The sequence below is a fragment of the Gossypium arboreum genome, chromosome 3 (assembly GCF_025698485.1).
Source record: "Gossypium arboreum isolate Shixiya-1 chromosome 3, ASM2569848v2, whole genome shotgun sequence".
Classification (NCBI taxonomy): Eukaryota; Viridiplantae; Streptophyta; class Magnoliopsida; order Malvales; family Malvaceae; genus Gossypium; species Gossypium arboreum.
The window spans coordinates 52540552-52612640 of NC_069072.1; the positions used below are offsets into that span (position 1 = coordinate 52540552).

General features: G+C 36.6%; 1 pseudogene; it reads right to left on the reverse strand.

Moving 5' to 3' along the window:
- Positions 1 to 27688: 27688 nt before the first annotated feature.
- On the reverse strand, positions 27689 to 56405 carry LOC108465246 (transcription initiation factor TFIID subunit 6-like; annotated as a pseudogene).
- Positions 56406 to 72089: the final 15684 nt, after the last annotated feature.

The following is a 72089-nucleotide window of genomic DNA, read 5'->3' on the forward strand; positions in this document are numbered from 1 at the left end:
TCCATACCACTCAATGAACAACATACAAAATGATTATAATGCTACGCTCAATATATATATAAGCCATTTTCGCATGGCTATCCAAATATATACATTACCAAAGGTAATTGACTAACAACAAAGGGCAGTCCTATACATGCCATTATCAGAGTTCAACTAAAAGAGTACCAAAAGGGCTTTGATAGTGTGGGCAACTTCGACTTTGACACTCCCGAGTCCGATAGCTGACGAGCAAAATCTATAAAACAGAGAATCAAAGCAACGGAATAAGCATTTAATGCTTAGTAAGTTTGAGTAATGAAATCATGCACAACTGAAGTATAGCATTCATATGACTAAACGAATAATTTCATATACACATATTCTCAAAATCATACCTACTTCACATTTCCAACCCTTATATTCATACATAAGGAATCAACTTGGCTAAAGGCCGGAAGCTTGTTAATCGATTGAGCGAATACTATTTAAAAGGAATCAACTATTCCAATGCATATACGAAACATACCTCATTGTTGGGATTTTACGAGCGTATTAATTGAAAGTATTACAGCAAGATCGCTCATTCCCAAACCAAGTACCTTCGGGATTTAGCCGGATATAGCTACTCGCTCAAATGCATTCGGGACTTGGCCCGGATATAGTAACTCGCACAAATACCTTCGGGACTTAGCCCGGATTTAGTAACTCGCACAAATGCCTTCGGGACTTAGCCCGGAATTAGTCACTAGCACAAATGCCTTCGGGACTTAACCCCGGTTACCATCCGAATATTCATGCACATATATCAATAAATCATATCACATCTATATTTCATTTTCATCACTAGAACTCAAACACAAGACACCTGTCAACCATTCCCATTTTCGGCTCAATAGCCACATACAAAGAGCATGATTTGATTTGCTTTATGACATGATCTTTATGCACATTCGGCTACCCGTCATAAGTATAAACTAATTACCTCGACATATAATTCAAATAGAATCATTATATCACCGTTTGTTTGTTATGCTTATACGTCATAACTTAATCAAATCATAAACTACGTTCCATTACTCAAAGACTTACCTCGGATGTTGTCGAACGATTTCGACGGCTATTCGATCACTTTTTCCTTTCCCTTATCCAACTTTGATCCTCTAAGCTCTTGAGCTAATTCAGAAAAATTTAACTTATTAAAGTCTCATTATGCTAGCTTATGGCCGAATATGACAAGAAATTTAATAGGTTATATAGCTACTTTTAGCTCAAATACAAAATGGTCATACGCATTTTTAATCACATTAAGCAATTTAATACAATTAATTTAACATTTCCTCATGTACACCTTTATGACCGAATACACATATCATTTACCTAATATCAATTAACTAAGCACTTTAACAAATTTTCTTTAACTATACACACATTCGGCAATGACAAAGACAATTTAACAAACCTTAAATTCAACTTATAACAATATATACTCAATATTCAAAGCATTTAACATCACTTCATCATAATTTTTCATCATGGCCGAATGCTCCTTTTAAACCATTTACCCTCACAAAGCATAAATTTCACCATCAAACTTACAAGCTTGTAATCCCATGAATTTTAACATCATAATATCTATCCAACTCTCACTCATTAATTTCTATCATAAATCTCAAAATCTATAGTTTTTTTTTTTCTACCCATGACCAAACCTCCAACAACACCAAATAAAAATATACTTCATGGGTTTAAGGTAGAACCAAGAAAGGAACTCATAAATATCAAGATATAAGCAAACTACCATTGTTCATCTAGATTTAGCATGAAACAACAACCATCACCCTTATTAATTACCATAGCCGAAAACCTTACTCATTCCAAAATCAAAATTTCAACATGGGTTACAAAAATAACTTGATATCTCACCCAAGATCAACTAAAATTTCAAGAACTAGTATAAACTCCTTACCTTAATATTAACCTAAGATGACCGAATGCTTCCCTCCCTTCTTCCTCTTTTCATTTCGGCCAAGAAGAACCGATTTCTCCTTTTCTTTTCATCACCCTTTCATTCTTCTTTTCTTTTATTATCCTTATTATTTCTTTTATTTATTTCCTTTCTTTTACATAAAATAATAACCATTTAATTAAGATTTACTACATATTTTAATATATGTACCATCATGGCCGCCACTATGTATAAAAAAAGGAGTATTTGACATGCAAAACCATTGTTTTCACTACATGCTTTAATAGATCCTTATAGATTAACCTATCACATTTCAAAAGTGTCACACATAAGTCCTATTAACTAAATTCACATGCAATCGACTAAATCGAAGCTTAAAACTTTCACACATTCATATTCACATATTTTAGACAATAAATATCATATTCAAATACTTCGGTGACTCGGTTTAGCGGTCCCGAAACCACTTCCCGACTAGGGTCAATTTAGGGCTATCACAACTCTCCCCCACTTTAAGAAATTTTCGTCCCCGAAAATCTTACCGGTAAATAGGTTTGGGTATCGTTCTTTCATAGAGTTCTCGGGTTCCCAAGTAGCTTCTTCCATCCCGTGTTTGAGCCATAACACTTTTACTAAAGGAACCTTTTTGTTTTGTAACTTTTTCACTTCACGAGCAAGGATATGAATCGGTTCTTCTTCATAACTCATATCGGCTTGAATTTCAACCTCGGAGGGACTATTATGTGCGAAGGATCAGATCTGTAACGTCGAAGCATTGAGACATGAAAAACATTGTGAATCTTCTCGAGATCAGGGGGTAAAATCAATCTATATGCCACCGGACCAACTCGTTCGGATATTTCATACGGCCCTATGAACCTCGGACTCAGTTTGCCCTTACGGCCAAATCTGAGTATCTTTTTCCAAGGTGAAACTTTAAGAAATACTTTGTCTCCCATCTGATACTCAATATCTCTTCGTTTTAAATCCGCGTACGACTTCTGACGGTCTGATGCTGCCTTCAGACTTTCACGAATTATTTTTACTTTCTACTCGGCATCTTTAATCAAATCAACTCCGAAAATTTTACTTTCACCGAGCTCGATCCAAAACAATGGTGTACGGCATTTGCGACCGTACAAAGCCTCGTATGGTGCCATCTTAATACTTGACTGAAAACTATTGTTGTAAGCGAATTCAATCAGAGGTAAATACCGCTCCCATGAACCACTAAACTCGAGGATGCAACATCTCAACATATCCTCAAGTATCTGAATTATCTGCTCGGATTGACCATCAGTTTATGGATGAAAAGCGGTGCTAAAATGCAACTTGGTACCCCAAGCTTCTTGCAGTTTCTTCCAAAATCGCGAGGTGAATCTTGGATCTCTATCCGACACAATAGAAATAGGTACCCCGTGTAATATTACAATCTGAGAAACATACAATTCAGCTAGTTTATCCAATGAATAATCCGTATGTATGGGAATAAAATGAGCCGACTTAGTCAGTCTATCAACAACAACCCAAATCGCATCTTTCTTACTTGCCGACAACGGCAACCCAGATACAAAATCCATCGTGACTCGATCCCATTTCCATTCAGGTATCATGATCGGCTGAAGTAAACCTGTCGGCACTTGATGTTCCGCTTTCACTTGTTGACATATTAAACACCTCGAAACAAAATCGAAAATGTCTCGTTTCATACCATGCCACCAAAACTGACGTCTCAGATCATTGTACATTTTCGTACTTCCCGGGTGAATTGACATTCGGCTACAATGAGCTTCGCTCGTAATCATCGAAATAAGTTCAAATTTCTTGGAACACACAAACGACTTCAACCTCAAACAATCTTCATCATCAATTTGAAACTCTGATTCCCTATCCGAAACACATTCAGCCCGTTTTGCAACCAATTCATCATCGACTTTCTGAGCTTCACAAATTTGATGAATCAACAATGGTTTGACCTTTAATTACGCTAATAACACATTTTCGGATAGAATGCATAAGTGTACATTCATCGTCAGAAAGCAAATAGTGATTTACGACTTAAAGCATCTGCAACCACATTAGCCTTTCCCGGGTGATAGTCAATGACAAGCTCATAATCTTTTAACAACTCGAGCCAACGTCTTTGTCGTAGATTCAAGTCTCTTTGAGTCATCAAATATTTGAGACTTTTGTGATCCGAATATACATGGCACTTCTCACCAAATAAGTAATGTCGCCATATTTTCAAAGTGAATACGATGGCAGCTAGTTCAAGATCATGGGTCGGATAATTTTTCTCATGTGGCTTCAATTGTCTCGATGCATAGGCCACAACTCGTCCTTCTTGCATCAATACACAACCCAACCCAAGTAAGGATGCATCACTGTAGATGACAAACTCCTTGCCTGATTCGGGCTGCACTAGTACTAGAGCTTCAGTCAAATAAGTTTTCAATTGATCGAAACTTTTCTGACATTTTTCTATCCATTCAAACTTAACATCTCTCTGAAGTAGTTTCGTTATTGGTGTGGCTATCATCGAGAAACCCTTTACAAAGCGTCTGTAGTAACCGGCGAGTCCCAAAAAGCTCCGAACTTCAGTAATATTTCTCGGAGGCTTCCAGTTAAGTATGGCCGAAATTTTGCTCGGATCAACTCGAATACCCGATGCAGATACCACATGACCCAAGAACCTAACCACTCTTAACCAGAACTCAAACTTACTGAACTTAGCATATAACTGCTTATCCCGTAAAATTTGCAACACTAATCCTGTGTGTTCAAAGATGATCGGTTTCATTTCTCGAATAAACCAAAATATCATCGATAAACACAACTACAAACCGATCCAAATACGGTCTGAAGATCTGATTCATCAAATCCATAAATACCGCAGGGGCATTAGTGAGCCCAAACGGCATCACTAAGAACTCGTAGTGACCATATCTCGCTCGAAAGCGCTTTTGGGTATATCCAAATCTCGAATTCAAGAATCGATAATAACCCGATCTCAAATCTATCTTTGAAAACACTGAGGGTCCCTTTAGTTGATCGAACAAATCATCAATACGCGGTAACGGATATTTATTCTTTATTGTCACTTTATTCAGCTGACGATAGTCGATGCACAACCTCATGGTTCTGTCCTTCTTTTTCACAAACAATACTGGTGCACCCCAAGGTGAGAAACTTGGTCGAGCAAAACCTCTATCCGTCAACTCTTGCAACTGAGTTTTCAGTTCTTTCAATTTTATTGGTGCTATACGATACGGAGCTATCAAAATCGGTGTAGTCCTAGGTACAAGTTCGATGCCAAACTCTACCTCCCGAACAGGTGGTAACCCCGGTAATTTTTCGGGAAAAACATCCGGATATTCACAAACCACTGGTACCGATTCAAGTCTCTTTTCAGACTCTTTATTATCAAGTACGTATGCAAGGTACGCTTCACACCCCTTTCTCACATATTTTTGAGCTAACATCGAGGATATTATTGTTGGCAATCCATTCAAAACAGTAGACTCAATTCGGATTATCTCATTATTTGCGCACCTCAAATCAATAGTCTTACTTTTGCAATTCACAATTGCATCATGTACAGTCAACCAATCCAAACCGAGAATAACATCAAATTCATCAAACGGTAAAAGCATCAAATCGGCCAGAAAACAGGAACCTCGGATTGCTAGGGGACATTTCTTACACACTTTGTCAACAAGTACATAACGACCCAAGGGATTCGACACTCGAATTACGAACTCAGTAGACTCAACAAGTAAAGTCTTACTGGATGCTAAGGTTTCACATATATAAGAATGAGTAGAACCAGGGTCAATCAAAGCAATCACATTAGTATCAAAGAGGGTAAAAGTACCGGTAATAACATCTGGCGAGGAAGCATCCTCGCGTGCGGCAGATAGCATAAGCTCTAGCAGAGCACGAGCCTCGAGATCTGGTTGTAGCATCTCTAGATCCTCTCGACCGCCACTAGCATTGCCGTGTTTCTAGATGGTCTACCCGCCGAGAGTAGCACCGGTTTCCCACTGATTTACATTTTGTTCGAGACAGGTCTCGGGCAATCCTTGATAAAATGGTCAGCTGATCCGCACTTATAACAGGAGCGGTCATGGAATCTACAACTCCCTGAATGCCATTTACCACAATACTAGCACTCCGTTCTGTCTCGACAATCATTTCCAACACTGGCGACCGAAGTGACTCGTGTACTCACAAGGGGTCGATCACGATCTCGTCTAGAAAAACCCGAAGTGTCTCTAGACCGCCTAAGTCATCTCTAAATTTCTTTGATGATGTTGAAAGGGCTTTCCAAGATCTCTTATGAAACTCCTTTGCTCCCATATCGCCTTTTCTTTTCTCCTTCGAGCTCTTGACTTTGCAAGCTCGTTCGACAAGTACCACAAATTCTCGATTTCTAAAATGCCAACATATAGCTTTATATCATCGTTCATCCATCCTCAAACGTTTACACATCACAGCTTCTGAAGAAATGTATTCTCGAGCGTACCGGCTAAGCCTTACAAACTTTCGTTCATAATCAGTAACCGACATGGAACCTTGTTTAAGTTAAAGAAATTCCTTCCGTTTTTGATCAATGAATCTCTGACTGATATACTTTTTTCGAAACTCGGTTTGGAAAAACTCCAAAGTTACTTGCTCTCTGGGCACGACAGAAATCAACGTATTCCACCAATAGTAGGCAGAATCACGTAGCAAAGAGATAGTACACTTTAGGCATTCATCGGTGTGCAAGATAGTTCATCAAGTACCAATAGTGTTGTCCAACCAAAATTCAGCTTGCTCGGCATCGTCGTTGCGTCAGTAGCTTTAAATTCAGAGTCTGTTTTCGGATTCTATCAACTGGGGCTTATTTAACCTTATCCGTCGATTCTGGAGGTATCGCAGTCTGGGGGTTGTATTAGTCGGGAATGGGGTTGTGGAATAGTAGTATTAGTTCGAATGTATTGGTTGAACCAATCATTCATCACGCTATAAAAGCTTGTCTAGCTTCATCATTCTGATTACTAGCAATAGGTTGAGAGTCCACTGGTGCTGTCCCTTGTGCGGGAGCAGGCGCTACACTCTCAAGATCATCAGCTACCGCTCGGTTGGGATCGGGATCCATTACTATAAATAAACACATTTTTAACTGTCAGAAATCTCCACACTATCAAATAAACACATAATGGCATGTATAGCTAGACCCGGACGTATTACGGTAGTCCTAGAATCGACTAAACCGTAGCTCTGATACCAATAAAATTGTAACGCCCGCACTGCAGAGACCGTTGTTGAGTCGAACACGAGGTGTTAACGGACTTAATTCATTTACTTACACAGTTCATTTTTAAATTTCTAGACAAGCTGGTTAACTGCATCATAGTCACTTTAAAAATCATATCTTGAGTTTCGAAGCTCGAAAACCAATTCCGTAAATTTTTCCTGAAACTAGACTCATATATCTATCTTTAAATTTTTTTCTAGAATTTTTTGTCAGGTCAATTAGTACATTTTATTAGTTAAAGTCTCCCCTGTTTCAAGGTTTGACTACTCTGACCTTCATGCATTACGACTTAGATATCTCCCTGTACAGGGCTTTAATACTTATGCCGTTTCTTTCTAAAGAAACTAGACTCAAAAAGAAATTTGTACATATAGGGCATGACTTCTAATTATCTCCGATTAATTTATAGTGAATTTCCAAAGTCAAAATAGGGGATCCAGAAATCTCTCTGGCCCTGTTTCACAAAAACTTAAACATCTCATAAAATACGGCTCGTATGATTGTTTCGTTACTTTCATATGAAAATGAATTCATCAAGGTTCGATTACATAATTTATTCACTATTTAATTCCATTCCTACTATTTTTAGCGATTTTTCAAATCCACATCACTACTGCTGTCAGCATCTATTTTTAAGGTAAACTTTACCTATTTCATGGTTTTCCATGGATCAACTAGAATTTTGTCATACATAGCACCAAAATGATCGTGATTAACCATTCCAATGGCTAATCGTTACCAAAAATTTCCATGCCACTCAATGAACAACATACAAAATGATTATAATGCTACGCTCAATATATATATAAGCCATTTTCGCATGACTATCCAAATATATACATTACCAAAGGTACTTGACTAACAACAAAGGGCAGTCCTATACATGCCATTATCAGAGTTCAACTAAAAGAGTACCAAAAGGGCTTTGATAGTGTGGGCGACTTCGACTTTGACACTCCCGAGTCCAATAGCTGACGAGCAAAATCTATAAAACAGAGAATCAAAGCAACAGAATAAGCATTTAATGCTTAGTAAGTTTGAGTAATGAAATCATGCGCAACTGAAGTATAGTATTCATATGACTAAACGAATAATTTCATATACACATATTCTCAAAATCATACCTACTTCACATTTCCAACCCTTATATTCATACATAAGGAATCAACTTGGCTAAAGGCCGGAAGCTTGTTAATCGATTGAGCGAATACTATTTAAAAGGAATCAACTATTCCAATGCATATACGAAACATACCTCATTGTTGGGATTTTACGAGCGTATTAATTGAAAGTATTATAGCAAGATCGCTCATTCCCAAACCAAGTACCTTCGGGATTTAGCCGGATATAGCTACTCGCTCAAATGCCTTTGGGACTTGGCCCGGATATAGTAACTCGCACAAATGCCTTTGGGACTTAGCCCGGATTTAGTAACTCGCACAAATGCCTTCGGGACATAGCCCGGAATTCGTCACTAGCACAAATGCCTTCGGGACTTAGCCCGGTTACTATACGAATATTCATGCACATATATCAATAAATCATATCACATCTATATTTCATTTTCATCACTAGAACTCAAACACAAGACACCTGTCAACCATTCCCATTTTCGGCTCAATAGCCACATACAAAGAGCATGATTTGATTTGCTTTATGACATGATCTTTATGCACATTCGGCTCCCCGTCATAAGTATAAACTAATTATCTCGACATATAATTCAAATAGAATCATTATATCACCGTTTGTTTGTTATGCTTATACGTCATAACTTAATCAAATCATAAACTACGTTCCATTACTCAAAGACTTACCTCGGATGTTGTCGAACGATTTCGACGGCTATTCGATCACTTTTTCCTTTCCCTTATCCAACTTTGATCCTCTATGCTCTTGAGCTAATTCAGACAAATTTAACTTATTAAAGTCTCATTGTGCTAGCTTATGGCCGAATATGACAAGAAATTTAATAGGTCATATAGCTACTTTTAGCTCAAATACAAAATGGTCATACGCATTTTTAATCACATTAAGCAATTTAATACAATTAATTTAACATTTCCTCATGTACACCTTTATGACCGAATACACATATCATTAACCTAATATCAATTAACTAAGCACTTTAACAAATTTTCTTTAACTATACACACATTCGGCAATGACAAAGACAATTTAACAAACCTTAAATTCAACTTATAACAATATATACTCAATATTCAAAGCATTTAACATCACTTCATCATAATTTTTCATCATGGCCGAATGCTCCTTTTAAACCATTTACCCTCACAAAGCATAAATTTCACCATCAAACTTACAAGCTTGTAATCCCATGAATTTTAACATCATAATATCTATCCAACTCTCACTCATTAATTTCTATCATAAATCTCAAAATCTATAGTTTTCTTTTTTTTCTACCCATGACCGAAACCTCCAACAACACCAAATAAAAATATACTTCATGGGTTTAAGGTAGAACCAAGAAAGGAACTCATAAATATCAAGATATAAGCAAACTACCATTGTTCATCTAGATTTAGCATGAAACAACAACCATCACCCTTATTAATTACCATAGCCGAAAACCTTACTCATTCCAAAATCAAAATTTCAACATGGGTTACAAAAATAACTTGATATCTCACCCAAGATCAACTAAAATTTCAAGAAGTAGTATAAACTCCTTACCTTAATATTAACCTAAGATGACCGAATGCTTCCCTCCCTTCTTCCTTTTTTCATTTCGGCCAAGAAGAACCGATTTCTCCTTTTCTTTTCATCACCCTTTCATTCTTCTTTTCTTTTATTATCCTTATTATTTCTTTTATTTATTTCCTTTCTTTTACATAAAATAATAACCATTTAATTAAGATTTACTACACATTTTAATATATGTACCATCATGGCGGCCACTATGTATAAAAAAAGGAGTATTTGACATGCAAAACCATTGTTTTCACTACATGCTTTAATAGATCCTTATAGATTAACCTATCACATTTCAAAAGTGTCACACATAAGTCCTATTAACTATATTCACATGCAATCGACTAAATCGAAGCTTAAAACTTTCACACATTCATATTCACATATTTTAGACAATAAATATCATATTCAAATACTTCGGTGACTCGGTTTAGCGGTCCCGAAACCACTTCCCGAGTAGGATCAATTTAGGGCTGTCACAACACACGTAGATAAGTTCATAAGAACTTAGTGAGGAAAACATCATTTACCTTAGTCATATTTGCACATTGCAACTGATAATTTTAACATTCAACTTGTCTTTTGTGAATGCTTCCTCAAATTTTGTCCCTTTATATGCGTTAGTTACTATACCTCACTCTGAAACTATTTCCTTCTTATTCAATGTATTTGATACATCACTTACTGCCTTCAAACTCTAAACCAACATTTCATCATGATTAAAGAAGTAACACATACACAAATGACGGGTATTTCCTTCGAACATACCAAGTTCACATCCTTATTTAGCATGCATTTTCAATATTAACCCATTAATTCTCTATATCCCTTCAAAGCTCACATCCTTCAAACATACCAAGTTCACATCTTTATTCAGCATATATTTTCAATATTAACCCATTACTTCTCTATATCCCTTCAAAGTTCTTCATTGAGAGTCCTATTAAGAATTTCATAAAGGCATTTTATCGGGAGAATGCCATAAAGGCTAATATTTCAGAGTTTGCAATAGAGGCTATTCTTTCAGAATTCGTCACAAAGGCTACTCTTTTAGATTTTGACACAAAGGCTATTCCTCCTTAACATGATTATGATATGGATTTTCCTAAACTCACGTTATGTGAGGTTTGCCCATCATCATCTTGGGACATGTGAAAAACCCCATTAGGAAATCGCCATCCTTTGGTACCTTTTGGAAGATAACATTGTCATGGCTTAATATCCATGTAAGGTTACCAGTCTAAGTTAAAACTTTAAAATGACAACAGATTACCAGTCCAAGCTAAATTGGTGTCACATGTTTATCTTTGAGTCCACAACAAATGCTAGAGCTCAATTTTAAAACATATTTACCCAGAGACACTTCATACATCGAAACCAACTAAGCTCGATCCTCTTAATCCACAATAAACAACCAATATAACACATATCTCATAATATTCATTTCAAACATTCAGGTATGGTCATGCATCACCTTACATTACTCATGCATCATTCAACACATGCCTGAACTCATTAGACTTAGCACCAGATTTACATATTATTTTCAACAATATTCACTCAACCATATATATCCTTTAGAAATCACTTGCCTTACCTACTATACCATTTGTGATCTCAACGCCACCTTTCATTAGTTCCACAAACATCAAAGTATGAATACTACCACGTAAGAGCTAGTTCAGAGACTTAGCTGATAACATGGATAACTGCTTGAACTCCCAATCTAACATCAAACAAGGAACTGCAACACTACTTGACATGGAGTGATCATTGATAAAGATCCAGAATTTCATCTTCATCTTTAAGGAGAAAGAAGTATTGTTTGATTCCTTAAGATTTAGATAGAAATACTTTTGAAAGAATAAAGAACCAGAACATAAAGTAAAAGTAAAGTAAAAGTCATCTCGAGAGTCTTGTCCATCATTAGATATAAACTTCGTATCTCCCTTACTATAGACTTTGACAAATGACGATACTTACCTAACCTAAATCTCCTGAATTTCTCAAAAATCTAGGTTAGATGAAAAGAATCCAATGAAGATCTTTGTTGATGTCTAACTAGACATGGGGAGGATCTAATTAATCCCACTGACTCCCAATTAACCCCGTTACGAGAACCAACTAAAATAGTCCTCATATAACTGAGCGCACTATACCTTGGTGGTGACTCATTTATGGTGTAGCCTTAAAGGCAATTAAGCCTCTAACAACATTCTTATGCACTTGGTATCCTCTTTTATGCCTAATTCAAAAATTTGAGGTGTACTTTTCTTGTGCGTATTCCTTTTTTACAGGAAAATATCCTGTTAAATAAATCCTTAGATACCCCAAACAGGCGGATACTTAGTACTAATGCTCTAACTTTTCAGCAAGTGAACCTTGTGGCGAACTACTATCACTGTGCCCAAATAGTTTGCTTAAAAACCCTATTCATCCAAAAATATTTGGGTAGATACCACTTCGCCACACTGACCATATTAAAACTATGCGCCATAACTTATAATCTGCTGGGTGCTACAACCCTCCTCTCTTAATAAAATTTTGTCCTCAAAATTTCTACCCTGAAGAATCTAATGAATTACTGATAATTAGTTGACTACTCCAAACAAAAATAAAAAACTTGGGTGCCTTCAACCTTCTATGTGTATTGCGTTAAATGTTTAATGTTACATACTTACCCCTAGTGACATTTGTTAAAGTTTAATTGGAGAACTTCAACATTTTCTACAAAGTAAACTTCTCGCACAAGTTTATTCCTAAAAAATAGGTACACAACCTTTCCTCAATCACTTTTGTGAAATCGATCAAAACCTTAACTTTTTCCCTCCTAACCTTCTTGCATTCTTATTCCGCGACAGATTTTTCTCAAGGTAACTTTTTTTTTTCTTCTTTCTATTTTCATTTACTGCATTAACATCCCTAAAAGAGAATGGTTCGCACAATAACAAGCAGAAGGGGTTGACGACAGGCCAAACAAAACATCGCCTTGGCGAGTCCTATTCCATTTGGGCCCCAAGGTCCCGAGAATATTCCACCAAGTGTAAAGTCCTCACCAATCACTTATAGCACCACCCACAATGAAATGAATTGGTATCTAGGAGTTTGAGGTATACAAAGCCCAAATTTCACTTATATATTCTAGTGGCTAAAACATATTCATTTAAATGATAACACTAGAGGTTTTGTTTTACCTCTGATTCTATTAGAAGCCAGTTTCCATTTGTCACTGAATCTCTTATTCTATGGTTTTTTAAATGAATATGGTATTGCACCGGGTCAGTTATCAGCTTTATCCTGGTGGACTCTAGTATTTTACTATATCGACTGCTGTATGCACAATGAACCACCTATATTAGGGGTTTTTTTAGAAATTCTATCAGTTGAAAGTAACCAGACAAGGCATTTCTGTCGGCAATACCCTTTTCAGTGCACTTTTACGATGTGAACCTATTATTTAGAACAGTATCTCAAACCTTCATCAATGGAAAGACAAGTATATAACAGTTATTTGTAGGCTCAAGTATGGATTCAGTTTCCCAACGAGATGGTCCCTTCTTAAAAAGAATACTTGTATGCAGTTTCAGCTAGTGGATTTCAAATTTACTGATATACAGTATAAATGGTTAAATAAAGGGTACAAGTACTTGACTTGGTGGAACTCGCTTAAGTTAGAAACGTATTACAATACTATCTATAGGAATTTAGCCCTAATGGTTATCGATCAAATGATTCCCTCAAGTGATTAGACGGTCTTAAAGTGCCATATGTTTTTGAATCCCGACCATACAATTCGGACAGTGACTTAGCACATGTTTTACTAAGACACAAAAGGGAGCCACCTTTCTATTTTGCTAGTATCAGTGGTTTTTCCGCATGCAATAAGAATCTTATAGAAAATCATGTTACAGATTCTACTTCAAATCAAGCTAATTCTCCTGTTGATGGTTTAGAGACTTTATCACATTCCTAACCTCAGGACATGGACATTTTTTTTTATTTTTAAGGGAGCTCGTGGCAAATAGAAGGCTACTACTGCTCTACCAAGGAAGACAACAACAAGAAGAACAAAGAAAATGGCTAGATTAGATGAGAGTACTCAAGAATTTGAAAGTAGTGAATACCCTTCATTAGTAAGGCATAGGCCAAATAAAGAGGCTTTTGCTGTAATTACCCATTCATCTCCGATTTCCACTCTTTTTGAGATTCCATTAGTACCTGAAGAGTCCACCCCTGAAACAAGTTCTCTCATACATGTTTATGATCCCTCATTGTCAGAGAATCCTACAAAGACAATTCCTCCAATCCAGTCAACTGTCACTTCATCTCAAACACAAGATGCTACCCTCATTGATTCAAGAAGAAACTTTACTTGGCCTAATCTATTAGAGTCAGTGTCAACTTCCACATCTCTCAACTCTATATTTCAACAATAACTAAGGTTACTACCTCTATAGTTAAGGGAAGCTTTCTCCTCTTACCTTGCATCCGATTCCACTAATTGTCCTCTATGTTAGAGTATGCCTAAAGTGAAATAATGGGATGGTTGTAATTATATCCTCATTTGACCTCATTACTAATATAAGGCATTGCCATTATTATTTCATTTTCTTTTACTGTGTATATAAATAAATTGATCAATAATAAAGTCCTAAGAATAATATGGTTATTCTTAAAAGGTCTTTAGTTAAGGCTCCGTTTGTTTGCCAGTAAAATGTTTTCCGGAAAATGATTTCGGAAAATGATTTACTTTTCTAGAAATGATTTACTTTTACGGTGTTTGGATGAATCTGTAAAATATTTTTACATTGTTTGGCAGATTACTTGAAAATATTTTCTAAAAAGCTATTTTTACATATATTAATAAATTTATATTTTAAATTGTTTTTACATATATTACAATGATTTATTTATAAATAAATAAATCAAATTAAATATATAATAATACTCAATTATTAAGCTAGAATATACATTAGAAAATAAAATGAGAAGAACAATGCAAAAGGTGAAATATTTAAACCTTTGCTATCAAAGCACCAAAAACTATTAAGACAAAGATTTGAAAATTCCATAAACCATAAATTCACAATCTTGGACTAGCTTTAATTTATGAATTCTGACAAATAGATCCATAATGCCAAATACATGAAGAGAAAAAAAGCATGTATAAATAAGTTTGACATAAGTACAGAACTATCCATTCTTCTTTCAAATCTCTTTAATGAAATATTTACAATACCCTTTTTCTTAATGTCTGTGCATCTTAATGCATGTTATTTCAAATGTTTGTCATCAGTAAGTCAATGCAAGCATTGCTAGCACCAAATAACTTTAAAACTAAAACCAGCCGTTGGCTAGTAACTGAAATAGGCTGTGGCCACCATGTAGAACGTGCAATGTCGAGCCTTGAGCTGGTCATCAATGCTAAAGGGAAGAGCTGCAAATCACATCTGTTGGGGTTTTGATAGCAGAGGAAGGGGGACAGTGCTATACTGAACGACCTTATCAGCTGTGCTATAAAGATATAGCTACGGACAGTGCAGATGGGCCTCCAAAGTTGCATCAACCACCGCTCTAAACTTTCTACAGTAGGAACCAGAAGTTGTTTATCACAAACACAAGATTTGATTGCATTCGGGGAGAGAAAATAACATGGCATGTATATGTTCATTTAACATTTATGTGGACTCATAAGTGAATTATAGCAGAATCAATGAAATTGCAGAGAAAAATATAATTCTCGACATGAAAGTGAATACAGGCTATGTTGACAAATCAGCCGGTATTGGTATCCGATATACCAGACACATAGCCATATCTGACACTCACAATAGAGTCCATGTAACACCCCAAACCCGTGATCGTCACCGGATTCGACCACGAGGTGTTACCGGGCTTACTTCCCTTATTTCCCTTTTGGAAATTATGAAATTTTTGTTTCAGGAAGGCTAGCTAACTGCGTCACTGTTACCTTAAAAATCATATCTCGAGTTCCAGAACTCGAAAACCAATTCTGTAAATTTTCCCTGAAACTATACTCATATATCCATCCATGGATTTATTTCTAGAATTTTTGGTCGGGCCAATTGGTACAGTTTATTAGTTAAAGTCACCCATGTTACAGGGGTCGACTACACTGACCTTCGCGCGTTACCACTTGAATATCTCTCTGTACAGGGCTTTAATACTGGTGCCGTTTGTTTCTAATAAAACTAGACTCAAAATGGAATCTGAAAATATAAGGCATGACTTCTAATTCTTTCTGGATAATTTATAGTAAATTTTCAAAGTCGAGACAGGGGATCCAGAAACCGTTCTGGCCCTGTCTCACGAGAACTTTAATATCTCTCAGTATACTGCTCATATGGTCGTTTCGTTTCGTCCATATGAAAACAGATTCATCAAGTTCAATTTCATAATTTATTCACTATTTAACTCTACTTCTACTATTTTTAGTGATTTTTCAATATCATATCACTGCTGCTGTCCGCAACAGTTACTGTAGTAGACTATGCCAATTTCATGAATCTTTCCTTGACCTTACTAATCATCCATCATACATGACACAAATTATGGCCACCTTATCAAAATTAAAGTTTCTAAGACTCGTGGCTATAGGTTCTAGCATCCCACTCAACGACCACATAGGCCATTTTCACATGGCTTAAAGTTTACAACCCATAATTCAACAAAACATAATAGCCTATACATGCCAAATGTTCTCCTAGTTCAACTACGAAGACAATACCAAAAGATTTCCAGCCGGTGTGATGACTTCAATGACGGTTCCGAGCACGCAAAACAATACGAGTCCAAGAGACCTAAAAGGGGTGACAAGAAAACACCGAGTGAGTTTATAACTCGATGAAGTCATAAGCATTCAACCACCATCCATTAATAAAGTTATCACAACATGAAACAATAAGCGAGGCTAGGTACTCATCCATACCGAAACTATACCATAATTCCTCGGACCTTTCGGTTCAATCTCATACCAAGTCATACATCCACATTTCATATTCTACACGATAAGATATTTTAGGCATTTTCACACACTAACTCATTTTCACCACAATCACACAATTGCAATCATCACATAGATTTAAAGCTTACCAAGCTCAACCCCGAGCATGAACATATTGCCTATTCGTCATGAGCTCAAGGTACTTACCCGATCCACTGTTCGGGATTAACTCGATAATGTCGCACACTCAGTGCCAATTGTAATACAAGAGCATATAGTGAATCCGCACACTTAGTGCTATAAAATCAGCTCGCACACATAGTGCTATATAATCAAATTCGCACACTTAGTGCTGTACAATTTTAAACCCGCACACGTAGTGCCAATCTTGTCACCGTGTCCATTTATACCCGCACACTTAGTGCCGAGACCAATACTTTATGCAATTTACCACCTTTATACATTCAACGATGGCATCATTCCATACACATACATTTCCATTTACACATCAATTCATTAAACACAATTGCATATATATTATGATCATTTAAATCAATACCAAATATATGCTTAATGACTTACCTCGGATGTTGTCGAATGTCTTCAACGGCTATTCAATTACTTTTCTTTCCCTTTGTCCAACTTCGATCCTCTAAGCTCTTGGGCTAATTCAAACAAATTTATCTTATTAAAGTCCCATCATGCTAGCTTATGGCGAATACCCATATCAAATAAGCAATTTACCTTAACTCGTAACCCACATAGCCAAGTTACACATATAACCCTTATGACCGAATATGAATATCACCAAAATCTCTATGACTTAACCTTCAGCCTTCATAGCGAATATATATATAGCTTATCAAATAGACATTTATTCACCTTCCCTTAACACATATTAATCAATTAGTCCATGCATTATCCTTGACACACCCGGTCATTAAAGCAATAACCTATTAACATCCAAGCATATTATACTAAAATTTCTTCTAAGGCCAATTCATGTACCATCCTTAATACTCATACAATTATTTTATTTTAAATAATTTACACACACCATTTACCTAACATCAATTAACTAGACACTTTAAGGATTTCTTCTTTGACTATACACACATTCGCAACTATCCATACACACACAAGCCGATTTTTTCCTATCACCCAAACCATCTACATGAACACTTAACTAACTCAAACTTCACCCATCCACAAATACTCATTACAACACAAAGACAACAATCCTTTTCCTCAATTTCTTCCATGGCGATTACCCAATATTACCACACAACCAAGATTTTGACATGGCTAAGTAGGAAATTTTAGTAGCTAGCTTAAAGTATGCTAACCTTTCAAGAACAAACATGAACTCACTTACCTTAATTCAAGCTCAAGGGTGACCAAACCTTCTCTTGCTTTCTTCTTCAATTCGCCAAGCATGTTCAAAGATGAACACTTTTTTTTTTTTTTCTTTGTTCACTTCAAGGCAAATGGGGGAGGCATCCACACACTTTTTTTGCTATCATCATTTTCCTTTTTTTCCCTTTCTTTATTACTAGCTTTTATTCTATTGTTTTCTACATACCCCACTAACATAACATGTTGGAAACATGTTTCCTTGCCCATAATTTTGTCATGGCCGGCCACTATCCTTGTCAAATGGATTATTTGACATGCAACTCCATTTATTTTACTTCATTCCTTTATTAACCTCTTAAAATTAGCCACATATAATTGAATCCTTTCACATGAGTCCCTTTTCTTTCAATTCACATTCAAATTAACTAAATCAAAGAATTAAAAATTCACACATGCATTTTCACATATTTAGACAGTAACTATCATACTCAAATGATTTAGTGACTCGGTTTAGCGGTCCCGAAACCGCTTTCCGACTAGGGTCACTTTAGGGATGTCACAACTCTCCCCCACTTAAGAAATTTTCGTCCCCGAAAATCTTACTGGTAAATAGGTTTGGGTATCGCTCTTTCATAGAGTTCTCGGGTTCCCAAGTGGCTTCTTCAATTCCGTGTTTATGCCATACCACCTTCACTAATGGGATTTTCTTATTTCGCAACTCTTTTACTTCACGCATCAGAATGCTAACCGGCTCTTCTTCATAACTCAAATTAGGCTGAATCTCAATCTCAGATGGAGTGATTACGTGCGACGGGTCGGATCTATATCGTCGAAGCATCGAGACATGGAAAACGTTGTAAATCTTTTCGAGCTCAGGGGGTAAAATTAATCGGTACGCTACTGGCCCAACTCGTTTAGATACTTCATACGGACCGATGAATCTCGGACTCAATTTGCCCTTACGGCCAAATCTAAGCACCTTCTTCCAGGGTGAGACTTTGAGAAATACCTTGTCTCCAACCTGATATTCCATGTCTTTTCTTTTCAAATCCGCATACGACTTTTGGCGATCTGAAGCAGCTTTCAAACCTTCATGAATTACTCGAACTTTCTGCTCGGCATCCTTAATCAAATCAACCCCGAAGACTTTACTTTCACTAAGTTTAGTCTAGAATAATGGGGTACGGCATTTACGACCGTATAAAGCCTCGTGAGGCGCCATCTTAATACTTGATTGAAAACTATTGTTGTAAGTGAATTCAATCAAAGGTAATTACCGTTCCCATGAACCACTAGACTCAAGGATGCAACATCTCAACATATCCTCGAGTATTTGAATTATCCGTTCGGATTGACCATCGGTTTGGTCTCTAATTCGACTACTAGCACCTCATCGGGTGAAACGGATAGATGAGCATCCATCGCTCTCAAAGCAAGCGAGGCCTTGCGACTTAAAGCATCGGCCACCACGTTGGCCTTTCCGGGTGATAATCAATGATGAGCTCATAGTCTTTCAACAACTCAAGCCAACGTCTTTGTCACGGTTTAAATCTCTACGAGTCATCAAATATTTTAGACTCTTGTGGTCCGAATAAATGTGACACCTTTCTCCAAACAAGTAATGCCGCCATATCTTCAAGGCGAACACTATGCTTGCTAGTTCAAGGTCATGGGTCGGATAGTTTCTCTCATGCGGCTTTAGTTGTCTCGATGCGTAAGCCACAACTCGACCTTCTTGCATCAACACACAACCTAACCCAAGCAAGGATGCGTCATCAGATATGACAAACTCTTTCTGGGACTCGGTTGTACTAATACCGGGCCTCGGTTAAACAGGTTTTTAGTCGATCGAAACTTTCTTGACAGCGTTTCGACCACTCGAACTTAACATCTTTTTGAAGTAGTTTTGTCATCGGTGCAACTATCATCGAAAAACCTTTCACAAATCGTCGATAGTATCCGGCAAGCCTCAAAAAGCTCCTAACCTCGGTAACATTCCTTGGAGGTTTCCAATCGACTATGGCCGAAATTTTGTTCGGGTCCACCCTGACACCCGATGCAGACACCACGTGCCCCAAAAAGCTAACCTCTTTCAACCAAAATTCACATTTACTGAACTTTGCGTATAACTGCTTTTCTCGTAAAATTTGCAACATTAGCCTCAGGTGCTCAGCATGTTCGGTTTCATCTCTCGAATAGACCAAAATGTCATCGATAAATACAACTACGAACCGATCCAAGTATGGCCTGAAAATTCTATTCATTAAATCCATAAATACCGCAGGGGCATTAGTAAGCCCAAACGGCATCACCAAGAATTCGTAGTGACCGTACCTCATTCTAAAAGCGGTTTTGGGTATGTCCGATTCTCGGACCCTCAACTGATAGTACCCCGACCTCAAATCTATCTTTGAAAACACTGAGGCTCCCTTTAATTGATCAAACAAATCATCAATTCGTGGCAATGGATATTTATTCTTTATCGTCACTTTATTGAGTTGACGATAGTCGATGCACAACCTCATGGTTCCGTCCTTCTTTTTCACAAACAATACAGGTGCGCCCCATGGAGAAAAACTCGGTCGAGCGAAACCTCTATCCGTCAATTCTTGCAATTGAACCTTCAATTCCTTTAATTCCGTTAATGCCATACGATACGGGGCTATTGAAATCGGCGTAGTACCGGTACAACCGATGCGAATTCCACTTCTCGAACCGGTGGCAATCCGGTAACTCCTCGGGAAAAACATCGAATACTCACAAACCACTGTACCGATTCGAGTTTCCTTTCGTCTCTTTACTTTCAAACACATACGCAAGGTATGTTTCACACCCTTTTCACATACCTCCGCGCGGTCATAGAAGATATTATCGTTGGCGCTCCTTTTAAATCGAGAGACTCGACTCGGACTACCTCATTATTTGCACTCCTCAAATCAATGGTTTTCCTTTTGCGATCCACCACTTGCATCATGTACTGGTCACCAATCCATACCAAGAATAACATCGAATTCATTAAATGGTAGAAGCATCGGATCGGTAGGAAAACAGATTCTCGAATTATTAGGGGCATCTCTTGCACACTTTATCAACGAGCACGTATTGACCCAAAGGGTTTGACACTCGAATTACGAACTCAGTAGACTCAACAGGTAGAGTCTTACTGGATGCTAAGGTTTCACATACATATGAGTGAGTAGAGCCGGGGTCAATCAATGCAATCACACTAGTATCAAAGAGAGTAAAAGTACTAGTGATAACGTCAGGGGAGGATGCCTCCTCTCGTGCGCGGATGGCATATACTCTAGCAGGAGCACGGGTCTCGGATTGGACAGCCGTATTAGAGGCTCCTCTCTGATTACCACCCCTACCTCCAGAGATTCTCGGGGGCCTACCTCTAGCCGTCGTTCCACTAGGTCTTGCACCTTGCGTCTTATTCCTCTCATCTAGCTCCGTGCAATCTCTAATGAAGTGGTCCTTGAACCGCATCCATAACAGCCCTATTAATGACTTACCCCAACATTCACCTAGGTGTCGTCTTCCACATTGGGGGCATTCAGGTCTCTCTTGACGATTATTGCCCACACTAGCTACCAGTAGCTCAGAGTCCGTCAATGGTCGGGCTCTAATGGAAATTCCCGATCGTCCTCGACTTCTTGGTGTCCTCCCGAACCTCTTTACACCCGAGAATGGAGCTTTACTCGTCGATCTTTTACGGTAATCTCTTGCTTTAAATTCAGGCTTCTTCTTCTCCTTCCCAAGTTCTTCCGCTTTGCGTGCTCGTTCGACTAGTGTCACGAACTCCTTTATCTCCAAAATTCCCACTAGTAACTTTAACTCTTCATTCAATCCTTCTTCAAATCTTTTGCACATCGCAACCTCATCGACACACACTCCAAAGCATACCGACTAAGTCTTACGAACTCATGTTCAGATTCGAATCTGATCATCCGCCTTGCTTGAGTTCCAAGAATTCCTTACGCTTCGATCGATGAACCGTTGACTAATGTATTTCTTTCAAAATTGGATTGAAAGAAATCCCAAGTAACTCGTTCATTTGGGACTATGGAAATTAAAGTCCTCCACCAATAGTAAGTCGAGTCTCATAACAAGGATATAGCACACTTAAGACATTCATCGGTGTGCATGACAGTTCATCTAACACTTTAATGGTGTTATCGAGCGAACTCGGCCTTTTCGGCATCATCAAGAACTATGGCCTTGAACTCCTCGGCCCCACGCTTCCTAATCAAGTCCACGGTGGTTTACTCAGCCTCACGGGATCGAGAATCGGAGGCATTGCGGGCTCTTGGGGTGGAGTATTTAAATTCGGAATGGTTGGACAGTAGGATTGGTTCGGGCATATTATGCGACCCACTCATTCATCATGGTGAAGAAGGCTTGTTTCGCCTTCATTTTGATTATTCGCGGATGACCGAGGCTCAACAGGCGGTGTCCTTTGCGGGGAGCAGCCGCTACACTTTCAATGTCATCCGCCAAGGGTCTCTCTACCCGGGTTCCATTGCTAATCAAAACAAAAATTTCAACCGTCAAGTCATCACATTATTAAGCACTAACAATTTGACATGTATAGCTAGACTCACGCGCTATGGTAGTCCTAGAACCGACTAAACCATAGCTCGATACCAATTAAATGTAACACCCCAAACCCGTGACCGTCACCGGATTCGACCACGAGGTGTTACTGGCTTACTTCCTTATTTCCTTTTGGAAATTATGAAATTTTTGTTTTAGGAAGGCTAGCTAACTGCATCACTGTTACCTTAAAAATCATATCTCGAGTTCCAGAACTCGAAAACCAATTCTGTAAATTTTCCCTGAAACTATACTCATATATCCATCCATGGATTTATTTCTAGAATTTTTGGTCGGGCCAATTGGTACAGTTTATTAGTTAAAGTCACCCATGTTACAGGGGTCGACTACACTGACCTTCACGCGTTACCACTTGAATATCTCTCTGTACAGGGCTTTAATACTGGTGCCGTTTGTTTCTAATGAAACTAGACTCAAAATGGAATCTGAAAATATAAGGCATGACTTCGAATTCTTTCTGGATAATTTATAGTAAATTTTCAAAGTTGAGACAGGGGATCCAGAAACCGTTCTGGCCCTGTCTCACGAGAACTTTAGTATCTCTCAGTATACTGCTCATATGGTCGTTTCGTTTCGTCCATATGAAAATAGATTCATCAAGGTTCAATTTCATAATTTATTAACTATTTAACTCTACTTCTACTATTTTTAGTGATTTTTCAATATCATATCACTGCTGCTGTCCGCAATAGTTACTGCAGTAGACTATGCCAATTTCATGAATCTTTCCTTGACCTTACTAATCATCCATCATACATGACACAAATTATGGCCACCTTATCAAAATTAAAGTTTCTAAGACTCGTGGCTATAGGTTCTAGCATCCCACTCAACGACCACATAGGCCATTTTCACATGGCTTAAAGTTTACAACCCATAATTCAACAAAACATAATAGCCTATACATGCCAAATGTTCTCCTAGTTCAACTACGAAGACAATACCAAAAGATTTCCAGCCGGTGTGATGACTTCAATGACGGTTCCGAGCACGCAAACAATACGAGTCCAAGAGACCTAAAAGGGGTGACAAGAAAACACCGAGTGAGTTTATAACTCAGAAGTCATAAGCATTCAACCACCATCCATTAATAAAGTTATCACAACATGAAACAATAAACGAGGCTGGGTACTCATCCATACCGAAACTATACCATAATTCCTCGGACCTTTCGGTTCAATCTCATACCAAGTCATACATCCACATTTCATATTCTACACAATAAGATATTTGAGGCATTTTCACACACTAACTCATTTTCACCACAATCACACAATTGCAATCATCACATAGATTTAAAGCTTACCAAGCTCAACCCCGAGCATGAACATATTGCCTATTCGTCATGAGCTCAAGGTACTTACCCGATCCGCTGTCTGGGATTAACTCGATAATGTCACACACTCAGTGCCAATTGTAATGCAAGAGCATATAGTGAATCCGCACACTTAGTGCTATAAAATCAGCTCGCACACATAGTGCTATATAATCAAATTCGCACACTTAGTGCTGTACAATTTTAAACCCGCACACGTAGTGCTAATCTTGTCACCGTGTCCATTTATACCCGCACACTTAGTGCCGAGACCAATACTTTATGCAATTTACCACCTTTATACATTCAACGATGGCATCATTCCATACACATACATTTCCATTTACACATTAATTCATTAAACACAATTGCATATATATTATGATCATTTAAATCAATACCAAATATATGCTTAATGACTTACCTCGGATGTTGTCGAATGTCTTCAACGGCTATTCAATTACTTTTTCTTTCCCCTTGTCCAACTTCGATCCTCTAAGCTCTTGGGCTAATTCAAACAAATTTATCTTATTAAAGTCCCATCATGCTAGCTTATGGCGAATACCCATATCAAATAAGCAATTTACCTTAACTCGTAACCCACATAGCCAAGTTACACATATAACCCTTATGACCGAATATGAATATCACCAAAATCTCTATGACTTAACCTTCAGCCTTCATAGCGAATATATATATATAGCTTATCAAATAGACATTTATTCACCTTCCCTTAACACATATTAATCAATTAGTCCATGCATTATCCCTTGACACACCGGTCATTAAAGCAATAACCTATTAACATCCAAGCATATTATACTAAAATTTCTTCTAAGGCCAATTCATGTACCATCCTTAATACTCATACAATTATTTTATTTTAAATAATTTACACACACCATTTACCTAACATCAATTAACTAGACACTTTAAGGATTTCTTCTTTGACTATACACACATTCGGCAACTATCCATACACACACAAGCCGATTTTTTCCTATCACCCAAACCATCTACATGAACACTTAACTAACTCAAACTTCACCCATCCACAAATACTCATTACAACACAAAGACAACAATCCTTTTCCTCAATTTCTTCCATGGCCGATTACCCAATATTACCACACAACCAAGATTTTGACATGGCTAAGTAGGAAATTTTAGTAGCTAGCTTAAAGTATGCTAACCTTTCAAGAACAAACATGAACTCACTTACCTTAATTCAAGCTCAAGGGTGACCAAACCTTCTCTTGCTTTCTTCTTCAATTCGCCAAGCATGTTCAAAGATGAACACTTTTTTTTCTTTTCTTTGTTCACTTCACGGAAAATGGGGGAGGCATCCACACACTTTTTTCTCGCTATCATCATTTTCCTTTTTTCCTTTCTTTATTACTAGCTTTTATTCTATTGTTTTCTACATACCCCACTAACATAACATGTTGGAAACATGTTTCCTTGCCCATAATTTTGTCATGGCCGGCCACTATCCTTGTCAAATGGATTATTTGACATGCAACTCCATTTATTTTACTTTATTCCTTTATTAACCTCTTAAAATTAGCCACATATAATTGAATCCTTTCACATGAGTCCCTTTTCTTTCAATTCACATTCAAATTAACTAAATCAAAGAATTAAAAATTCACACATGCATTTTCACATATTTAGACAGTAACTATCATACTCAAATGATTTAGTGACTCGGTTTAGCGGTCCCGAAACCGCTTTCCGACTAGGGTCACTTTAGGGATGTCACAGTCCAAGTAACATATTATATACCTAAATCATAGTCCAGTATTGTGATTTAACTCTTAATATTTATAAAATTTTCTTTCCCTTTTTGCCTACTGATTTGCTTTATTTGAACAATGTCAAGTATTAAATTTTCTTTTAAATTACAATGAAAAAGAAAAGGGTGAAAAATTAGAAAACTGATGAAGATATCCAAGTACTTAAAAGAAAGTGTTCCACAAAATTCGATACCACCAAGAACATGAAGAAAAGAGCTGTCAAAACATGTAACTTGTTTTTTTTTTCTTTTGTCGTTGTTGTTAGAAAAAAACTTTCAATTTCAACATCTCAAGTTTCCCAACCAGCGTAAATAACAAAGTCCAAAGCCGAATGTGTCTTTGGACGCCATTGCCAAGGTATCAAAAAAAATGTCCTTTTAGGTGTTCTTTTTTTTTCTTCCTGGATCTTTCACTTCAATGAAAAGATCAATTCCAATTGATGATACCCTTTTTTCTCCAACTGTTCTTCAATCATCAAAATAGTTTCATTTGAAAATGGGAGTAACCAAGCATATAATGTGCATTCTAAAGTCTTTTCTACAGCTAATAAAACAAAGCATATATTTTCGTAAAGTATTAAAATTGACGAATTCGAAAATTACAATGACTAAAATTGATCAAATTAAAGTATAAAGACTAAATCCACCATTTTCGTAAAGTACAGAGACTAATTGCAGAATTTAACCTAAAATTTAATATAAATAAAATCCAAAGTAGAATATATTTTTGATAACTACATAATACATTTATGAGCAAGGAAAAAGAAGACTTATAAAAGATAAACACAAGAAACCGAAAAAACTATGGAGATAATTTACACATTCCTTCAAAAACCATAGCTTTTGGAGGTAAAATTTAATCAAAGGAAGAATGAAAGCTCAGGTTTGGGGGTAAATGATAACATACTCTCACCGAAAAGTTCAAATAATGATGCTAACAAGTTGCCTGGGTCTGTGTCTTCCTTCCAAGCCTGAGCTAGAACAGTTGATGTCTTTGAAACTCAACCCCTGACCTCTCTTCCTAGCATGTTATCATTTGATAACGGCCGTGACATTGATGATACACCAATATTGGAACCTCCTATGGTGGTAGAAAAGCCACTAACCGCCCATTGTAAATCAGTTTGCATGGAATTTATTGGCATCATACCTATTGCACTCTCAGTTGCTATTTTCTTGGCAGGTGGTTGCTGCTGCATCAAGGTGTCTGTGCTTGCTTTTCATTTATCTTGATTGATCAGAAAATGGAATATCATAAAGGGGGAGAAGAGACTTGTGGAGTAAGTCTAAATATGGTGGTTCGAAGAAATCATACTTGTCGCAACTTTGTTGTTGCTTTTCTAGACGGGACGAGTTGGGGGTGCTAGCAAACTGGGGAACATTTTAAGCCGATCATACATGCACAAATTCAATACCGCACTGTTAGTGGAAATTTTATGCAGTGTTGTTAATTCTACAACAAATAAATGAATCGATGCTCATAAACTGGTACCAAATTTGATGTTAAACTTACCAGCAGGGCTTGATAAACACACCAGGCCTTGTGTGTTTTTATTTCAGGTTTAAGAAGCTACAAATACGCTTCAAGAGTAGATCCAAGTTTATAACTAAAAAATCAGACACCTGAAATTCATAAAATCAAATATGCATGTATAAGTCCAAAAGAAAAGAAATCTTCACCTTTTGCATATTGATGCCACTAGCTTTGCTACGAAAGTTTCTAAGTTCCCAATGATTGTCTGTGAATTTATTTCCTAAGTCAGTGAATTTATTTCCTAACCTTTTTGCAACGAGGTAGGTAATAATAGATGGCATCAACTGCTGAAGAACATTTTAAAAAATCAGATAGGTGGAAAATAAACCACTAGCATATTTGCATTAGTTCGTGTACTTCTAAATAATTAAAATAATAAACTCACGTAAGGTTCTATGTGTAAGTGTTCATTCTGGAGAAGACTCCGGGCAACATGCATCAAAGCAAACATGAGAGGGAAATTATTCAAATTCCGTGCAACCTGAGATAAATGTGGAAAAAATGTAAGCTTGAGATAACCAACCAAAAGTTCTTTGCAACGCACATATATAATGAGGTATGAAAGATCTTTAAGACATCCTCATCAGCAATGAAACATGTAAAATAAGGAACTAAAGGATGTAATCCCAAGTTTGTTGCCAAACTCAGTAATGCTTGTTTAAAGAGAATCGAGACTGATTTATTCATGGTAATGTCCACGATCTTGTCAAAGTAAAGCTGCATAACAAGCAAATTAGTCTTTTAATATCATTCTGTGCAAAAAGTATTTTAACATAAAAATGTTGCTGAAGATGTACAACATACTTGAAGTTCTCTAGATAATACATGCTTAATAGGTAATTTGACATCAACGGAAAGCCCATCTTCTTTGTATTCAGCCTTTTTACCATCAGAGGGTGCTGCATGGAAAGCAAAATACCAATTCCATGTAGAACTGAAGATAAGTCGTATTAGATTAAAGTGATAAAACCAGAAAAGAACATGAACCATGAGAGTCTTCAAACAAATAGCTTTGAGAGAATATTTAGGTTAGCTAAGATGGTACCTTCAATTGAAGCATTTTTTGGAATTGTTGGTTGAATGCCTTCAATCGCAAGCTAGTGGGATGTAATAGATGTATTAGTGGTGCTTTTGGCAAAGGTGACTCAAGAACCTACATACATAAGGCAACATAGAAGAATTTAAGTGAAGACTGCTTTAATAAGGCAACATACAACAGAACCTCGAATGTTGTTGATAAGTTCTTACTTTTTTAAACTCCACATCTTTGTCATCAATGTAGAACAAATCCTTATGCCCAGTGGGTTTCTTGAGTCGTAGTGCATCACGAAAGGCACATCCACAAATTGGCTGATGCTAGAGAAACACATAACACAAGCCAATTAACCAAAATGCAAAATCTAAAGCAGGAGGTTAAACTTAATATTCAAACTTTCAGAATTAAGTTTTCAAAATTCCACTTTTGATAAATTTTATGGATTAATACACATGAAGTAGAAATTATCACATTAGTCCAACAAATCAAGATATAGTACATCATTAAAAATTCATAAGATTCTAACAAAATTATACTAAGAAATAACATTAATTAGCACTATTTTCAACTAAAAAGGAAAAAAAATAATGCCATAATTTACTTTTCTATGTGCAAAATTCCAAAATCAAAGACCTTTATTTATACCAGAAAAAGAAAAAAAAGGAACTTACACGAGCCAGCCAGTGTTGCTAAAAGTATAGAAAATGAAGCACCTTTAGCGGCCATCGTCCTCTTTCTCCGAACCCCAGAGCCTTAGCTTTTCCACCACCATCGATATCAATCTCCGGAGCTTTGTTCCAACCCAAATACGTGCCGTTGGTAGTTGACTCGATGAATGCATTGGAAGAAGAAGAAACGAAAGAAAAAGAAGAAGCAAAGGAATTAGCCGACAGTCTAAAAAAAGGATTGTTTTGGAAGCTTTGAGGGAGTTTAAGAAAAAGGGTTCTTGCGAATCAAGTTGGACATGGCTGTGCTGATGTTCTTTTTGTGATGATGGATGAAAAATTGGGAGTGTTGATGGAAGCAGCTTTCATGGAAGAAACTTTAAGATGAGGATTTAAATCAGGGAGAGGTTCATGTAATGGCTTCTTCAACATTGAAAATGGCTTCAGTTCTCCCTTGACCAAATTGATTTGCAACCCAAGGGGAAGGGGAAGGGGAAAGGGGAGAAAAAGTGTCAATTTTCGGAAAATGTCCTACTGATTTCAAAAGGGTAAGACATTTTCCCTAAAAAAAACCCTCATTTTCCTGTGTTTTGTAAAATATTTTACCCTGGAAAATCATTTTCAACCAACCAAACATCAGAAAAGCCTGAAAAACTTTTACGGAAAAGCTTTTACAGGTTACCAAACAGACCCTAAGTATTATTGTAGGGTTGGACAATAATAATGCATTGAGACTGTGTAGTTGATTGATGAAAGAAATGTCGTCATTGACATATGGATGTCAAAATAAATACATAAGTATATGTTAGAGAACAACATACTAGGATGACCCGCCATGAGTATGCTTCTTGGAATATTATGTAATATTCATAAACATTACCCATAGTGATAACTATGTCAAATCACAAAAAGGGTAAAAGGATATGATACATGAAAAGTTTACCACAAAAAGGTTATGTCGAATCATAACTTCTTGTAATCTGGGTAGCAATGATGCATTACTAGAGGCCACTTATTACTTGTAATGTTATAAATGTTCTAGTATTACTACAAACGTTATAAGAACCTACATGGTCACATCCTATGGTTAAAGTGAACACACTTCACTCTAACAGAACGTTGTATACTTTCTACATTCAACTATGGAGGATTCTTATTCTTGGCGAATAAGTATCACATGACAAATAGTATCGCTTGACTGACTGCATCACCTGGTGAATAGTACCTCCTGTTGAATAAAGTTACTTGGCAGATATGATTCGCAACTTCTTTCCAGAGTTAATATTTATGGAAGTTAGTATTCTTTTGGGAAGAATATAATTTCAATATCTTCTATGATTTTCTCTAAAAAGTAAAACGGAATTATTTCATATTTAATATACATGATATTATTAAAAGGAATACAATCCCGGATTATGTAAGGGGGAGTAAGAAAATGAAACTAGGTCTAGTAGCCAAAAGTTTGGATGCACATTGAAAAGTTCAAAAGAGTTTTCTGTTTGTGATTGACTGGGTGGACTATATAGAGGCCGAAACACTTTGTTGTGGCTAGAATTGACATCGTGCAAAGGATTTCAACAAACAACATTATTCATCATTTTTAGTTTTAAAAGGAATATCTTCAAACCTATTTCAATCCGATTCGTTTCTCATACATGGATCTGTGGTTGATAATTGCCGAAATAAATTTTCAACTATGCTACAGGGGGTACCAGTGATCCAACACTCTATCACTCATGGCTCAAGTTTTAGAAATCATGTCTATCAAACATGGTCTTTGGGGTGAGGCTTTTAAGGATATGGGTAGACATTATAACAACAAGTTGGTAAATATAGAAAAGGGAGTGAAGATTGGTGAAGATACCTTAGCCAAATTATGCTAGAAATATCTAGTGTAACACCCTTTACTCGTATTCGATGTTGAAACAGGGTACGAGGCATTACCGAACTTACCTTAGCCAAATTATGCTAGAAATATCTAGTGTAACACCCTTTACTCATATTCGATGTCGAAACAGGGTATGAGGCATTACCAAACTTAAACTCAAACAAACATTCAAAACTGAGACATGAATTTCCACTCAAATTTAAAACTTTTCAAAATATTCATATCGTCCCTAATATAGGCTTACAAGGCCTAAAACATAACTTGGGAGTGGTTCGGGACTAAACCGAGAACTTTAGAAAACTTCCCAACACTTAAAAAAAATTTCATCAAAACAGGGGTCACACGCCCGTGTGGGCAAGCTGTGTGGTAACACACGCTCGTGTCCTTAACCCGTGTAACTCTCTGTTTATGATGTCATCAATATATAAAAGTCACATGTCCAAATCATACGGCCAAGTCACACGCCCATGTGCTTAGGCAGTGTGGGAGATTTAATTTTCATAATTTTTCATAAAGTTGGTGCAGACTTTACACGCCCTGGGTACACGCCCATATCCCTAGGTCGTGTCCTTCACACGATTGAGACACACGGTGGTGTCTCTACCCGTGTGGCCAATTTGAAGCTAAAAATTCAAGATGCAGGGGACATACGGCTAGATCACACACCCATAGGGCAAGCCGTGTGTCACACACGGCCTAGACACACGCCCGTGTGTCTACCCATGTGGACAAAAATAAGGCTATTTACTAAGCCATTTTGCCACCCTTACTTGCACCAACTTACACAACAACAAGCAACACAAATCCAAGTATATTCATACAACCAATTCAACCACAAACAAGATGTTAATGTATCATTTACATGCAACCATCTACCACATACAAACATCACCTACTTATCAACTCAATCCATGCAAATTCACACATCCATGAAAACATCATCATATGCATATATATACTTAAGCCAATATTAGCCAATTTAAATGGCCATTTACAAAATGAATTATTAAATAACATAAGCCAACACTTTTAGCCAAATCAACTATGACACATGACAAAATGACCAAGTCCCTATACATGCAATAACTCAAAAATAATGTAATCCTAAGTACCCAAAATGATAATTTGATAGTGTGAATGGTTCTCCGACCGTCTTCGATCCCCGAGCTAGCTTGGTGACACTATAAGACAAGGGAAAAAGAAAGGGGGAAAGCTTTAAAGCTTAGTAAGTTCCTATGCAAATAATAGGCATTATAAACACACTTTAACATATATTTAACATGAAGTAAATTAACATAAATGTCATTGTGAATTCATAATCAAGCTTAGCATAGATGTATTTAAAATCTTAACATCATAACTTACTCGATCAAACCAATTCAAGGTTTCATCACATATCGAACTCATTAAGCTTGAGTTTTGTGTACATACCTGCATCAACTTGCAACTTACCATAATCTTTTACCACATACCATAGTCTTTCTGAACTTTAACATTGTCGTTAAGTGTCCCGTTGAGCCAATTGGAATACTAAAGGATACTCAGGATATCTCACACACATTGTACCATACCAATGCCATATCCTAGATATGGTCTTACATGGGATCTCATATCGATGCCAATAGCCCAGCTATGGTCTTACACGAAGTCTCATATCGATGCCATATCCCATATATGGTCTTACACGTAATCTCAACTAACCCTAATTGCATGACATTTGTATCCTAACTATTCCTAACGTTCAATCGGGACTTTCTCGCTTGTCGAACTTTGTCGAATTCATTCAAAGAGTAAATCACAATTCATACAATAACAACACAATTGAAGCATGAATAATAATGTATTATTTACATATGAACTTACCTTGGTACGAAAATAGGAGAAATGGATTTAATCGTCAAATACCTTATTTTTTCCCCGATCAAGGTCCGAACCTCGTTTTTCTTGATCTATAATAGTAAATTTAGCTTATTTAATATTCATATTACTCAAATTATTCCAAACATTATATTATGGAAAAATTACCTTTTTGCCCCTAAAATTTCACATTTTTACAAATTAGTCCTTTGGCTTGTAAAATGAAATGCACTCAATTTCTTTGTTACCCAAGCCTAGCCGAACCATAAACATGCTCATATCAGCCTACATTTTTCATCAAATCAGATTTTTACTACCCATTTTATAACTTTTTACAAATAGGTCCTTTTTAGGTATTTTCATGAAAAATCACTTAGTAAAAGTTGTTTATCACACCTTATGAGTTTTACCAGACTTACAAAGCAAGCAAACATACAATTCCGAGTCATACATTTTCACCCAAATTAAAACTATTAGCATTCAATCATAAAATCCCTAATACGAGCCTAGGAGGTTTGAAACATGCTTTGGAAGTGGTTTAGGACTAAATGAGCACTTAGGAAATTTTTACAAAACTTAGAAAATTTTTGCTATGAACAGGGGTCACACGCTCGTGTGGTCTGGGACACGCCTGTGTGGGCAGGCTATGTGGTCACACATGGCCGTGTCCCTTGTAACACCCCTAACCCTTATCCATCATCGGAGTAGGGTTACGAGGTATTACCAATCAATTCACAACATTTTAACATACATAACTCATACATAAAGCATTCATTCTCACAAACCATTCAACATAATCACATTGTCCCTTATAAGGGCTACGAGGCCTAAAACATGCTTTAAAAGTAGTTCGGGACTAAACTGATAACATATGAAAATTTTAAAAACTTAGAAAAATTTCAACCATACAGGGGTCACACGCTCGTGTGAATAGGCCATGTGACTAGCCTCACAGGGCTCCAGACACGCCCATGTCTTAGGCCGTGTTGAAACAGGGCATACATACTAATTTGAGTCACATGGCCAACCATATGCCCGCGTGTCTAGCCCGTGTGCCCTTTGAAGAGGCTACACATGCCCGTGTGCAAGGCCATGCCAATTAGGGAGTATACTAACTTGTACCACACGGCCAGTCACACGCCTGTGTGTGAGACTGTGTGGAGCGTATTGACTTCAATTCGATTTCATTACCAGGGGACACATGACCGTGTGACATGACTGTGTGTCACACACGGCTGAGACACACACTCGTGTCTCTATCCATGTGGACAAAAATTGGCCATTTGCAAGGCCAATTTGCAACCAATATTCATGCTCACCTAAACAACCAAAATGGTACAATTTCATCATACAATTAGATAGCCAAAATCATCAACCAAATGCACAATTCATACTATTATAATTTCATCTATTCAAAATTTCAAATCACTACCATTTACTTAATCAAATACATGCCAAAACAATATCAATATATATAGTTCATTTACCATAATTCACACACACACAAGTTCCTTATAAATAACCAACACAACACCTAAAATCGTATCACATCAAGGCATTTCTTAAGCATTTATACTCCACAAATCAATTAACCATTTGAGCAACTATAATACCATAACCACATTCATACCAAACATACCAAAATAAGCCATCACTCATGGCTATAAATACAAACCAAAATATATACAATTTATAAGCCAAATCTCATTACCATAATCACAACCAAAATACCACATCTAGCCTATACATGCCATATGCCAAATATGTATAATCCAAAAGTACCAACTTAGATGTTTGATATTGTGATGATGTTCCTGACGACTCCCGAATTTGAGCTAGCCTTGATTTACTATAAAACATAGAAAAATAACACAAAGTAAGCTTCATAGCTTAGTAAGCTCGTATGATATAAACTTAACTAATCACAAATACAACATTAATCAGTCTAAACATATTATCATGTAATTTAATATTGCTAACAAACCTTTCAACTGCTTATTCATAAGCTTATATACAAACTTTGTAACTTCTTCAATTTTAAGCTCAAAATATACATGTTCATACCTATACCAATCCATAACAAGTTCATACATACAAGGAATGCCGTTGGATACTCAATGTCTCGCACACTAAGTGTCATTCTCAATGTCTCATACACTAAGTGCCGTACATAGCCGAAGCTATCTCAAATCGTACACTAAGTGCCATATATAGCCGAAGCTATGTCGAATCGCACACTAAGTTCCATATATAGCCGAAACTATGTCGAATTGCACGCTAAGTGCCATATATAGCCGAAGCTATGTTGTGTCGCACACTAAGTGCCACAAATAACCGATTTGACGTGAAACATATCTGTAGCCCCGTATATGCAATTTATGTAATATAAAGGAACTAAAGCATAATTATTACAATGCTTAATACATATGAACTTTCCTTGGATGTAAAAATAGTGATTCGAGTCGGTTAGTCGATAACTTTATCTTTTCCCCGATCCAAGTCCATATTTCACTTTTCTTGATCTAAATATATTCAAAATTAACTTATTTAATCATTTATTCATTCAATTTAGTCCAAAACATACATTTAGGCCTATTTACATAATTACCCCTAAACTTTCACACTTTTAACAATTTAGTCCTTATTTCACAAAACACAAAATTCACATAATTCAACAAAACCCATGCTTGGCCGAATTATATATGAGTCCCTAGTAGCCCAAAATTTTCATTTATTTCACATTTCAACCACTCAAGTTGCACATTTCACAATTTAATCCCTATTATGTATTTTCATCAAAAATCTCTTAACAAAACATGTAAAACTATCATCAAGCTTTCATATTTCAACGTTAAACATCAAAGAACTCATAGATTCAACAATGGAAACTCTCAAAATCATTAATAGTTTCAAAATCTAGGGTATGGGCTAGCCAGAATATGAAGCAACGATCTCAAAAAAATAGAAACCATTAAAAACAGGACAAAAACAGACTTACGATTGAGCTAGGAAGCTTGGCCGAATGAAAAGGAATGAAAATTGATTCTCAAAATCTAGAATCAGTTGAAGATGAAGACTAAAAATGATGATACATATTTTTATTTCATTCATTTAATCTTTAATAACTAATTTACTAATATAACCTTTAAAAATCTTAATAATTTCCATAAAACAAAGCTCATAATTGTCCACTAACTCACTAATGGTCTAATTACCTCTTAAGGACCTCCACTTTAAACTTCTATAGCCATTAGATACCTTTAGCGAATAAAACAACACTTTTGCACTTTACGCGATTTAGTCCTTTTTCTCAAATTGAGTAATTAAAAGATAAAATTTCTTAATGAAATTTTCACACCAACATGATAACATATTGTAAACATTAAAATAATAATAAAATAATTACTTTGACCTTGGATTTTTGGTCCCAAAACCAACGCTCTGATTTGACACAAAACGGCTGTTACATCCCTAACCCGTGTAACTCTTTGTTTTACAATTGATGAAAAAATTGATGTCACATGGCCAAGTCACATGCCTGTGTGCCAGGCTGTGTGGTAAATTATATTTTTATAAAATAGGTGCGGCCTTCACACGGTCGGGACACATGCCCGTGCCTGAGGCTGTGTCCCCCACACGACTGAGACACACACTCGTGTCTCTGCCCGTGTGCTCAATTTTGAGCATTCTGCATCTAAAAATTATGGTGTAGGGGACACACGGCCAGAAAACATGCCCATGAGGTAGACCGTGTGTCACACATGGCCTAGACACACACCTGTGTGTCTATCCGTGAGGACAAAATAAAGGCTATCTACCAGGCCATTTGTCACCCTCATTTACACCTACACACACAAGTTCAATGGCATAATCCATGGCATGTTTAAGCAACCAAAACATCCATAATCGAGGCTAAATCATATCATTCATTACCAACACTTATCATATTTACTATTGTGTAATTTACCAAATCAATTCATACCAAACTCACATTCACAAGTATCAACATGAATACTTTCATCATTCATAATTCTCATTAGATTTCCTAGCACACCAATGGACCCATCTCGTCCATTTCACAACAAGTCATTTAACCATAATAAACACATAGCAACCCATTACAAAGCAAAAAAACAAGAAGGCATTAACACATATACTTATACAAATGGGCTTACAATCATTTTAGCCAAAATAAGCCAATTACGTGGCTAAATACCAAATCACCTTAATATAAGCCAATACATTTGGCCAATTCAAATGACACATATAAAAAAATTACCAAGTCCCTATACATGCCATACTCTTAAAATGTTTTAAAATAATCGGTACCCAAACTACAGTTTGATAGTGTGATGTGACTTCTGACGATCTCCAATCTTGAGCTAGCTTGGTGACACTATAAAACATTGAAAATAAAATGGAGTAAACTATATAGCTTAGCAAGCTCGTATGAAGAAATAAGCATCCTTACCATACATTAATTATGCAAGTAATACAACATAAGATAACATAATTTACCATAATCTCTTGATCATAATTCACTTCCACCACAACTTACCTTGAAATCGTTATTTCACAATTTTATAATCATAAGCTTCGAGTACATACTTGTATCATCTCGTAACAAATTTACACTTATTCTCATCTTTGACATACCCGTGAACCACTCGGAATAATAATGTTTGATACTTGGGAATCTTGCACACTAAGTGCAACATATGTAGCCAATGCTACATCAATCTCATATCGCATATTTGCTCGCTCTCGAGCTAATCAATGGGCATACTCACACAAGCTGTCAGTCAAGACGTAGCTACACGGTGTTGCTCACACAAGCTGCCAAGTAATTGCAACATATGCCGATATCCTTAGCCACCGGTAGGACATACGAGACCAGCACCCGGATCACATAGTCTCATAACACATGGTAACCCTAGTGACATGTCACTTGTATCCTAATCTATTCATAAGGTTCAAGCGAGATTTCTTGCTTATCGAACCATTGTCGAACCCTTCTGCACAATCAATCATACAGTTCATGCAACATTAAAGCATTTAAATACAATTATATTAAAGCTTATTTATCATACGAACTTACTTCAGTTACAAAAATGACTATTATTTGATTTAGTCCACAGCCTTATTCTTTCCCCGATCTAAACTCGAACTTCATTTTTCTTGATCTATAATATCAAATTTAACTTACTTAATCAGCACATTATTCAATTTAGGCCAAAAACACACTATGGAAAAAAATTACATTTTTGCCCCTAAACTTTTTAGCATTTTACATTTTAGTCTTTGAGCTCTTAAAATGAATTTCTTTCAATTTCCTTACAACCAACTTTAGCCAAACCTTTTTCATGCTTATGACAGCCCACATTTTTAATTTATTCACATTTGTCTACCCATTTTATAGACTTTTACAAATAAGCCCCTATTTGTCATTTTTACCGAAAATCACTTTACAAAAGTGTTTTAACAAACAAAAAAACATGCATTTTCTACCATCAAACATCAAAATACATACATGTTCAATATGGGTAAAATTTTAAACTTCACCTTTCTTTCCAATTAGTCCTTGAAATAGGTAAATCAAGTTGCAATGATATCAAAAATATAAAAATTGTTAAAAACGGGACAATGATGGACTTACAATCGAGCTTGGAAGTTGGCCAAAGCCTAACTATGGCTTCTCTTTGTAAAATTAGGCTAGGGGACTAAATTGAAGAAGATGGACACTTTTATTTGTTAATTTTTGTCTTATTTACCAAATGACTAAAATGCCATTAATGAAAAACTTCAAAATTTTGCCTAACCATGTCTATTTTTGTCCATAGTAAAATTTAATGGTCTAATTACCATTTAAGGACCTATAATTTAAAGATTCATAGCAATTAGACACTTTTAACATAAAGAACTTAAGTTTTTCACCTATTGCAATTTAGTCCTTGTAGCATAATTAAGCACTCAAACGATAAAATTTCTTAACGAAATTTTCACACAATTATTCTATCATGTTGTAGACCTTAAAATAATAACAAAATAAATATTTCTACTTCAAATTTGTGGTCTCGAAACCACTATTTCAATTTGACCCAAAAATGGGCTCTTACAACTCTCCCCCTTTAGGGATTTTCATCCCTGAAAATCTTTGGTACTGTTTTCTCATAGCTTCCTCAGGTTCCCACGTAGCCTCTTTGACCTCGTGCCTTTGCCGCAATACTTTCACTAGAGCAATGCTTTTATTTGTCAACTGTGACAGCCCAAAATTGACCCAGTCGGGAAGTGGTTTCGGGACCGCTAAACCGAGTCACCGAAATGTTTGGACGTAATATTTATTGTCTAGAATATGTATATGTGAATGTGTGAAAATTTCAAGTTTCAATTTAGTAAATTTCATGTGAATTTAGTCAATAGGACTTGTGTGACACTTTTGAAATGTGATAGCCTAATCTATAAGGACCTAATAGTGCATGTAATCAAAAGGAAGGACTTGCATGTCAAATTTCCCCCCCTAATTGCTAGTGGCCGGCCATGATAAGGGAGTATGGGCAAAACATGTCATGAAACATGTTGTGTAAGTGTTTCATGTTGGAATAAATAAAATAAGGTGCATGGGTAATAAAAAAATGAAAAAAAAATGTGTGTGAAGGCTTCTCTCCCTCCCCATTGCCGTGAGTTGAAGAAAAGAAAAGAAAAAAAAATTGTTCATCCTTTCATTCTCTCTTGGCCGAAAATCCTAAGGAAGAAGGAGGGGGTTTTTGCTTCATGCTTGGTTTGGAAGAGGATTAGGAGGAGGTTTGGCCATACTTGTATCTAGATTAAGGTATGTTTGAGGTTGTGCCATGAGATTCATGCATGTTTTTAGTTGATAGCTTGATGCTTTTATTAGCCCATGGTTCAAATCTTTGTTATATCATGGGGATGGTATTTGGCCAAGGTGGATTTTGTGTTAATGCCATTGCATGTTAAATATGAAGCTTGCTAATGATACATGTGATGGTGGATTGATGGCTCTTGGACTTTCTTTTTAGCATTTTGAGTAAGACATTAAGTTCTTTGTTTAACCATGACCAAAATCGAAACGGTATGGTGTTGTGGTGTATTCGGCCATGGTATATCCATAAGTATGGTTTATGCATATTGCATGGTAGGTAAGATTTGAGCTTTGGATATATGTTTATATTTGGATAAGCAACTTTGAGATTCGGTTCTAGCATATATATATATAGATATACATGTTTGCACATGATGTATTGGTATGACATATATACCATCTCAAGGTATATATTTGCATATGATGATGTTTCGGTTATGAAATAAATGATTGATGCGTATTGAGTTACAATATGGAATGCGTTAGTTAGTAAAATGTATGCTGTTTTTGTGTGGTATTAAGTGTATAATTGGCCTCAACATGGACATGCATATTCGGCCACATGAGGAGAATTGGTGTGCATGCATTCGGTTAGAGGCAAGCATATTGATGCCTATTCTTGGCTTAGAAAATTCGGCTAAGGAGAGTACTAACTAATGTGTTGAGTTTGATTCATGATTTCCGTACATATGTGACTTTAATGTCTAATGAAAATATGTGGGCTAAGTACCTAGAATTCCTCTTTCGATGCTCAAATGATTAAATCAATTTATTTGTTAAATTAAGCTCAAGAGCAAAGGGGAGCTAAATCTGATAAAGGGAAGGAAAAAGTAGTCGAGTAGCCGTCGAAATCGCTCGACCACGTCCGAGGTAAGTCTTCGAGTAATGACCCTACTTGAATTATATTGAAATGATTTGTCATATTATGGCGAATAACCGAATGTGCGTAAGGACTACGTTGTAAAGTCAATTGAAATCATGCTCTTTATGTGTGGCTATTGAGCCGAAATTGGAAAGGTTTGATAAATGTTTTGTGTTTGAGCCTTAGTAACGAAAATGAAATATGGATGTGTCGTGCTTATTGATATATGTGTACATGAGCATTTGAATGATACCCGGGCTAAGTCCTGAAGGCATTTATGCTAGTGATCATATCCGGGCTAAGACCCGAAGGCATTCGTGCGAGTTGTTACATCTGGGCTAAGACCCAAAGGCATTCGTGCGAGTTGTTATATCCGGGCTAAGACCCGAAGGCATTTGTGCAAGTTACCAAATCCGGGTTAAGACCAAAGGCAATTGTGCTTGTGGATTATATCCGCTAAATTCAAGAAACTTCGGTTTGAAGGTGAGCGTTTTGGTGCTGTAATAAATTCAATTAATACGCTCGAAAAACCCATACGATAAGGTATGTTTACATGTGCATCGGAAAAGTCGATTCGTTTGATATAGTATTCGTTCAATCGACTAACGAACTTTCGGCTCTTAGATAGGTCGATACCTTGTGTGTGTATATATTAATGAAGTGTGAAGTAAGTATGATTATGAGAATGTGTATTACTAAAGTGATTCATTTAGCTGTGTGAATGTAATACTTTAGTCAAAGCTGATTTTATTACTTGAGACTTACTAAGCATTAAAATGCTTACCCGTTGCTTTGGCTCTCTGTTTTATAGATTTTGCTCGTTAGCTATCGGATTCGGGATCATCAAGTCAAGTCATCCACACTATCAAAGCCCTTTTGGTACTCTTTAGTTGAACTCTAGATATGGCATGTATAGGACTACCCTTTGTTGTTTTTCAAGTACTTTTGTGATGTATGTGTACGGCCATGCGAAAATGGCTCGTAGAAGTGGAGTATGGCATTAGACCATTTGTGTTTATGTATGTATATATGGTTTCATGATGTGACTATGGACTGGAATGGAAGTGTTGGGCAATGATCAGCCCTTGGAATGGTTAAATATGATCATAGGTAGACCTATGTATGACAAAACTCTAGTTGGTCCATGGAAACCACGAAATAGGTAAAGTTACCTTGAAAACAGATGCTGACAGCAGCAGTGGTGTGGATTTGAAAAATCACTAAAATTTGTAGGAATGGAATTAAATGGAGAATAAATTATGTAAATGATCCTTGATGAATCTACTTTCATATGGAAGAAACTAAATGGTCATATGAGTTGTATGTTAAGAGATATTTAGGTTTTCGTGAAACAGGACCAGAACAGTTTCTTGATTCCCTGTTCCGACTTTGGAAATTCATTTTAAATTAACCAGAGATAATTATGAGTCAGTCCATATATGTATAGATTCCTCTTTGAGTCTAGTTTCTATAGAAACAAACGACATCAGTATTTAATCCCTGTACAAGGAGATATTCAAGTTGTAACGCGCGAAGGTCAGTGTAGTCGACCCCTGTAACATAGGAGACTTTAACTAATAAACTGTACTAATTGGACTGACCAAAAATTCTAGAAAAAATATAGTAGATGGAAATATGAGTCTAATTTCAGGGAAAAGTTACGAAACTGATTTTCGAGCTTTGGAACTCAAGTTATGATTTTTAAGGTGACAGTGACGCAGTAACCAGCTCGTCTGGAAAATTTTAAATGGACTGTGAAATGATTAAGTCTGTGTGCACCTTGTGTTCGACTCCGGTAACGGACTCGGGTATGGGGTGTTACAATTTTATTGGTATCAGAGCTACGGTTTAGTCGATTCTAGGACTACCGTAATACGTTTGGGTCTAGCTATACATGCCATTATGTGATTAATTGATAGTGTGGTGATTTCTGACATTTGAATTTGTGTTTATTTATAGTAATGGATCCCGATCCCAACCGAGCGATAGCTGATGATGTGGAGAGTGTGGCGCTGCGCCGCACAAGGGATAGCGCCATGACTCTCAACCTATTGGTAGCAATCCGAATGATGAGGCTAGGCAAGCCTTTTATAGCGTGATGAATGATTGGTTCAACCAATACATTCGAACTAATACTACTGTTCCACAACCTCCATTCCCAACAAACACAAACCCGACCTACAATGCCTCCGTGAATCGACCAAATAAGGTCGAATAAGCCCCAGCTTGATGTAATCCGAAAACATGGGGCTACTGAATTTAAAGCTACGGATAGCGACGATGCCGAGCAAGATGAATTTTGGTTGGACAACACTATCCGCGTACTCGATGAGCTATCTTGTACACCCGATGAATGCCTAAAGTGTACTATCTCCTTGCTACGCGATTCTACCTACTATTGGTGGAGTACTCGACTTGTTGCCCCGAGAGCAAGTAACTTGGGAGTTTTTCCAAACTGAGTTTCGGAAAAAGTATATCAGTCAGAGATTTGTTGATCAAAAACGGAAGGAATTTCTTAAGCTTAAGCAAGGTTCTATGTCGGTTACTGATTACATGCGAAAATTTGTTAGACTTAGTAGATACGCTCGGGAATGTATTTCGTCCGAGGCTATCATGTGTAAACGCTTCGAGGATGGACTGAATGAAGATATAAAAATGTTTGTTGGCATTCTTGAAATACGAGAGTTCGTAGTACTTGTCGAGCGAGCTTGTAAAGCCGAAGAGCTTAGAAAAGAAAAACAAAAGTTGATGTGGGAACCGGGAGTTTCGTAAAATATCCTCGGAAAGTCTCTTCAACAGCATCGAAGAAATTTCGAGATGATGTGGGCGGTCTAGAGGCACTTCGGCCTTTTAGACGAGATCGTGATCGACCCCACATGGGTACACGAGGCACTTTGGCCGCCAGTGTTGGGAATGAACGTCGAGACGAATCGAGTGTCGACATTGTGGCAAATGGCATTCGAAGTTGTAGATTCCGTGACCGCTCTGTTACAAGTGTGGATCAGTTGACCACTTCATTAAAGATTGCCCGAGGTTGTCCGAATGAATGTAGATCGAGTGGGAAACCGGGCGCTACCATTGCTCGAGGTAGACCATCTAGAAATATGGGTAATGCTAGTGGTGGTCAGAGAGGATCTAGAGATGCTACGACCAGATCCGAGGCTCGCGCTCCTGCTAGGGCTTATGCAATCGCGCACGCGAGGATGCTTCCTCGCCGATGTTATTACCGTACTTTCACTCTCTTTGATACTAATGTGATTGCTTTGATTGACCCTGGTTCTACTCATTCTTATATATGCGAAACCTTAGCATCCAGTAAGACTTTACCTATTGAGTCCACTGAGTTCGTAATTCGGGTGTCAAATCCCTTGGGTCGTTACGTGCTTGTTGACAAAGTGTGTAAGAAATGCCCCCTAGTAATTCGAGGTTCCTACTTTCCAGCGGACCTGATGCTTTTGCCGTTTGATGAATTTGATGTTATTCTTGGTTTGGATTGGTTGACCGTGCATGATACGGTTGTGAATTGCAAAAGCAAGACTATTGATTTGAGGTGCGCAAATAACGAGATAATCTGAGTTGAGTCTACGGACTTAAAGGGGTTGCCAGCTGTAATATCAGCAATGTTGGCCCAGAAATATGTAAGAAAGGGGTGTGAAGCATACCTTGCGTATGTACTTGATGACAAGGAATTGGAAAAGAAACCCGAATCTGCGCTTGGTTTGTGAATACCGGATGTTTTTCCTAAGAATTACCGGTTTACCACCGGTTCGGGAAGTAGAGTTTGGTATTGAGCTTGTACAGGACTACGCCAATTTCGATAGCTCCGTGTCGTATGGCACCAACCGAGTTGAAGGAGTTGAAAGCTCGATTGCAAGAGTTGACGGATAGAGGTTTCGCCGACCAAGTTTTTCACCTTGGGTGCACCTGTTGTTTGTGAAAAGAAGGACGGAACCATGAGGTTGTGCATCGACTATCGTCGCCTTAATAAAGTGACAATAAAGAACAAATATCCGCTATCACGATCGATGATTTGTTCGATCAACTGAAGGAGCCTCGGTGTTCTCAAAAATAGATTTGAGATCGGGCTATTATCGATTCTTGAATTCGAGATTCGGACATACCCAAAACGCCTTGAATCGAGATATGGTCACTACGAGTTCTTAGTGATGCCGTTTGGGCTCACTAATGCCCTGCGGTATTTATGGATTTGATGAATCGGATCTTCGCACCATATTTGGATCGGTTCGTAGTTGTGTTCATTGACGACATCTTGGTCTATTCAAGAGATGAGACCGAACATGCGTAGCACCGAGATTAGTATTGCAAATTTTACGGGATAAGCGCTTATATGCTAAGTTCAAGAAGTGTGAGTTCGGTTAAGAGAGGTTAGCTTCTTGGGTCATGTGGTATCTCGATCGGGTATTCGAGTCGACCGAGCAAAATTTCAGCCATACTTAACTAGAAGCCTTCGAGAAATATTACCGAGGTTCGAGCTTTTTGGGACTTGCTTACACTACCGACGATTTGTAAAAGGATTCTCGATGATAGCCACACCCATGACGAAACCGCTTGTAAAGATGTCAAGTTTGAATGGACGGAAAAGTGTCGAAAAAGTTTCGATCAATTGAAAACTCATTTGACTAAGCTCCAGATTAGTGCAGCCCGAATCGGCAAAGAGTTTGTCATCTATAGTGACGCCTCCCTACTTGGGTTAGGTTGCGTATTGATGCAAGAAGGTCGAGTTGTGGCCTATGCGTCGAGACAATTAAAGCCACATGAGAAAAATTATCCGACCCATGATCTCGAATTGGCTGCCATTGTATTTGCCTTAAAGATATGGCGACATTACTTATTTGGTGAGAAGTGACATGTGTATTCGGATCACAAAAGTCTCAAATATTTGATGACTCAAAGAGACTTGAATTTGCGACAAAGACGTTGGCTCGAGTTGTTGAAAGATTATGAGCTGGTCATTGATTATCACCCGAAAGGCTAATGTGGTTGCGACGCCTTAAGCCGGAAATCACCGTTAAACTGCGAAGCGATGAATGTACACTTGTCTGTTTCTACCCGACAATGTGTTAGTAGCTAAATTAAAAGCCAAACCATTATTGATTCATCAAATTCGTGAAGCTCAGAAAGTCGATGATGAATTGGTTGCAAAACGGGCTGAGTGTGTTCCGAACAAGGAATCGGAGTTTCAAATTGATGATGATGATTGTTTGAGGTTCAGAAGTTGTTTGTGTGTTCCAAGGAATTCAGAACTCATTTCGATGATTCTAAACGAAGCCCATTGTAGCCGAATGTCAATTCACTCGTGGAGTACGAAAATGTACAACGATTTGAAACGTCGGTTTTGGTGGCATGGTATGAAACGAGACATCTCCGACTTTGTTTCGAGATGTTTAATATGTCAACAAGTGAAAGCGGAACATCAAGTGCCTTCGTGGATTACTTCACCGATCAAGATACCGAGTGGAAATGGGATCGAGTCACAATGGACTTTGTGTCCGGACCGCCATTGTCCGCAAGTAAGAAGGATGCGATTTGGGTTGTTGTTGATAGATCGACTAAGTCACTCACTTTATCCCCGTGCGTCACGGATTTTCATTGGATAAACTAGCTGAATTGTACGCTTCTCGATTGTGAGATTTCACGGGTACCGATTTACAGTGTGTCGATAGAGATCCGAGATTCACCTCGCGATTTTGGAAGAAATTGCAAGAAGCTTTGGGTACCAAGTTGCATTTCAAAGACCGCCTTTCACCCCCAAACCAATGGTCAATCCGAGCGGATAATTCGGATACTTGAGGATATGTTGAGATGTTGCATCCTCGAGTTCGATGGTTCATGGAACGGTACTTACCTTTGATTGAATTCGCCACAACAATAGTTTTCAATCAAGTATTAAGATGGCACCTTACGAGGCTTTGTACGGTCGTAAATGCCGTACACCATTGTTTTGGACCGAGCTCGGTGAAAGTAAAATTTTCGGAGTTGATTTGATTAAAGATGCTGAATGAAAGTAAAGGTAATCCGTGAAAGTCCAAGGCGGCCACAGATCGTCAGAAATCGTACGCGGATTTGAAGCGAAAAGACATTGAGTATCAGGTGGGAGATAAAGTGTTTCTTAAAGTTTCGCCTTGGAAAAAGATACTCAGATTTGGCCGTAAAGACAAATTGAGTCCGAGGTTCATCGGGCCATATGAAGTCTCCGAACGAGTCGGTCCAGTTGCATATCGTTTGATTTTGCCCCCTGAACTCGAAAAGATTCACGACGTCTTTCATGTTTCGATGCTTCGACGCTATAGATCTAATCCATCGCACGTAATTAGTCCATCAGAGGTAGGAATTCAAGCCGATATGAGTTATGAAGAAGAACCAATTCGTATCCTAGCTCGTGAAGTGAAGGAGTTGCGAAACAAAAGGGTTCCGCTAGTGAAAGTGTTATGGCTCAAACACGGGATAGAAGAAACTGCCTGGGAACCCGAGAACTCTATGAAAGAGCGATACCCAAACCTATTTACCAGTAAGATTTTCAGGGACGAAAATTTCTTAAGTGGGGGAGAGTTGTGACAGCCCAAAATTGACCCTAGTCGAGAAGTGGTTTCGGGACCGCTAAACCGAGTCACCGAAATGTTTGGATGTAATATTTATTGTCTAGAATATGTATATGTGAATGTGTGAAAATTTCAAGTTTCGATTTAGTAAATTTCATGTGAATTTAGTCAATAGGACTTGTGTGACACTTTTGAAATGTGATAGGCTAATCTATAAGGACCTAATAGTGCATGTAATCAAAAGGGAGGACTTGCATGTCAAATTTCCCCTAATTGCTAGTGGCCGCCATGACAAGGGAGTATGGGTAAAACATGTCATGAAACATGTTGTGTAAGTGTTTCATGTTGGAATAAATAAAATAAGGTGCATGGGTAATAAAAAATGAAAAAAATGTGTGTGAAGGCTTCTCTCCTCCCCATTGCCGTGAGTTGAAGAAAAGAAAAGAAAAAAAATTTGTTCATCCTTTCATTCTCTCTTGGCGAAAATCCTAAGGAAGAAGGAGGGGTTTTGCTTCATGCTTGGTTTGGAAGAGGATTAGGAGGAGGTTTGGCCATACTTGTATCTAGATTAAGGTATGTTTGAGGTTGTGCCATGAGTTCATGCATTTTTTTAGTTGATAGCTTGATGCTTTTATTAGCCCATGGTTCAAATCTTTGTTATATCATGGGGATGGTATTTGGCCAAGGTGGATTTTGTGTTAATGCCATTGCATGTTAAATATGAAGCTTGCTAATGATACATGTGATGGTGGATTGATGGCTCTTGGACTTTCTTTTTAGCATTTTTGAGTAAGACATTAAGTTCTTTGTTTAACCATGACAAAAATCGAAATGGTATGGTGTTGTGGTGTATTCGGCCATGGTATATCCATAAGTATGGTTTATGCATATTGCATGGTAGGTAAGATTTGAGCTTTGGATATATGTTTATATTTGGATAAGCCACTTTGAGATTCGGCTCTAGCGTATATATATATAGATATACATGTTTGTACATGATGTATTGGTATGACATATATACCATCTCAAGGTATATATTTGCATATGATGATGTTTCGGTTATGAAATAAATGATTGATGCGTATTGAGTTACAATATGGAATGCGTTAGTTAGTAAAATGTATGCTGTTTTTGTGTGGTATTAAGTGTATAATTGGCCCCAACATGGACATGCATATTCGCCACATGAGGAGAATTGGTGTGCATGCATTCGGTTAGAGGCAAGCATATTGATGCCTATTCTTGGCTTAGAAAATTGACTAAGGAGAGTACTAACTAATGTGTTGAGTTTGATTCATGATTTCGTACATATGTGACTTTAATGTCTAATGAAAATATGTGGGCTAAGTACCTTGAATTCCTCTTCGATGCTCAAATGATTAAATCAATTTATTTGTTAAATTAAGCTCAAGAGCAAAGGGAGCTAAATCCGATAAAGGGAAGGAAAAAGTAGTCGAGTAGTCGTCGAAATCGCTCGACCACGTCCGAGGTAAGTCTTCGAGTAATGACCCTACTTGAATTATATTGAAATGATTTGTCATATTATGGCGAATAGCCGAATGTGCGTAAGGACTACGTTGTAAAGTCAATTGAAATCATGCTCTTTATGTGTGGCTATTGAGACGAAATTGGAAAGGTTTGATAAATGTTTTGTGTTTGAGCCTTAGTAACGAAAATGAAATATGGATGTGTCGTGTTTATTGATATATGTGTACGTGAGCATTTGAATGATACCCGGGCTAAGTCCCGAAGGCATTTATGCTAGTGATCATATCCGGGCTAAGACCTGAAGGCATTCGTGCGAGTTGTTATATCTGGGCTAAGACCCGAAGGAATTTGTGCAAGTTACCAAATCCGGGTTAAGACCCGAAGGCAATTGTGCTTGTGGATTATATCCGGCTAAATTCCGAAGAAACTCAGTTTGAAGGTGAGCGTTTTGGTGCTGTAATAAATTCAATTAATACGCTCGAAAAACCCATACGATAAGGTATGTTTACATGTGCATCGAAAAAGTCGATTCATTTGATATAGTATTCGTTCAATCGACTAACGAACTTTCGGCTCTTAGATAGGTCGATACCTTGTGTGTGCATATATTGATGAAGTGTGAAGTAAGTATGATTATGAGAATGTGTATTACTAAAGTGATTCATTAAGCTATGTGAATGTAATACTTTAGTCAAAGCTGATTTTATTACTTGAGACTTACTAAGCATTAAAATGCTTACCCCGTTGCTTTGGCTCTCTGTTTTATAGATTTTGCTCGTTAGCTATCGGATTTGGGATCATCGAAGTCGAAGTCATCCACACTATCAAAGCCCTTTTGGTACTCTTTAGTTGAACTCTAGATATGGCATGTATAGGACTACCCTTTGTTGTTTTTCAAGTACTTTTGTGATGTATGTGTGTACGGCCATGCGAAAATAGCTCGTAGAAGTGGAGTATGGCATTAGACCATTTGTGTTTGTGTATGTATATATGGTTTCATGATGTGACTATGGACTGGAATGGAAGTGTTGGGCAATGATCAGCCCTTGGAATGGTTAAATATGATCATAGGTAGACCTATGTATGACAAAACTCTAGTTGGTCCATGGAAACCACGAAATAGGTAAAGTTACCTTGAAAACAGATCTTGACAAGAGAGCAGTGGTGTGGATTTGAAAAATCACTAAAATTTGTAGGAATGGAATTAAATGGAGAATAAATTATGTAAATGAACCTTGATGAATCTACTTTCATATGGAAGAAACGAAACGGTCATATGAGTTGTATGTTAAGAGATATTTAGGTTTTCGTGAAACAGGGCCAGAACAGTTTCTGGATTCCCTGTTCCTTCTTTGGAAATTCATTGTAAATTAACCAGAGATAATTAGGAGTCAGGCCATGTATGTATAGATTCCTATTTGAGTCTAGTTTCTACAGAAACAAACGGCATCAGTATTGAAGCCCTGTACAGGGAGATATTCAAGTTGTAACGCACGAAGGCAGTGTAGTCGACCCCTGTAACATGGGAGACTTTAACTAATAAACTGTACTAATTGGCCTGACCAAAAATTCTAGAAAAAATATAGTAGATGGACATATGAGTCTAATTTCAGGAAAAATTACAAAACTGATTTTCAAGCTTTGGAACTCAAGATATGATTTTTAAGGTGACAAGGACGCAAAACCATCTTTCGTCTGGAAAATTTTAAATGGAATGTGAAATGATTAAGTTAAGTCTGTGTGCACCTTGTGTTCGACTCCGGTAACGGACTCGGGTACGGGGTGTTACATCAACTTTTTAACTTTCTGAGTTAAAATGTTGATCAGTTCTTCATCGTAAGTCATATCAAGTCGAATCTCAACCTCTGTCGGTGAAATTATGTGCAAAAGATCTGATCGATAATGGCACAACATCGATACATGAAACACATTGTGAATCCTTTCCAATTCCGACGACAAAGCTAATCGATATGCCACTGGCCCTATTCTTTCAATAATCTCATACAGCCCAATAAACTGCAAACTCAGCTTGCCTTTGCGACCAAATCTAAGAATTTTCTTCCATGGAGATTCCTTCAGAAACACTTTATCACCAACCTGAAATTCAATATTCTTTCATCTCAAATCCGAGTACGATTTCTATCAATCCGAAGCTGTTTTCAAGCAATCACGAATTACCTTCACCTTTTCTTCAGTTTCTCTGACCAAATCAACCCCGTGAATCTATTTCTCATTAAGCTCGGTCCAATACAATGGAGTATGCCATTTGTGGCCATAAAATGCTTTATACGGTGCCATCTTAATACTCGATTGAAAATTGAAAACTGTTGTTATAAGCAAATTCAATTAGCGGTAGGTATTTCTCCCAACTACCTTTGAATTCTAAAACACAACAATGAAGCATATCTTTAAGAATTTGAATCACTCTCTCAGATTGAATGTCGGTTTGCAGATGGAACATAGTAAATTCAACTTTGTACCCAATGCTTCTTGCAATTTCTTCCAAAATCGCGATGTAAACCTCAAATCTCTATCTGAAATAATAGAAGTAGGCACCCCGTGCAATCTAACAATCTTAGCAATGTACAATTTAGCTAGCTTATCAAGTGAATAATCAGTACGTACTGGAATGAAATGAGCCTATTTTGTCAATCTATCAACAACGACCCAAACAACATCTTTCTTCTTTGGAGTCAGAGGTAATCCAATTACAAAATCCATCATGATTTTGTCCCATTTCCACTCGGGAATCATCATTGGCTAAAGTAAACCTAAAGGTACTTGATGTTTGGCCTTTACTTGTTGACAAATCAAACATCTCTATACGAATTTAGAAATATCTCATTTCATACCCGACCACCAATACAATTTCTTCAAATCATTATACATCTTCGTACTTCCTGGATGAACAAACAGAAAACCACTGTGTGCCTCATGAAGAATTTTCTGAATCAACTTAGTATCTTTCGGTATACAAATCCTACTTTAGAACATCAAACAATCATCGTCCCCAATCTGAAAGTCTGAATCACTATTCAGTTTGCACTGAACTCTCTTAGCTTGTAATTCACTATCACATTTTTTAGCTTCACAAACTTGCTGAAGAAATACCAGTCTAGCTTTTAACTCGGCTAGGATCGATCTATCATCAGAAAATTGTGTATTCATTGCTCTCAGAGTAAACAAAGACTTCCTACTCAAAGTATCGACGACTACATTTGCCTTCCAAGGATGATAATCAATTACCAACTTATAGTCTTTCAACAAATCGAGCCATCTCTATTGTCGTAAATTCAAATCTTTCTGAGTCATCAAATACTTTAAACTCTTATGATCAGTAAAGATGCGACACTTCTCACTGAACAAATGGTGTCGCCAAATTTTTAAAGCTAACACAATGACAGCCAATTCCAAGTCGTGTGTCGAATAATTCCTTTCATGCTGTTTCAACTGTCTCGAGGCATAAGCTATCGCTTTACCCTCTTACATCAGCATATAGCCAAGACCATTCAAAGACGCGTCATTGAAAATAAGAAACTCTTTTCCCGACTCAGGTTGCACTAATACTGGTGCCTCAATCAACAACACTTTCAACTGTTCAAAACTCTTTTGACATTTTTCAAACCACTCGAATTTCACATCATTTTGTAACAATCTAGTCATAGGTGTAGCAATCATCGAAAATCCCTCAACAAAGTGTCGATAATATCCAGCCAAACCTAAAAAGCTTCTAAGTTCGGTTACATTTCTCGGTGGTTTCCACTAGACAATTGTCGAAATCTTACTTGAGTCAACCCGTATAGTTTCTGCTGAAACAATGTGTCCAAAAAATCCGACTTATGAGAGCCAAAACTCACTTTTGCTGAATTTAGCAAATAGTTTCTTATCTCTCAAAGTCTACAATACAATTCTTAAATTTTCGGCATGCTCAGACTCATCTCATGAACAAATCAAATGTCATCAATAAATATAACCACAAACTTATCTAAAAACGGTCTAAAGATTCTATTCATCAAGTCCATAAAAACTACAAGAGCATTAGTTAATCCAAAAGGCATAACAAGAAATTCATAATGCCCGTACCTCGTTCTGAACACGGTCTTCGGCACATCTGAATCTTCAACTCTCAACTGATAATAGCCTGATCTTAAGTCTATCTTCGAGAACACTATTGCCCCTTTCAACTGGTCAAACAAATCATCAATTCACGGTAAGGGATACGTGTTCTTCATCTTAACCTTATTAAGTTGATGATAATCAATACAAAGTCTCATGGATCCTTCTTTCTTCTTGACGAATAACACTGGTGCACCCCAGGGCAGAAATCAGTCTCGCAAAACCCTTATCTATCAACTCTTGCAACTGATATTTCAATTCTTTCAATTCAGTTGAAGCAATTCTATACGGAGCTATCGATATCGATGAAGTTCCCAGTACCAAATCAATAGTAAACTCAATTTCTCTAATCAGTGGTAATCTAGGCAACTCATCTAGGAACACATCCGGATATTCACAAATTACTGGCACAGATTTAATCATGAATTCAAACAATTTTGTATTCAATACGTACGCAAGATAAGCTTCACAACCTTTTCTTTCATATCTCTGAGCTAACATTGATGAAATTAAAATAGGCAACTCAATCGACTCTTCCGATTCAATCCAAAGAATTTCATTAATTTGACATTTCAATTCAATAATCTTTCGTCTACAATTCACTACGACATCATGTAGAGTCAACCTATCGATTCCAAGAATTACATCGAACTCACCAAATGGTAAAAGCATTAAGTCAGCCGAAAAATAGGAACCCCGAATCATTAAAGGACAACTTTTGCAAACTTTATCAACTAGAACATATTTGCCTAAGGGATTTGACATTTTAATTACACACTCAGTAAACTCAATAGACAAATTCTTACTAGATACCAAATTCATGCAAATATAAGAATGAGTTGATCTAAGATCAATCAATGTAACTGCATTAGTATCATACGGAGAAAATGTACCAGTATAACATCAGGGGATTATGCATCTTTGCGAGTGCGAATAGCGTAAGTTCTAGCAGGTGTTTTGACTTCTAACCTCTAACCTCGCAGTTAACTCTTTTGTCACACCTCTACTACTGTTCCCACTCCTAGTTGTTCTCGGTGGCCTCCCTCTAATGGCAGTGTTGCTCGGTCTTGCATTCTGAAAACTACTGAAAACTATCTGATAAACCGTAATTTATACATATTTCTATCCTATGCTTAGCACATTTTATGGATGATTTTTCCTTAAAATTGGTGAATTTGATGCTCCTAATTCCTTAATTTCAAATTTTATACTTAGGTGAGCACAGGAGAGTGAAAAGAACGAGAAACGGGCTAAAAATGGAGAAAATGGGTCAACAAATGAAATCAACACGGCCTGGACTTCCTCACATGGGCAGACCACACGGCCGTGTCAATTTGGCAGAATCGAAGCACGACTCACACGGGTAGACCACACGCCCATGCCTATTTAACAAGTTGACCACGGCCTGAAGTAATCGCACACAGGCGTGTCCTTGCCGAGCCCAAGTTTAGTCCAATTTGAAAAAGGCCAATTTTAAGGGATCTTAGGCATTCCAAAGCCTATTTAAACCTGAGGAGGCACTTAGACAGGAGAGAGAGAGAAGGAACCAGGGAACTGCTCAAGAAAAGCCAATTGATCCATCTCAGAAGCCGAATTCATCATCAAGACTGAAGATCTCCCCTCAATTTCCCTTCAGGAGTTTTGGGTTTTTCTTTATGTTTTGTATTCATTATTCTTCTAAGATGTTTACCTTTTTAGTTATGAACTAAAAACCCTAAATACCTAAGGGGAATAAAACCTAAGACAGATCTTGTTATTATTGTCTGAATTGTATGATAAATATTTGACTTGTTCTTAATTATGTGTTCTTAATTCTTGTTTTGATATTCCAAGATATTGATTCAAGTTAAGCTCTTATTCAGAGGAGGAATAGACCCTGTCTAAGAGTACATTTGTCATAATTAAGCGGAGTTGATTGTGCGCTTATAGAAAGGGTGACAAGATTTTGCCGGATTAGGGTGAAACCTAATAAGGGGATCCATAGATCGAGTTAATTCAACCCCAGGGAGTTAATTAAAAAGAGATTTCAATTATTCAACCTAGGTTTAGGCGTTGTTAGTCTCGAGAGGGATAATAATATAACTGAGGGATTTCTATGGATCAAGTCAAATGAATAAATCATTCAATTCAGAGTCAAATAACAAGTGAAGTCTAGGTGGATTTTTCCTTAGGTATTGTCTCAATTCAATTGTTTTTCCAAAAGTAATTCACCAATTCTATTTTCTGTGAATTCTTAGTTTAATTAATTAGTTAGATAAACAAAACCCTTTTATTTTTTAGGCTAGATAATAAAAAGAAAGTTAATACTACTGTTCGATAATCTGGTCTTGCTAAAGCTATACTACTGTTCGATAGGTACACTTGCCTTCATCGTAATAATAGTTAGTTTCAAGAATGGTTCATTATAAATATTTAAAACCTGTCACGAATATCACGTATCACTATCTTTCTCAGTCATTTCAGGACAATCTTGAATGAAGTGATCTCGGGAGCCACATTTAAAGCAAGTCCGGTTATTCATCCTACATTCACCGGGATGTCGTCTACCATAGTGTTGACATTCAGGTCTATTGGACCTAGCATTACCAACACTCGCTATTGACGTAGTTTGGGCCTTAGAACCTGAATACTGCTTCCCACGATCTCTGTTGGGATACCCAGGTAAAGCATTAGAACGAGTATACAAATCCCTCAACTTCTTTGATGGAGATTGAAATGACTTATTTATCAGTCTTTTTCTTGAGTCTCTAGCCTCAAACTCAGCCTTTCCCTTTTCTTTGCTCAACTCTTCGGCTTTGCAGGCTCGATCGACCAGCACGTCAAATTCCTTCAACTCTAAAATCCCAACTAACAGTCTGATATCCACATTTAGCCCATCTTCGAATCCCTTGCACATGATAGCCTCGGTAGAAACACATTCCCGAGCATAATAACTGAGCCTAACAAACTCTCACTCGTATTTAGTCACAGACATACGACCCTGTTTCAGCTCTAGCAACTCTTCGCGTTTCTGATCAATTAACCGCTGGCTGATATATTTCTTTTTGAACTCATCTTAAAAGAATTCCCATGTAACTCTTTCCCTTGGCACCATGGATACAAGAGGATTCCACCACTGATACACTGTGTCTCTCAAAAGCGATATAGCACATTTCAAGCACTCATCGGTATGCAAGAGAGCTCATCAAATACCCTGATAAAGTTCTCAAGCCAAAAATCTACTCTCTTGAGATCATTGTCAACTAGAGGCTTGTTCAGTCTTACCAATTCCACACCTTGGGGGGCTACGAGAACTGACTGAGGGTTAGGTGGGGGCGGAGGATGTTGGGTAGCTGGATTTGTTCGAACAAACTCGGCAAACCACTCATTTATCCTTTGGAAGAAGGCTTCTCTAGCCTCTCCTCCCTCACTAACCGTTACTAGTCTACTTTCAAATGGCGCTCTCCCTTTGGTGGGAGCCGATGCATTACATTCAACATTATCAGCTACCTCTCGGCTGGGATCCATTTACTAGAGGAAAACACAATTTAAATGGTCAGGAGTTGTCACACTATCACAATTTTAATATGACATGTATAGCTAGACTCTCATACACACTACGTTAGTCCAAGAATCGACTAAACCATAGCTCTAGTACCACTAAATGTAACACCCCTTACTAGTATTCAACACCGGAAAAGGATACGAGGCATTACCGGACTTACAAAGAGAGCAAACATACAATTCTGAGTCATAAATTTTCACCCAAATTAAAACCATTCGCATTCAATCATAAAGTCCCCAATATGAGCCTATGAGGCCCGAAACATGCTTTAGAAGTGGTTCGGGACTAAACTGACCACTTAGGAAATTTTTACAAAACCTAGAAAATTTTTGCTATGTTTTGCAATGCATGAACAAATTGATGTTACACGGCCAAATTACACGCCCGTGTGGTAAATTAAATTTTCATAAAATAGGTGCAGACTTCACATGGTCGAGACACAAGCCTGTGCCTGAGGCTGTGTCCCTCACACGGTTGAGACACACGCTCGTGTGCTTAATTCTGAGTATTCTGCTTCTAAAAATTAAGGTGTAGGGGACACACGGCTGGAGCACATGCCCATGGGGCACACCGTGTGTCACGCACGGCCTAGACACACGCCTGCATGTCTACCCGTAAGGACAAAATAAAGGCTATTTTCCAAGCCATTTGTCGCCCTCATTTATACCTACATACACAAGTTCAATGGCATAATCCATGGCATGTTTAAGCAACCAAAACATTCATAATCGAGGCTAAATCATATCATTCATTACCAACACTTACATATTTACTATTGCTTAATTTACCAAATCAATTCATACCAAACTCACATTCACAAGTATCGACATGAATACTTTCATCATGCATAATTCTAATTAGATTTCCTAGCACACCAATGGACCCATCTCATCCATTTCACAACAAGTCATTTAACCATAATAAACTTATAGCCCATTACAAAACAAAACAACAAGAAGGCATTAACACATATACTTATACAAATGGACTTACAATCGTTTTAGCTAAAATAAGACAATTACATGGCTAAATACCAAATCATCTTAAACAATATAAGCCAATACATTTGGCCAATTCAAATGACACATATAACAAAATGACCAAGTCCTTATACATGCCATACTCTCAAAATGTTTTAAAATCATCAGTACCCAATGGATAGTTTGATAGTATGATGTGACTTTTGACGATCTCCAATCCCCAGCTAGCTTGGTGACACTATAAAACATTAAAAATAAAACGGAGTAAGCTATATAGCTTAGTAAGCTCGTATGAAGAAATGCAACCTTACCATACAATAATTATGCAAGTAATATAACATAAGATAACATAATTTACCATAATCTAATGACCATAATTCACTTCCACCACAACTTACCTTGAAATCGTCATTTCACGAATTTATAATCATAAGCTTCGAGTACATACCTATACCATCTCGTAACAAATTTAAACTTATTCTCATCTTTAACATACCCGTAAACCACTCGAAATAATAATGTCGGATACTTGGGAATCTTACACACTAAGTGCCACATATGTAGCCAATGCTATCTCAATCTCATATTGCATAATTGCTCACTCTCGAGCTAATCAACGGGCCTGCTCACACAAGCTGTCAGTCAAAATGTAGCTACTTAGTGTTGCTCTCACAAGCTATCAAGTAACCGCAACATATGCCGGTATACTCAGCCACTAATAGGACATATGAGACCAGCACTCGGATCACATAGCCTCATAACACATGGTAACCCTAATGACATGTCACTTGTATCCTAATCTATTCCTAAGGTTCAAACGGGATTTCTTGCTTATCAAACCATCGTCGAACTCATCTGTGAAGTTAAACTCGTCCACACAAGCAGTTATACAGTTTATGCAACATTAAAACATTTAAATACAATTATATTAAAGCTTATTAAACATATGAACTTACCTCAGTTACAAAAACGGCTATTGTTTGATTCAGTCCACAACCTTGTTCTTTCCCTGGTCTAAACTCGAACTTCATTTTTCTTGATCTATAATATCAAAGTTAACTTATTTAATCATCACATTATTCAATTCAGCCCAAAAACACACTATGGAAAAAAATTACATTTTTACCCCTAAACTTTTTAACATTTTACATTTTAGTGCCTAGGCCCGTAAAATGATTTCTTTCAATTTCCTTACAATCCAAGCCTAGCCAAACCTTTTTCATGCTTATGACAGCTCACATTATTCATTTATTCACATTTTTCTACCCATTTATAGACTTTTACAAATAAGTCCCTATTTCTCATTTTTATTGAAAATCACTTTACAAAAGTCGTTTAACAAACAACAAACATGAAATAGCTAAATCAAGTTACAACGATTTCAAAAATATAAAAATAATTAAAAACGGGACAAAGACGGACTTACAATCGAGATTAGAAGTTGGCCAAAGCCTAGCTATGACTTCTCCTTGTAAAATTCGGTTAGAGGGACTAAATTGGAGAAGATGGACTCTTTTTTTTTTGTTAATTTTTGTCTTTATTTACCAAGTGACTAAAATGCCCTTAATGAAAACATCAAAATTTTGCCTAACCATGCCCATTTTTGTCCAAACTAAAATATAATGGTCTAATTACTATTTAAGGACCTCTAATTGAAGGATTCATAGCAATTAGACACTTTTAACATAGAGAACTCAAGTTTTGCACATATTGCAATTTAGTCCTTCGAGCTAAATTAAGCACTCAAACGATAAAATTTCTTAACGAAATTTGCACACAATTATTCTATCATGCTGTAGACCTTAAAATAATAACAAAATAAATATTTTCAGATTTGTGGTCCTAAAACCACTGTTCCGGTTTGACCCAAAAACAGGCTGTTACAAGCTTGATCCTCTTAATCCACAATAACAACCAATATAACACTTCTTATAACATTCATTTCAGACATTCAGGTATGATCATACTTTACCTTGCATTCCTCATGCATCATCCAACACATGCTTGAACTCATCAGACTCTGTACCACTTTTACATATTATTCTCCACAATATTCACTCAATCATAGACATCCTTTAGAAATCACTTACCTTTCCTACTATACCTTTCATGATCTTGACATCACCAGAGGGAGATTTGTAACAGTCCATTTTTTTAGTGAAATCAGAACAGTGGTTTCGGGACCACAAATCTGATTCAAAAGTAAAAATTTATTTTTATTTTATTACGGGGTTCGTAATATGTTAGAAAGGTCATGTGAAAATTTTGACAAGAAAATTTTATTGTTTATGTGCTTAATTACAAGAAGGACTAAATAGCATAAAATATAAATGTTGAATTCTTGTAGCTACAAGGATTAAATAGTTATGAAATTCAAAACCTTAGGTGTTTATATGGTAATTAGACCATTAAAGATAAGTATGTAGATATTTTGGTGACTCATCCATGGAAATTTAGAAAAAAAGGGAAAAGATTAAATTGGAAATTAAAAAAATATTTGATTAATTAAAAGATGATAAAAGATATCATCTTATTTTTATGTCATCTTCAACCTAAAATACATGGAAACTGTAATATCCTGATTTTGGGCCTAGTCAGAATAGTGGTTTCGTGACCACAAAATTCGAGATAGAAATAATTATTTTATGATTATTTTAAGGTCTATGATATGATTGCATGATTGTGTGAACAATTCGTGAAGAAATTTTATGCATAAAGTACTTAAATTGAAATTAGGGACTAAATCGAATAATTTGCAAAACTTGAATTATAGAAGTTTCTAGTATGAAATTGTTTTGAAATATTAATTAGGAGGTCTTAAATAGCAATTTTACCAATTTCTAAGTCTATGGACAAAAATTGGACATGGAAGGAATTTTTGAAAAGTTTAGTAGTAAGGGCATTTTGGTCATTTAGGGGTAAAATAATTAAAATACAAAATTAAAAGCCAATTTTGCTCATCTTCAACCCCATGGCCGAATATAGCAAGGAGAAACCATGGCTAGGGTTTTTCAAGCTTCCAAGCTCGATTGTAAGTCCATTCTAGCCCCATTTTTCAAGTTCTTTACGTTTTTGGAGTCCCGGTAGCTCGATTAAGCTTATGCTAGCTATAATTTAACCTAGGGTTTATATTTGGAAAAATACCCATAGGTGAAATTTGCATATTTTTATGTTTTATGATAGAATATGAGGTTTTAAATTATGTTAGTAAAAACTTGTGCTACTCGGTTTTAAGTGAAAACGAGCGAAAGGGCTTAATCGGTAAAAATACCTAATACTCATAAGTACATGTTAGAGTGAGAATTTGATGTTGCCATAGAAGGGAAAAATGATCAGCATGTCATAAAACATAAGAAAATAGGCTAAAGTTTAATTTACGAGCTTTGGGGCAAAAGTGTAAATATGCAAAAGTTTAGGGGCAAAATTGTAATTTTTCAAAAATATGATTTTGGGTCAATTTGAATAATGTGAGTCCTAATTAGACTATATTTTAAATGATAGAGCAAGGAAAGCTAAAATTCAGGCTAAAATGGGGAAAATACCAAGTTGTGGACGAAATGGTAAAAGTAGCCATTTTCGTATACGAGGTAAGTTCATATGTAAATGTTTGTAACATAGTTATTATTTTAAATGTTTTAATGTTATTTAAATGATATGATAATTATTATGAAATATCATACTTGTGACAATTGTTTGATAATATGTCAAATTATGTGATATACTTGGAAAATGTGAAATACTATCGAGTATCGGTATCGACATTCCGTAGAAGATGGTTGAGACACATGATTGGGAAAAAGGTCCCGTTGAGCCTTAGGAATGGATTAGGATACAAGTGACATGTCACTAGGATGGTTGAGCATCCGAACTCGTTGAGTTGAGTCCGAGTTCACTTATGGATGCAAATGTCCGAACTCGTTGAGTTGAGTCCGAGTTCGTGAGATGTAACTAGGCGTCCGAACTCGTTGAGTTGAGTCTGAGTTCACTCATGGATGCGAATGCTCGAGCTCATTGAGTTGAGTCCGAGTTCGCTTATGGGCGGGTTACATAGTAGCTTGGCTACATATGTGGCACTTATGTGCAAACTTTCCATGTTTCCGAATTATATTCCGATGTGTTCAACGGGTAAAGTTCTACTCAAATAGAGGAATACTCAAGATGAAAGGGACGTATTGGTAAGTGTTGTGAAATGGATACTTTGAACAGGTATGTACTTAACCCTCGGGTTGAAAACTCGATATAACAACAATATGGTAAGATGATAAATGAAAATGTGATATGAATGTCTTGGTGATGATTATGCAAATGATGTTTTATGTTTGCTTATATGGTTATGTTACTTGCTATTTGCATGTGAACTTACTAAGCATTTATGCTTACTCCCTCCTTTTCATTCCTTGTAGTTTTGACAAACTAGCTCAAAAATCGGGAATGGGCGGAGGCACGCTCACACTATCTGTATACCATCTTGGCATAATGGCTTGTATATTTTGAGTATGGCATGTATAGCATTATAATCATTTTGTATTTATGGTCTTATGATATGGTTATTAAGTGGTATAAAAATGCTTGGTAATGATTAGCCATTGGAATGGCTAATTATGATCATATTTGGTGTTATGTATGTCAAATTGCTAGCTAATCCATGGAAACCATGAAATAGGTAAAATTTACCATAAAATAGATTCAGACAAAAGTAGTGACGTGAATTTGAAAAATCACTAAAAATATTAGAAATGGAATTAAATAATGAATAAGTTATGGAATTGAAGCTTGATGAGTCTATTTTCATATGGAAAAAGCAAAATAGGTATATGAGCTATATTTTATGAGATGTTTAAATTTTTGTGAAACAGGGCCAGAGTAATTTCTAGATCCCCTGTTCTGATTCTGGAAATTCACAATAAATTGTACAAATATAATTATAAGTAATGATTTATATGTAAAGATTCCTTATTGAGTCTAGTTTTAAGAGAAACAAATTTCATAGTCATTGAAATTCTGTACAAATAGATATCTGATTCGTAATAAATGAGAGGTCGAGCGATTGAACCACAAACAAAGGAGAGTTTAACTAATAAACTGTACTAATTGGATCAACCAAAAATTCAAGAAAAAAATTAGTAGATATATATATGAGTCTAGTTTCAGTGAAAATTTATGGATCTTAATTTTTAGTTTTGGAACTCGAGATACGAATTTTTAAAGCGACTGTGATGCTGTTAGCCAGCTTGTCTAGAAATTTTAAAATGAATTGTATGAGTTGTTTAAGTAATGAATTAAGTCTGTTAACACCTCATGTTCGACTCTGGCGATGGTCTCGGGTACGGGGCGCTACATTTAGTGGTATCAGAGCAGGTTTAGTAGTTTCTCGAACTAACTTAGCATGTGTAAAAGTTTAGCTATACATGCCACTTATCTGTGATAGTGTGATGTCTTCCGACGCTTATGAGTACAGTCTTATTTAGACAGGGTACTCTCCAACCGAGCTTCGCCGACCATGTTCAATGTTATGTGAAGGTATTTGAGTAAAATTATGATTCTGATAAGTATCGGTTCAGAAAAGTATGAATAAAGGTTTATGATACATATGTGATAAATATTCATATTTGCTTGATGCTCATATGATGTAGTGTATATGGCTTACTTGATAAGATGAACGGAATAAATAGAAAGTAGTAGAGGTATGAATAAAAGTCATAATATTATGATACGAATGAAAATGTCCTTGTCTTGATTTGGACATCGAATGTTGATGAATGTTGATGAATGTTAATGATATATAATTTTTATGAGATAAAGGATTATAATGAAATGAACTTATCTATGTTAAATTGTTGGACTGAATTATATGATTGTAATGATATGTACACGATGATGCACGAAATGAAAGTTGTGATTGTGATGCAAATATCTATGTTTGTTTGGCCTTATATGATGTCATGAGCATGAATTAAATTAATTAAATGAATGGATAAGTAAAGCTATCTTGAAAACATAGAATGTATGCATAAGTATATTGTCTAAATGGGACAATAGGAAAATTGGTGTAAGCCAACATGAATGAATGACATGATTTTGATGAGGTTGCTATGATGATGGGAGTTGTGTCATATGTGTATGTATAAGAAAGTCGAGTCAGAGGTCCTACAACCCCTCCCCTTTACCAAAGTGGCACTTATAATGGAATTTCATGGGATTTGTATTGAATAAGTTTTCGGTTGAGAACCCAAAGAGTTCAGTGATAGAATAATTATAAGTATGATCAGAGATTGAAAATGAGCTGATAAGTAAAGTCAGAGCCAGTAAAGTATCGGATTGATGTAAAGATTATTGGAGTTATGCACTGTCCCAGTTAGAAAAGGAATTCTCCTTGGTAAACCGAATTACTCAGGTGCAAGGTCGAGAAAAATGTAAATCGAAATTTATTCAGAATTGGCCTTCTTTAGTGAATGGTTTAATATGAAATTTGTGACGACAGGACTAGTTGGGGAAATGATAATTGAAATGTGAACTATCCGAGTGTGACAGATTATGACCGGATGATTTAGCGATCTCTTTTGAGATGTTCTATGTGTTTACCCGTTCTCGAAAATATTTCTATGGCTATTGATCTTCGAAGAAATTCTTGTTATATGAGAATGTCTTTTAATCACGGTGTTGGATGAAAGCATTGGTAGTCTGATTGGTTTATAATTTATATTGCTCTATTTCATCGAGTATTCTATTTCATTTAAATCGATAAGAATTGATGAGAGAATACATATGATATTATGATTCTGTTTCTTCTACTTGATGCTTCATCGATATATATGTATGGGAAGATATATTGATCTTGTTATATTTGATTTCAGTAGGATTAAATGATGTTTTCTTCTGGACTTTCTTTCTTTGAAGAATTATCGGGGTATTCTATATTTTCTCTATGAGTTTGGTTTTCAATTCTCCGGCATAGTATCGTATCTTGGGTTTCTTTATTCTGGATTTCTCTATCTTAGATTTCTTTATTCGGTTTCCTTGCTATTTCCATAATTTGTCAATTATGACTCGTGTTCGAAGTGCGTTCTTCAACTCATGATAATCATGTCAAATATGACTATACTTCTAATTTGATCTTGGTAATGTGGTGATTTTAGTATTGGGGGTTTTTCTAATTTCTGTGTAAGGATTTGACATCAGTAAAGGCATAAGTGATAAAAGCGCGAGTTTCAGTCGATATGGTGAATTATCTATTTGAAAGATTTCATGTGACAATTATTTCAGGATTATTTTTCCCAAGTCTGATAATAGAATTTCATTTTGTACGAATAAAAGAGTAAATGAACGAGAAGTGTATATTTATTAGAAAGAGTTTGATATTAGTTAAAGTCACTACAAATGATAAGGTTTTCGTCTTGTGAAAGCTGAAAAGTTTATTACATGTTAACAGAGTTAAGATAGATGAGAATATTGGTAACCGAAGCGTCCGAACTAGACTAGTATACATTGAGTAAAGACTTCCTGACTTTCAGTAATGTACTGTTGTATGAATTGTGATGTGTTTCAAGACAGTGAGGTAATATGATAGTTTAGAGCATTCAATGTTACATAAAATCGGAGTTGTTAAAGGGGTTAAAGCCGAGCATTGGGATCTATCAAAATTATCCTTGTCAATGTTGATATTGGGGTGGAAATGAGAAGGATTATTCTTGAGGCCATATCAGAATTATTTCCATGGCAGAAAGAGGAAAATGTGATGTATCCTATTGTTAAATGTTTGGCGAGATCTATAAATCATATCTGTATTAAATGAATTCCTACTCATCAGATTCATGGAATTTCAGGTCTCTTTGATTGTTGGATTTCTTGAAATTCTGGTCTCCATTAATCAAGTTAAGATCCGGGTTTTATGTCATGATATCATGGGAAACTGAGAAGGGTTGAAAATTTAAGAATAGTTGAGAGTTGAGACTGTAAGCTTTCAGATCATATGAGAAATTAAAGAGATGTATTGGAGGTACAGTCTAAGTGAAAGTTCTTTGGCACCGAATATGAGATTAAAAGTGAAGACCACTTTTCTGGTAAGATTTTCGGGGACGAAAATCCCTAAAGGGGGGGGGAGAGTTGTAATATCCTGATTTTGGGCCTAGTCGGAATAGTGGTTTCGTGACCATAAAATCCGAGATAGAAATAATTATTTTATGATTATTTTAAGGTCTATGATATGATTGCATGATTGTGTGAAAATTTCGTGAAGAAATTTTATGCATAAAGTACTTAAATTGGAATTAGGGACTAAATCGAATAATTTACAAAACTTGCATTCTAGAAGTTTCTAGTATGAAATTGTTTTGAAATAATAATTAGGAGGTCTTAAATAGAAATTTTACCACTTTCTAAGTCTATGGACAAAAATTGGACATGGATGGAATTTTTGGAAAGTTTAGTAGTAAGGGCATTTTGGTCATTTAGGGGTAAAATGAATTAAAATACAAAATTAAAAGCCAATTTTGCTCATCTTCAACCCCATGGCGAATATAGCAAGGAGAAACCATGCTAGGGTTTTCAAGCTTCCAAGCTCGATTGTAAGTCCATTCTAGCCCGTTTTCAAGTTCTTTACGTTTTTGGAGTCCCGGTAACTCGATTAAGCTTATGCTAGCAATAATTTAACCTAGGGTTTATATTTGGAAAAATACCCATAGGTGAAATTTGTGTATTTTTATGTTTTATGATAGAATATGAGGTTTTAAATTATGTTAGACAACTTGTGCTACTCAGTATTAAGTGAAAACGAGCAAAAGGGCTTAATCGGTAAAAATACCTAATACTCATAAGTACATGTTAGAGTGAGAATTTGATGTTGCCATAGAAGGGGAAAATGATCAGCATGTCATAAAACATAAGAAAATAGGCTGAAGTTTAATTTACGAGCTTTGGGGCAAAAGTGTAAATATGCAAAAGTTTAGGGGCAAAATTGTAATTTTTCAAAAATATGATTTTGGGTCAATTTGAATAATTTGAGTCCTAATTAGACTAAATTTTAAATGATAGAGCAAGGAAAACTAAAATTTAGGCTAAAATGGGGAAAATACCAAGTTGTAGACGAAATGGTAAAAGTAGCCATTTTCGCATACGAGGTAAGTTCATATGTAAATGTTGGTAACATAGTTATTATTTTAAATTTTTTAATGTTATTTAAATGATATGATAATTATTATGAAATATCATACTTGTGACAATTGTTTGATAATATGTCAAATTATGTGATATACTTGGAAAATGTGAAATACTACCGAGTATCGATATCGACATTCCGTAGAAGATGGTTAAGACACATGATTGGGAAAAAGGTCCCGTTGAACCTTAGGAATGGATTCGGATACAAGTGACATGTCACTAGGATGGTTGAGCATCCGAACTCGTTGAGTTGAGTCCGAGTTCACTTGTGGATGCAAATGTCCGAACTCGTTGAGTTGAGTCCGAGTTTGTGAGATGTAACTAGGCATCTGAACTCGTTGAGTTGAGTCCGAGTTCACTCAGATGCGAACACCCGAGCTCATTGAGTTGAGTCCGAGTTCGCTTATGGAGGGGTTACATAGTAGCTTGGCTACATATGTGGCACTTATGTGCAATCTTTCCATGTATTCGAATTATATTCCGATGTGTTCAACAGGTAAAGTTCTACTCAAATGGAGGAATACTCAAGATGAAAGGGACGTATTGGTAAGTGTTGTGAAATGGATACTTTGAACAGGTATGTACTTAACCCTGGAGTTGAAAACTCGATATAACAACAATATGGTAAGATGATAAATGAAAATGTGATATGAATGTCTTGGTGATGATTATGCAAATGATGTTTTATGTTTGCTTATATGGTTATGTTACTTGCTATTTGCATGTCAACTTACTAAGCATTTATGCTTACTCCCTCCTTTTCATTCCTTGTAGTTTTGACAAGCTAGCTCAGAAATCGGGAACGGTCGGAGGCACGTTCACACTATCCGTATACCATCTTGGCATAATGGCTTGTATATTTTGAGTATGGCATGTATAGCATTATAATCATTTTGTATATATGGTCTTATGATATTGTTATTGAGTGGTATAAAAATGCTTGGTAATGGTTAGCCATTGGAATGGCTAATTATGATCATATTTGGTGTTATGTATGTCAAATTGCTAGCTAATCTATGGAAACCATGAAATAGGTAAAATTTACCATAAAATAGATTCAGACAGAAGTAGTGATGTGAATTTGAAAAATCACTAAAAATATTAGAAATGGAATTAAATAATGAATAAGTTATGGAATCGAAGCTTGATGAGTCTAGTTTTATGTGGAAGAAGCAAAACAGGTATATGAGCTATATTTTATGAGATGTTTAAATTTTTGTAAAATAGGGCCAGAGCGATTTCTGGATCCCCTGTTCTAATTTTGGAAATTCACCATAAATTTTACAAATATAATTAGAAGTCATGCTTTATATTTAAAGATTCCTTATTGAGTCTAGTTTTAGAAGAAGCAAATTTCATAGTCATTGAAATTCTGTATAGAGAGATATCGAATTCGTAATACACAGAGGTCAGAGCAGTCGAACCCTGAAACAGGGCAGACTTTAACTAATAAACTGTACTAATTGGATCAACCAAAAATTCTAGAAAAATATTAGTAGATATATATATGAGTCTAGTTTCAGTGAAAATTTACGGATCTTAATTTTGTGTTTTGGAACTCGAGATATGAATTTTTAAAGCGACTGTGATGCAGTTAGCCAGCTTGTCTAGAAATTTTAAAATGAATTGTATGAGTTGTTTAAGTAATGAATTAAGTCTGTTAACACCTGATGTTCGACTCCGGTGACGGTCTCGGGTACGGGGCGTTACAGAAACCCTAGGAGAGAGAAGAAACTTTCATGGCTTAATTGGGTAAGTTTCCTTATCCTGTTTTTTAGTAATTTTGATATTTTTGAAACCGGGATAGCTTAATCTATCTATTTGGGGGGATCAATTGGAAAAGTTATCCAAGTATAAAAATTGGGTCATGGATGAGTATGTTGAAAATTAGAAATTTATGGTAGAAAATGAAAGATTGTTGATAGATAAACAACTTTTCCAAAGTGATTTTTGATGAAAACATGATTTAGGGATTAAAATGTAAAGTTGTGAAATTTGATGAAAAGTTTTGAATTTATATGAATACGTGTGCTATAAATTTTGTGATGGAATTTTGGTTAGGCTTGGAATAGGGAGTAAATTGCACAAATTTCATTTTCCGAGCCTAAGGACGAAATTGGAATTTATGGAAAAGTTAGGGGCAAAATGGTAATTTTGCCTAGGACATAAATTGAGTTCAAATGAATATGAAATGTGTGAAATTGATGGTTAAATTCATTTATATAGATCCAATGTGACAGCCTTAAAACAACCCTAGTCGGAATGTGGTTTCGGGACCACAAAACCGAGGCATAAAAATAATTTGATATTTATTTTGATGCCTATAATATGTGTTAACTCATGTGTGACATTTTGATGCTTTAATTTAGAGTTATAAATGTGAATTTCACTAGAAAGGACCTAGTAGAAAACTTTGAAAGTATGATGGGAAATGTATGATGACTAATTAAAGCATGCATGCAAAACAATGGCCTTGCATGTCAAATACCCCTTTTACAAGTGATGGCCGCCATGACAAGGGAGTATGGGCTAAACATGTCATGAAACATGTTTTGTTGGTGCATTAGGGAAACAATAAACAAATAAGCATGGGTAGTAAAGAAAAAAAAAGTGTGTGTGAGTGAAAGCCCCCATTGCCGTACATGGAAGAAAAGAAAAGAAAAAATTTTGCTCATCCATTTCATTCTCTCTTGACCGAAAATACTAGAGGGAAGGGAGGAATTTTGCTTCATGCTTGGGTTGGAAGAGGATTAGGAAGAGGTTTGGCTATATTTGCATCAAGATTAAGGTATGTTTGATGTTGTGCCATGAGATTCATGCATGTTTTTGGTTGTTAACTTGATGTTCTTATTAGCCCATGGTTCAAATCTTTGTTATATCATGGGGATGGTATTTGGCCAAGGTGGATTTTGAGTTAATGCCATTGCATGTTAAATATGAATCTTGATGATGATACATGTGATGGTGGATTGAGGACTCTTAGATTTTCTTTGAGCATTTTTGAATGATATACTAAGTTCTTTGTGTAATCATGACCAAAATTATGGTGTTGTGATGTATTCGCCATGGTGCATCCCCAAGTGTGATTTATGCTCTTTGCATGGAGAGTAAGATTTGTGTTTCAAATCATGTTCATGTTTAGTTACAATCAACTTGAGATTCGGCTCTAGCATACATATATGTATATATGTTTGAGCATGATGTATTGGTATGACGTATATACTATCTTAAGGTATATACTTACTTATGATGATGTTTTGGTTATGAAGGAAATGATAGATGTGTATTGAGTTACAATATGGAAAGGTATTAGTTAGTAAAATGTATGCTGTTTTGTGTGGTAATAAGTGCATAAATGGCCTCAACATGGACATGCATATTCGGCCACATGAAAGGAAATTGGTGAGCATGTATTTGGTTAGAGGCAACCATATTGAAGCCTTATCTTGGCTTAGATTGTTGACTAAATGGGTAATAAGTGAGGATGGTTGCCGAATATACAAACATACATATGCATGTGTAATTGAATTATGAATGTTTAGCGAGATGGTTAAACTAGTTGATTTATTGATTAAGCTCAAGGAGTTAAAGAAGGAGAATCAAGCAAGGGAAAGGCGAAGGTCATCGAGTAGCCGACTTGGACTATTTTTACCCAACACAAGGTAAGTCATTAAGCATATATTTGATATTGGTTAAATGATTGTAATATCTATGCAATTGTGTTTAATGAGATGAAATATATACAAATGTATGTGTATGAAAAGATGATAATGTTGAACGTAAAAGAGATAGTGAAATGTGTAGGAAGTTTGCTTCGGCACTAAGTGTGCGAGAAATAGATGTGTTCGGTGACGACATTGGCACTGAGTGTGCGAGCTTGTAATGTACGGCACTAAGTGTGCGAGTTTGGACTATATGGCACTATGTGTGCGGGCTTGAATTATATGGCACTAAGTGTGCGTGATTGAGTATTAAGCACTATGTGTGCGAACTCTACACATATCTCCGATTGAACATTTATATGGAGGCGTGACTTTATCGAGATGAGTATGGACAGCGGAAAGAGTAAGTACCTTGAGTTCATGGCTAATAGATGCTATGTTCATGCTCGGGGTGGAGTTGGTAAGATTTAAATCTATGTGATGATTTCAATTGCATTCCCGTAAATAAGGTATCGTGGAATAGATGAAAGTTCATTTGATTGCATGATTGTTGCGGAAATGAAATGATGTATGGAAATTGCTTCAAATATCCTATTGAACAGTATATGAAATGTAAATGTATGACTTGGTATGAGATTGATCCGAAGATCTAAGGAACTATGGTATAGTTCGGTATGGCTGGAACATTTGGCCTTGTTTCATTATTTCATTTTATGATAATTGTATTAATGGATGGTTGTGGAATGCTTATGACTTCTTGAGTTATAAACTCACTCGGTGTTTTCTTGTCCCCATTTTAGGTTCCTTGGGCTCGTCTCCTTTTGGGTGTTCAGAATCACAACGAAGTCATCACACCGCGAGCAATCTTTGGTATTGTCTTCTTAGTCGACTTAGGAGAACATTTGGCATGTATGAGCTATTTTGTTTTGTTAAATTTTGGGTTGTAAACTTTAAGCCATGTGAAAATGGCCTATGTGGTCGTTTGAGTGGGATGCTAGAATCTATAGCCACGAGTCTTAGAAACCTTAATTTTGATAAGGTGGCCATAATTTGTGTTACGTATGATGGATGAGTAGTAAGGCTAAGGAAGGATTCATAAAATTGGCATAGTCTACTGCAGTAACTGTTGCGGACAGCAGCAGTGATATGAGATCGAAAAATCACTAAAAATAGTAGAAGTGGAATTAATAGCTAAAAAAATTACGTACTCGAAGCTTGTTGGGTCTATTTTCATATGGATGAAACAAAACGACCATATGAGCTGTATTTTAAGAGATATTAAAGTTCTCGTGAAACAGGGCCAGAACGGTTTCTGGATCCCCTGTTCCGACTTTGGAAAATAATTGTAAATTAACCAGAGATAATTAGGAGTCATGCCATATATGTGTAGATTCCTCTCTGAGTCTAGTTTCTATAGAAACAAACGGCATCAGTATTGAAGCCTTGTACAGGGAGATATCGAATTCGTAACGCACAAAGGTCAGTGTAGTCGATCCCTGCAACAGGGGAGACTTTAACTAATAAACTGTACTAATTGGTTCGACCAAAAATTCTAGAAAAAAATATGTAGATGGACATATGAGTATAGTTTCAGGGAAAAATTACGAAACTGATTTTCGAGTTGTAAAACTCAAGATATGATTTTTGAAGCGACTAGTACACAGATTGGCAGCTTGTCTGGGAAATTCTCAATAAGTGGTTTCAAGTCTGTTAACACCTCGTGTTCGACTCCGGCGACGGTCTCGGGTTCGGGGTGTTACATCCAGACAACACAAATTCGATGTTAGACCGAGGAAAAGAAAAGGTTTCGGATTAGTAGATTACATATGCGAACAAGTGTCGAGGTAAG